Source organism: Peromyscus eremicus, chromosome 9 (genome assembly GCF_949786415.1).
Source record: "Peromyscus eremicus chromosome 9, PerEre_H2_v1, whole genome shotgun sequence".
Classification (NCBI taxonomy): Eukaryota; Metazoa; Chordata; class Mammalia; order Rodentia; family Cricetidae; genus Peromyscus; species Peromyscus eremicus.
Genome location: NC_081425.1, coordinates 99,260,230 through 99,332,318, shown reverse-complemented (window position 1 = coordinate 99,332,318; position 72,089 = coordinate 99,260,230).

The window sequence follows — 72,089 nt, the reverse complement described above, 5'->3', positions numbered from 1 at the left end:
TCTTGGACATTTTGATTCATGACTTTGTTGACTTTAGTGTTTTCTTTGACTGATGAATCTATTTCTTCTATTGTATCTTCAACGCTAGAGATTCTCTCTTCCATCTCTTGCATTCTGTTGATTATACTTGCATCTGAAGTTCCCAATCGTTTTCTCAGATTTTCTATTTCCAGCATTCCCTCTGTTTGTGTCTTCTTCATTTTTTCTATTTCCCTTTTCAGGTCTTGGACTGTTTCCTTCATTTGTTTCATTGATTTTTCTTGATTTTCTTTCAGTATTTTATTGTTCTCTTCCAGGCCTTTTTTGATTTCTTCTAATTTGTTTGTCCTTTCCTCTAGTTGTTTACAGCGTTCTTCACATTTTTTTGTCTTTTCCTCTACACGAGCCTCTAGCTTCTTCATGATGACATTCATAAGGCTATTTTCTTCTGCTTCTTCCAATTTCTGATGTTCAGGTCTAGGTGTTGGAGGAGGGCTAGGGCCTGGTGATGGTGTATTGCTATTCATTTTGTTGTATGTGTTTCTGCCTTGACGTCTGCCCATCTCCTTGTGGTTCGTTCTTGGCCTTATCCACACACTTGGTTCAGACAGAGCTGGCAGATTCAGGAAGTCTCTCTCTCTTGTCCAGATGGGAGCTCTCTTGTCCAAATTGGAAGTCCAGGGCAGGATGGGAGCTCTTGTTCAGAAGGGAAGTCCGGGGGAGGATGGGTGCTCTCCTCTCTCTCTCTCTCTCTTTCCTTCTCTCTCTCTCTCTCTCTCTCTCTCTCTCTCTCTCTCTCTCTCTCTCCTCCAGATGGGAAATCCGGGGCAAGATGGGAGCTGGGGGCCAGCCTCTAAGTCTCAAGAAGAGGCTTGGGGCTCAGGCGGATGGGTGTGGGGTCAGGGCGTGGAGACTGCAGGGTCTGCCAGGGGTCTTAGAGAAGGGGATCCTTCCCGGTGGGGCTAGAAGGGAACCTGCCCAGTGACCAGAACCTGGGGCCAAGTTGGGCAGGTCTTCCCCGGAGTGGCTGGTGCCCAGGGATGGGGTCGGGGGCAAGCTAGGGCACTCACCTGTGCTTCAGAAGGGAAGTCCGGGGCAAGATGGGAGCTGGGGGCTGGCCTCTAAGTCTCAGGAAGGGGCTTGGGGCTCAGGCGGATGGGCGTGGGGGGCAGGGCGTGGAGACTGCAGGGTCTGCCAGGGGTCTTAGAGAAGGGGATCCTTCCCAGTGGGGCTAGAAGGGAACCTGCCCAGTGACCAGAACCTGGGGCCAAGTTGGGCAGGTCTTCCCCAGAGTGGCTGGTGCCCAGGGATGGGGTTGGGGGCAAGTTAGGGGACTCACCTGTGCTTCAGAAGGGAAGTCCGGGGCAAGATGGGAGCTGGGAGCTGGGGGCCGGCCTCTAAGTCTCAGGAAGAGGCTTGGGGCTCAGGCAGATGGGGGTGGGGGCAGGGCGTGGAGACTGCAGGGTCTACCAGGGGTCTTAGAGAAGGGGATCCTTCCTGGTGGGGCTAGAAGGGAACCTGCCCTGTGACCAGGACCTGGGGCCAAGTTGGGCAGGTCTTCCCCGGAGTGGCTGGTGCCCAGGGATGGGGTCAGGGGCAAGCTAGGGCACTCACCTGTGCTTCAGAAGGGAAGTCCGGGTATTGTTGTTGTTTTAATGCATCTTCTTTCCACTGAGCAGGCAGGTATATAGGAAGATTCCCTCAATCCTCCTAACAGTGCTCTCACTCATGGAAATGCATCTTATACTTTTGGTGACTATGGTTTAGAAACAAGAAGAGTTCTAGGATAATATTTTAACAAAAATCAAATCTAGCAAGTACTGTCTATGCTCTATGATAGAGCTTTCCATTGTCAATAAGTCAGATTGATTGCCTGCACTCTTAACTAAATATGCTGACAAGGACATGTCACCCCTGAGCTATAATAACCAACATACTCAGTATAATCATGAGAAAACTATTGGGAAAATCCAAACCCAGGAAAATTCTATAAAATATTTGACAAGGATTCTTCAAAAATTTCAAAATCATTAGAAATAAAGTCTGACAAGCTGTCACAGCCAGAGGACATGACCAGTAAGTATATTGTGTTTGGGATAAGAATCAAAAAATGAAAACAAAAGAACACTAGTTAAAACTACAGAAATTCAAATAAGATGTGTGATTTAGTTAATAAAGATATATTAAGATCCTGCGAGATGGTGCAGAGGGTAAGAGCACTGGCTGCTCTTCTAAAACACTAACATTCAGTTCCCAGCACCCACATGGAAGCTCATAACTGTTTGCAGCTGCAGTTCCAGGCAGATCTTATCTCCACAGCCACTGCTTGCACATGGTGCAAAGACATATGTGCATGCAAAACCCTAACACATAAAATTCGTAACTAGATCTTTAAAAATAACTATATAACTACAGTTTTCTTAATAAGGAAAGCTGTGCTGTAGAAGGACAAGTCTTACCAACTATAAGGACCTGGATATGGGATATACCAGCACTCTCTGTTAAATTTCTGTACATCTAAAATTCTGAGACAAACTATTTCTTTAATGTCTTCCACCTACTTCAACATATTCTCAAGTTAAATATCTCTTTTCCAAATAAGTGTTAGGTCATAGAAGAAAACAAAACATTACCTTACACTACTTTATAAATGATCCAAATACAAAGAACCGAAGAACCAAATACAAAGCAAAGTGGAATTCAGCAAACACAGTTCTCACAGAAAAATGAGTGAGTATTAATCTTGAGTGTTTTTATTTTTAGTCTAAATAAGTGAACTAAAACTTCCAATCAAGAATTTGAAAAGGAGGAGCCAATGAAATGTCTCAGCAGATAAAGACATTTGCCATTTCACTTTGATAACCTGGGTTCAAGATATTCAAATAGCAGAAGAAGAGAACACACTACAAGTTGTTTTCTTACTTTATACATGAAAACATATGTACACACACACACACGCACATTGTGGAAGCCCATTTTCAGGTTTCCTAGCGGCTTTACCCAGCAGGTCTGCAAAGAAAGGATAATTGGACCACGGACCTGAGTGCAGGTGTCTGAGATGGTCTGCACTTGAGTGTTCTGGGGGAGGTCTTTTGCTGCACCCCTTGGCATTTCTATAAATACCCTTGGGCAGAGACAGTCAGAGCCCATTGGAATAGGTTGCAGGCCTTCTCAAGGCTATCCTGTATTTTCTATCTGTTTCTCTCCACATTCTAAATCCTTCTATCTAATATTTCCTGCTGCTCCTACAAAAGAGCACTCTGGGGAAATGTGGGGGTGGTGGGTAGCCCCCCCCACCACACACCACACACACACATACACACACACACACACACACACACACACACACACACACACACACACACACAAAGAGACAGAGACAGAGAGACAGGGAGACAGACAGAGACAGAGACAGAGACAGAGAAACTCACAATGGTTGTGACTATGCACAAGAAAATCTGAGCTTGGATAGGAAAAGGACTCATGAAGTATCAGCCATATGCAAGGAGCTATTGGTAATTTGTTGATACTGGGAAAGGTGGTTTTTTGTTTGTTTGTTTGTTTATTTTTCAAGATTATATCATCTGAGAGACTACCCATGCTCAGTAGATGGTACAACACTCATAAATATACAGTCAGCAGGACATGGACTCATCGGATTTTTGAAAAATGAGCACACTCATTTAGAATGGAAAGTGGTAGAATTGCTAGGGGATGAATAGGAACAGAGGACATGGAAGCGAATTTGAGCAAAATGTATTAAATGCATTTATGAATTTCTCAAACAATCCAAAATTTTAATGAAAAATACAATCTGAAAAAAGAAAAAAAGTTATTTGAGACACCCTTAAATAATTATTTTAAAGAATTTAAGAGTTGAAATGATAAAAATAGGCTGAAGAAACAAAAAGCTTGATGCTATATATAGTCAAAAAATATACAAGAGCATAAATATATTTTGTAAGAAAATCAGGTAAATTACATGCATTGAAATCATTGTAATTATAATAAGTTCTATAAGTTTATATACATAATTTTGATAATATAAAAAGCATACAAAATGACTGCCAAAACAATTATCAAAACTGGTTTAAGAGGAAGCAGAAAAGTTTATGAGACAACCTACGAAGAATATATTTATAGATTACTTAATTAAGTTTAGTAAAATAACACAAAAGTTTTTGTGTAATATTTAAAGGTCCAGACTTAAATGTATACAAATCCAGGGGCCCAGGAGGGACACTACCAATGGTGTGAGAATGAATCCAGTTGCTCGGAGCTCTTTAGTTCAATTTGTTTATTCCTCAGTCACCTTCATTCAGTCACCAGTTCAACTCTCTCAGATCTCTCTTTATTTCCTTAGTTCCTTTCCTCTTAGTCCCTCAATTCCTAATTTCCTCTAATCTTCAATTCCTCAATTACTCAATCCTTCAATCTTCAGTTCCTAGTTCCCTCAATTCTTCAATCTTTCCATTCCTTATTCCTTCAATTCTTCATTCTCCCAGTTCTCTGTTCCCTTCATTCCTAGTCCTCTCCCATCTTCAATCCTTCAATTCTCCATCCTTCAGTCCTTCTCTGGCTCCCTTCTCCCAGGACTGCTCTATATCCTATCCCAAACAGTAACATCTTATGTTTTGTATACAGCACAAAATTGTAGGGGTCCCGCTAGAGGCTTCCTGGCAATTTTATTTGCAACCCAAAAGGGGAGAGAAAAGAGTGGAGTCTTATAATAAATCAGAAAAGGAATTTATGTGCTAGAAATATATACTTATTGTGGTTAGGTGAAGGCATTATAAATCTATCAAGTATAGATTTACAGGTGATAGGGTAGGGAAAGTCTGTAGGTCACTAAAAGTTAAAACTGTCACTTTTTCCTCTGCCGCCAGTTTCCTGACAGGGTAGGGGAAGAGTACTGATAGCCAGTCAGTCTGTATCACAGCTTGAAACACCTGCTGAAGGGAAACTCCCCTTGATCTAAGAGGTTCTCCTGGGGCAGAGAGAGAGAGAAAAAGAGAGAGAGAGAGAGAGAGAGAGAGAGAGAGAGAGAGAGAGAGAGAGAGAGAGAGAGAGAGAGGAGGCCTTGATTTACACAAGAAACAAAGTTTGTTCATCTAGTTGGTAGGCATTTGGCCTGTGAGACATGTAGTCTCAGAAAAGACATTTTATCTAAGTTGGGGGGTTTTCAGGTGTCTAACAGATGGCCTGGTAGTTATTTGTTCCTTGCTTGTCTTTTAAGGCTTTGTTTGAGGTTGACTCTATCTTAGGAAGTAGCTCAAGGAAGGTATTTGCAAATGGCAGATACCCAAATAAATTGCTAAAGAGGGGATCTGGAGCTCAAGAGGTAGAAGGTTCTGTCTACGTGACTATCCAGGTGCTTTGAAATGGAAACTAACATACACATACACACTTTAGGAGAATTATGAGCACAAGGAATTCATAGCAAGACACAACTGAATATTAAGCAGCATAACACCAATAGACCTTGCTGATTGGCTTTCCCACTTGACTGACCCTTGGCCTCATCAATGTATAACTTATAGTAAACAGCTGGACTTCTATTTCATATTCCTGTGGCTCCACAAAAAGTGTCTGTGCTGGTTTAAATGAGAATGGATCCTATAGGTCCACAGATTTGAATGGTTGGTTCTCAGTTGTTGAAATTGCTGGAAAAGGATTAGGAGATCTGGCCTTGTTGGAAGATGTGTTGAGTGGGCTTTGATGTTTCAAAAGACTTGTGCAGGCTGGACATTGAGATATATACCTTCAATCCCAGTTCCACAGAGGCAGAGGCAGGTGGATTTCTATGAGTTTGAGGCCAGCCTGGTCAACTTGAAATACACAGAGAAGCTGAAGGGGTGGAGCAGTGGAACTTGTGGCTGTCCACAGCTATCACAGCGGGTATGCAGCACTAGTGGCTGGTGCTAGATGCTGTGGTGGCAGAAGAATCACGAGCCATGGTTGCCTTTTTAGACCTTTATTAGGAGGAAGGAGAGAGACAGAGACAGAGAAAGAGACAGAGAGACAGAGACCTCGCAGAGAGGAAATACAGAGAGAATACAGAGAGAGTGTATGGGAGGGCATGTCCACTTTTTAGGCTGGGATGCTGTTGCAGGCTGATGATGTAATAAGGACAAAATCCTCACACTGGCTCTACCTAAAAAAAAAAAAAAAAAAATCAAACAACTAAAGATTTATGGAATTTCCAGTGTGTCTCCTCTATGTTTTCTACTTGTATTTCAAGATAAGAGATTTCAGCTACTTCTCCAGTGCCATGTCTGCCTGCCTGCTACCATCTCATATCCACGATGGTCAGAGACTAAAACTCTCTGACACTATAAGCCCTAAATAAACTCTTTCATCTATACATTGTGCTGATCACGATGTCTTATCACAGTGATAGAAAAGTAGCTAAGACAAGATTGGTATGAGGGAGTGGACTATGAAAGACCTGATCATGCTTTTTTGGTTGTTGTTCATTTTGTTCTTTGAATGTGGATGACTTTGGAACTTTGGACCAGAAATTAGTTCAATGCTATATGTAAGGCTTAACGGACCATCAAAGTAGGAATTTGGAAGGCAATAATGCTGAGAGCAATGTGGACTATGATGGTTCAAGATGTTTCAAAGAGGAACAATATTAATAACTGGGTTAAAGACCTTTCTTGTGATATTTTGGTAAAGAATGTGGCTGCTTTCTGTCCTTGTTCTAAAAATCTGCCTGAGGCTAAATTGAAAACTATTGGATTAGTTTCCTCAACAGAGTAAATTTCATGACTGCCTAAAATTGTCTCTGTCATGGTGTTACTAGTAATCATAATTATCAGTTATACAATGAAGAAGCAGGGAAGAAGACATACAAAATGTGCATGTTGAAGAAATAAGTGCCTGGAAATTTAATGTTGAAGCCAAGGCTTCTGCTGAAGAGATTAAATAGAGACTTGTTCTGAAATGGAATAAATAGAGTAGTGCCCTCAGGGCAAAAGCTCACCCAGCTAATCTTCTAACTTGTAAAAGAGAGGTCTGAGGAATTTTCTATTCCTAAAGAACAACAAAAGAAAGGTTCTGCAAATGTGATTCAAGGGATCTAGGCCCATCTTAAGTGGACAGCTGAATATAACAATGTTGTCAACATGATATTAGTTTTTGAGTCATGAACTATATACAAGTATATAATTTGGAGAGTCTTTCTCCATTGTTAAGGAGAGCTACTGAGGCCAAGTGTGTAGCAGGCAAAACCCCACATGGAAGCCCTCAAAGACCACTGCTTGAAGCCGTGAGAATGAAGCCTGGGTTATATTAGAGACCCCAATATTTTGGAGATTCCAAGGCCATGAAACATTTTCTAAGGAGTGCTACTCATAAATAGAATAACTAGCCCTAGAGAGAGAAATGTGTTGCAGTCAGTAAAGCTGGAAAGGTGAGAGCCATCTGAGAAGTCTGAAGTCAGACAGAGGGATATAGGGTTGGGAATTTCCCTGCTGGATTTTTGTCTTATTTTGGTCCTATATTTCCAAACTGTACACCTATTCTTCCATTTTGGAAGGGAGATGCATCTTCTGTGCTATTTTATGTTGTAAGTATATAATTTACCTTTTCATTTTATAAAGGTTTAAGGTCAAAAGATTGCTTGAGTCACAGAAAAGACTTTGGGCTTTAAAACAAGATTGTAAAAAACTATAGGGACTTTGGAAAGTAGACTAAATGAATTTTGCATTATAGCATAACCATGAGCCTATGGAGGCCAGGGAGTAGAATGTGGTAGTTTGAGTGAGACTGGAGCCCATAGGCTCATATATATGAATGCTTTGTGCCCAGTTAGTGGAACTGTTTAGGAAGGATTAGGAGGTGTGGCCTTTTTGAAGGAGGTGTGTCAGTGGTGGTGGACTTTGAGGTTTCAAAGGGTTTGTGCAATTCCAAGTACTCCATTTCTGCTTCTTACTTATGGATCAAAATGTGAGATCTCAGCTAGGGTTGCAGCATCATGCCTGCTGGTCTGCTGCTATGTTCTCCACCATGATGGTCATGGACACAAACCCTCTGGAACCATAAGCCCCAAATATATTCATTTTTATATAAGTTGCCCTGGTCATAGTGTCTTACCACAGCAATAAAAAGGTCACTAAGAAAGTATCTAAATTTTTTCATGAAACTGAAAATATGCCATTATATCCAAGTATAAAATAACTAAGGAAATTTACAAACCAGTACCTTTTCTGAACACGTAATAAAATAGTCACCATAAATTACAAGCAAACTAGATTAGGCAAAGGTAAATATATTCTAATAGGAAAAATGTATAATGTTTTTCTTAAAAAACATGAGTTTAAGTTGGAAAACCAATTAACACAATCACTTTTTAATCTGTGAAAAGAGATAAAGGACATTGTCATTGTGATACAAACTGTAAATGCTCTTAAGAAAATTAGATATGAACAGAGTTTGGGTAAGTAAGCAAGTAAGTAATTAAGTAAGTAAATAAATAAATAAATAAATAAACAGATGAACAGACCAGTATAATGACCTTATAATGAAAGACATCTGTATCCAGGAAAACAGCTCAGTGAATGAAGAAATTTGTTGCCAAGCTTGACCATGTGAACTCTGCCTACATGTTGGAAAAATAAAGCCAGTGACTCCTGCAACTTATGACCTCCACCCTCACATCATGACAAGCATAACCATAAATAAAAATCTAATTTAATTATGAAAATTTAGTGTGTGCTAATTAGTACAATAGACTATGGGAAAATAGAATATTCCATAAATGGTATTGGGACAATGTCATCTAAGTAAGGGCTGGTCATGCCATTTTTGCTTTAAACTGTAAACAGAAAAATAATATCCAGATATATCAGAGTCCGCTTGAAGAGTTACCAGCAAAAGCATTAGAGACTATTATGTCATAGTCCACTCCATTAATGTTTCTGTAATACCCATCATATATGGGATGCCAGATAAGCAACAGGAATTTATTATTCATAATTCTGGAGGCTGGGTGTTGGAGACAAAGTCAAAGGCATATGTCTGTTGATGGATTACTTCCTAGTTTGAATCTATGGTAACAACACCTTCTCCTATGTTTTCACATCACAGAAGAGGGTATTGGTCTGGGCCCTTTCACATGGGCTCTAATTCTGTTCATGAGAAAAGAAACCTCAGAGCCTAATCACCTACCAAAAGACCTCAACTTCTAATACCATCTCATAGTATTAAGAATTTAATATGTGAGTTTTGGAGGAGGCAAATGACAAGTACTATTCCCTCTGTTGGAAATACCACTTTAAACATAAGGGTGTAGCTAGAGTTTTCCTGCTTGACCCACAGTCAGGACAAATCTCTATCACCTGCCAGTCCCACAGCCTCAGACCTGACCAAGTAAACACAGAGACTTATATTGGTTACAAACTGTATGGCCATGGCAGGCTTCTTGCTAACTGTTCTTACAGCTTAAATTAATCCATTTCCATTAATCTATACTTTGCCACATGGCTCATGGCTTACCGGCATCTTCATATGCTGTTTCTCATCGTGGCGGCTGGCAGTGTCTCTCTGACTTCAGCCTTCCACTTCCCAGCTTTATTCTCCTCCTTGTTCCGTCTACACTTCCTGCCTAGCCAATGGCCAATCAGTGTTTTATTTATTGACTAATTAGAAACACATTTGCCATACATAACATCCCACAGCACTTCCCCCTTTTTTTTTTCCGAAAAGGAAGGTTTTAACCTTAACAAAGTAAAATTACATATAATTTGGGAATTTGGGCGTAGCTTCTCTTACTACTTCCTGCTGGAGGGGGGCGCTGTATCTTATGGGGATACAAAGAAAATTTTAGGATTATGGAATAGTCCATGAGGGTGTATCGTCTGAGCCAGTTGCCTTCAAATCATCTGGATGTTGGATCATCTGGGCCATGGTGTCTTCAGAGACCTTCAGGGGGCCTTGGCTGGTCAAACCTGATGTATCTTAATCTTGAACAAATCCATAGCCTCTGGCTTTCTGTGGGAACAAAAGCAGAGACTCTTTTCCAAAGCAACATATCCTTATATCCAAATTTTGAAGTCAAGGTACCTTTAAAATATACATTTTGGCATAACTCAACAGCTTTTACAATCAAATGTTTTTCTGCAGTTAAAAATCCCAAAGACAACACAATCCAGATTCTCTGTGTAATATCTATTTTTACGTGGCTTATTTTTTATACTACCTTTACTGTCTCTTTAAAGACTTTATTTTTAAAAACTATTTATTTCTTTATATAACTGTATATATTCCTTTTTCCTTCTCTTTCAAGCCTACGTACATTTTTAGACACATTGTAAACTATTACATCTGAATCTGTCTTATTGTGAATTTATTGCTATAAACTGCAGCAGCTGTGGCTGCTGGCTCCGCCCACCTCAGCTTCCCAACATGGCTACATTTACCGCCAGCTCTGGGAGCTATCCTGGGTCTATGCTTTTATCCAAGCAGTGTGTAGCCCAAAAACCTCTTTTTTTTTGTTTTGTACCTGCAAAGGCTAAATCCACCATGCAGCTTAATGTACCACTTGCAGAGGCCTCATTCCCACCATACGGCAGGTCGAGCGTGCACACCAGAAACTTACCAGTTTATAGTGCTGTGGGATGTTATGTATGGCAAATGTGTTTCTAATTAGTCAATAAATAAAACACTGATTGGCCATTGGCTAGGCAGGAAGTGTAGACGGAACAAGGAGGAGAATAAAGCTGGGAAGTGGAAGGCTGAAGTCAGAGAGACACTGCCAGCCGCCACAATGAGAAACAGCATATGAAGATGCCGGTAAGCCACGAGCCATGTGGCAAGGTATAGATTAATGGAAATGGATTAATTTAAGCTGTAAGAACAGTTAGCAAGAAGCCTGCCATGGCCATACAGTTTGTAACCAATATAAATCTCTGTGTTTACTTGGTCGGGTCTGAGGCTGTGGGACTGGCAGGTGATAGAGATTTGTCCTGACTGTGGGCCAAGCAGGAAAACTCTAGCTACATAAGGGTATGGGGCTATCAAGATGACTCCATAGGTAAAATAGGGCTCCTGCCACCCTGGATCCCTGGGATCCAAATGGTTGGAGGAAAGAAGTGAAAAATGAGTCCCCCCTTCTCTTAATGAAAAATAAAATCAGAACAAGAATACAAGGCAGGAGAATTGCTGAGTACAACTGGACTCCATGAAGAGTTCAGGATACCCTGATCCACAGTATGAACCCATCTCATTTCCTCACTCAAATTAATTAATTAATAATATCCCACAATAGTTTCTTTCATTTTAAGATAAAATGTAAGAGAAAGAACAAAACAAAATTCACTACATAAAATCTTGAGTTTATAAATAATATAATTGTAAGACAAATTATATTTTATAGTATATTACAGCCACTTGGAAAATGATTTTAGGTCTGATGCCATATTAATAATCATGGAGGAACATAAATATATCTTAGATATCCATTCCAGAGTGAATCAAAAACACAAGAAACAGAATAACTTACATAGTCTAGCTTGATCAGCTTAACAAAAAAAATTAAAAATAGATCTCTATACTAGAATTTTCACAAATACTCAGGACTTAGAGGAAAGTGAAGGGCTGTTTACTAAAAACAAATGAATGCAAATTAGGAGAACATTTGCTCCATGAATCCACTTCCCCAACCAATGAGCAAGAGCTGCCCACCACATGGAACAGACTCTGGATTAGAGGAAACCATATACACACTAGGTATGCATACTAGGTAGCATTAGCCTGTTATAAGCCACTCTGGTTCCTGGTATCTTCCCTAACCTCCCAGAGCTCTAGAAGTCAGGCCTTTGGAGACTGAAAAACTATGAACTATCTCTTTAGGAAAGTCTGAGAAACTATTGGAGAAAATCTTTTTTTTTTTTTTTGTGGTTTTTCGAGACAGAGTTTCTCTGTGTAGCTTTGCGCCTTTCCTGGAACTCACTTGGTAGCCCAGGCTGGCCTCAAACTCACAGAGATCCGCCTGGCTCTGCCTCCCGAGTGCTGGGATTAAAGGCATGCGCCACCACCACCCCGCCAGAAGTCTTTTTTAATATGCATATTTTTTTACATATATGTAGTAAACCCAGGTATGTAGAGTTCTGAGAAAATGTTATATATGTCATACAAGGAAGCAGTAAGGATACTACTCAAATTAAGGGATATTTAACAACAGTTCTCTCTCTCTCTCTCTCTCTCTCTCTCTCTCTCTCTCTCTCTCTCTCTCTGTGTGTGTGTGTGTGTGTGTGTGTGTGTGTGTGTTTTCTGTATAAGTGAGAAATAGGTACTTTAAATGTGAAAGATTTCAAGAGTGCAAGATCTGTTACAGATTAAAATATAATAAAAGCAATGAAAACTCGGGTAAAGTTTAGAATTAAAAATAAGAACTCATAGAGAAGAGCAATGAAGAAAGCTATAAATGAGTTTGTAGATCAATATCCAATTAACAAGGCATTTAATAAAAAAATCAAAGCAAATGATTTTTTTAATCTTCATAAAAGATGGGGGAATTAAAATGGGTATGCAGTTTTTAACAGAAACAATGAAAGTTTCCAGACAGTGAAGAATTACCTCCCAATTATGAAGAAAAATACTTTCCTTCCAGAAAGTCCACACCCAAATCATCAGTGATGTGTCAATAGTGGTGGATGATATTTTTATTCCTTTAAGTTCTCCAGAAAATCTCCATCCATCATTTATTAAGAGGGCACCTTGCTCAGACAAGTGTGGAACACACCTGAAAGAAAGAACCAGGAAAGATCATTACATCCCAGTAGCAAAGCATGGGCTGAAAGCCAAGCACTAAAGATCTGTAACCCTCAGTGTGCTGCAGAGTAGGTCACATTGCTTTAGGGAAGATTTTTCAGGTTAATTTGACAGACTCTCTTATGCATTCACAAGTCTTGGTTCACAGCCAACCTCTGGAGATTCTATTTGACTTATAGCCCACTCTACATGATAGAACCCATACCTGACACTGTTTGGGTGACCAAGAACCAGAGACGAGATAGACAGGAGACCTAGGATGTGGGATGACTCATCCCTAACAGGCTTGAGGGCCAGTTGGCCTAAACCAGTAATAACATATATTCTGAAAGCCAACCTGGGTCTGCCTAAGGGTCTTAGCAGCAGCAGCTGAGACATCATTTGGAGATGGAATAGAGGCAGCCATGTCATACCAGCAGATACATATTCATCAGACCTTCCCCCAGTGCAGCGTGGAGGGTATATAAGGCTCGCCTCTTCCTGAATAAATTAAGCTTGTTGTTTCAAATTCTCCCAAAGTCTGTGTTATTGACTGTGCACCTACTTGGCCCCTCCCCAAAAGGGAACAACAACAAAGGACCCTGCCACACTAGGATAAAACCAAATACTAGTAGTCTAAAAAATAAAGTAAAAATAAAATGATTCCTAATGATATTCTGCTTTGCTCATAGATCAGTGCCTTATTCAGTCATAATCAAAGAAGCTTCCTCTTGAAGAAGGTGAGAACAAAAGAGAAACCTACATATAGACATTATAAAGAAAGAGAGATACCTGGAAACACAGATTTCTAAATGGGATATCTCCATTTGATGGATGCCACACTCCATCAAATCTGTCCCCTCAGAGCTCAGGGAATCCTTTAGAAGAGGTAAAAATATGTAAGTAATTTTATTGCTCTGCTGAGTGTGTGAATAAGTGCCCTCTCTTGGGGCTCTTTTCTTTCTGTTGGTTTGCCTTTTGCAATGTTGATGTGATGGTATTTGTTTTATTATATTTTATTCTGTTATGTTTTGTGGTTATCTCTTAAAAGCCTGTTCTGTTCTAATGAGAGATGTTGGAGAACTCTGCATTTAAAGTTGCAGTCCACCATGTCTGGATAGCTTTCTGAGCTCAGTGCAAAATGGAGGACTCCCTTTCTCAGCAGGGCTTCCTCTTCTCTGTCTAAACTTATTTGGAGAGTGTCTCTAAGCTCAGATGCCTGACCTTACTTAGAGGATGACTCTGCATAGAGCCTCTGCTAAGGCTGTATGAATCAGCACATAAGTCCTGCTCTTTCCTCTGGACTGTATAATTAGTTACTGTGTCGTGACCAATCATCCTTTCCTGCCCATAAGCCTAAGAACCCTTATATACCTTACCCATAGAAAAGTTATAATGAGCTGTCTCTCTGAAGCTGACTCCCAAAGTTCTGTCCATCATGCTCACATCTGAACCCTGATCTCTGCTTCTGTTCCCTTGTTCCTTATGGACCAACAGCCAATGACCCACAAGAAAAGGGAGACCCACAAGAGATAGAAATGGGATGAATCAGGATGGGAGGGGATATGGGGAGGAAGTGGAGGAGTTTAAAGATGAGAAACTGTTAAAAGGAAAAGAAGTAAATTAAAACATATTTCTTGTATTACAAGGTCAACCTTCAAGTAGGTTCACCTAGTATGGGGTTTAAATCTTCATTTTAAACTTGACTGGAATTGGAATCACTTAGGAGACAAATCTCTGGGCATGGTCATGAGGCTGTTTCCAGAATGTTTTAATAGGGAGAAAGGACCTACCCTTAATGTCAATAACACCATGGGCTTGGGTCCAAGACCGAATAAAAAGAACAAGTGAGCTGAACACTAGCACTTGTCTCTGCTTCCCTATCTGATGCTATATAAAATGTTATCTCACACTCTTCTTACCTTGGTATTCTGCCATAATGGACTCTGTCTTCAAACTATGAACAAAAATAAACTCTTCCATTGAAAAGTTACTTTTGTGAAGTACTTTTTCACAACAGCAAGAAAAATAGCTAATGCACACAACGATACAAATGTACTAAGATAATGGGTGGTAGGAGAACACAGTAGAGGTGCTCAGGAAGGGATAGATCCTCATTGTGGTAAAACATTAATTTAACCACATTTAGGTTTATAAAATATATAATAAAAATTGAATGCCACACTCATAAAATGAAAATGAACAAACATGTAATGTAGTTGCTATCAAGGAAGGAAAAATGAGAAAGAAATATTTTCCTCAAGTGACAAGTCAGAGCATGTGGACCATTCCTTGATGGGAGCCATAAGCCTAAGTGACCCTTGACACACATGCTGCCATATTTGGGCTTCTCTCCTCTTTTCTTAGATCTAGGCCTTGCTTAAGTCTCCATAGAACCAGAATCTCTTCTCACAAATACCAGAACCTCTTCTCAGATATCAGGTGAATGAGCTGCAGTTAAACAATTAGGCAGTTAGGCAAGAGTAGATAGATAAACCCCAGAGCAACATTCCCTGCTGGCCAAACAGCCCATAATTAAGTCCCTTCCTGCTTGCAACCCCCATAATTAAGTCTCTTCCTGCTTGCAACCCCCTTTGCCTACCTATATATGCCTTAAGAGAAAAATAAAATTTTGGAGCTTGACCAGACATCCTGTCTTGCTCTCATTCTTTGTGTCTCTTGTCCCTCTCATTCACTAGCCCTCCCTTTAGGTTGCTGTTGAGGACCCTGCTGGCCAGGGCAATTCCTTATATATTTTTGGGTTTTTCTTTTTTAAGACTTCATTTATGTGTGAGCTTGTGTGTATGTGTATATTTCTGTTCATATATGTGTTCAGGTATCCATGGAGGCCAAAAGAGGGTGACAAGTACCCTGTAGCTGGAGTTATTGGCATTTCTGAGCCACCTTATATCATCGCTGAGAACCAAATGCCTACCTTCTAATAGAGCAGTAAGACCTCTTAAACTTTGAGCCTCTCCCCAGGCTCTGTTATATGATCATATGTTATATGGAAAACAACAGCTATGAGTAAAGTTGGCTAAGCTCATTTTTAATAGGAGAAATGCAAGTTAAGGAAATAGATGAATCCACTTCCACCTATTAGATTTGCAAACTGAAAATCTGAACTTATTGAGCACTACTTAAGGAAGATGGAACCTCTCAATCACTAATGGAACAAACAGTGGAAAATATTTGATGATGTAAGTATACAACTAAAAATCCACGTACATAGCATTTCATGTGGCAATTATACAGTTCAGCATTTATCCTTCACAAAACACTAGCATGAAGATGTAAGACATGCCTGATAAATGAATGAATGAATGAATGAATAAATAAATAAATAAATAAAGTACAATTTGTAAACCATTTCTGTGCTAATGCAAATATCACTATGTAGACAATTAGGAACCTGTTCATTTCTGCTATGGACAGAGTGCTGGGAGAGAGAAGCAACCTAGCTGGGATATATAAGTTTTTTAGCTATAATTGCTATTAGTCTGGCAACTCATATCTTACCCTTATGAATGGTTTGATAACAATGCCAAAAATGAGAAACTAAAATTATATGGACTTTACAAGATGGTTATGAGAAATTGGCATAAAGAAGAATAAGTTTGGAAAATAATTTGTAAGCCATACAGAGAATCACTAAGGAAGACAAGGCACCCCTGATAGATAAGATAAAAGCTTTAAAATTGTACATGAATGACAAGAACAAGAAGCTGACAAATTTAATGAAAGCTTTAGAAGAACTGATTATTCAGGGGGTTCAAACACTATAAAACTCAACTACTAATAGATTCCAAGCCTTAGAAAAACATTTTAAGACTGATAAAAATAGTGTTCAGACACAGATAGAAGTTAGAGGGGAGTCAACCTCGCCATTACCTTACAGAATTAGAGATAAGCTGCCTAGGGTTATTAGCACCTCTGCTATGATTTATTCTGTTATTGCTTATGATAGGCCAGCAAATAACAATATCCAGAAGGATATGCATACTGAAAATGGGAACCTATATCCATGAAAGATTTTAAAAAATATTAAGAAAGCAATAGTTTCCTATGGTATGCATTCAGCATATATAAGACAGATGTTGGATACATTGTCCTCTAGGAACAGAATCACCCCAAATGACTGTACTCAATTAGTCTCAGCAGTACTAGAATGTGGTTCTCAATTACAAGGGAAAAGCTGGTTGAGAGAAGAAACCTTTGAACAGCAAGATAAGATTAGGGGTTTTCAGATTTCCCAAGATCAAATACTGGGCAATGGCCATTATCCTGATGTAAATAATCAGGCTACATTTGATGAATACATCTTGTTCCTATGTCATATGTCAGCCTTAAATACTTGGGATAAGATTCAAGGGTGAAGAAAAAGAACTGAGCCGTTTATTAAAATTATAGAAGGCTCAAAAGAACCCTTCACTGACTTTTTGCAAAGACTGACTGAAGTTGTAAATAAAATGATATCAGATCCAGAAGTTAGATGAGTACTAGTTGAATCTTTGGCTTTTAAAAATGCTAATTTCAAATGCAAAAAGATAATTGGGCCTTTAAAGCTCAGATCAGCACCCATAGTTAAAAGGATCCAACACACAGTCAATATTGAGTCTCTTATAATAATGAGATTTGGATAGAAGAGGTGATTTCCAAATGTCTGAAGAGACATCAAAATGTCAAATGTTTTAATTATGGTAAACCAGGCCATCCAAGAAGAAACTGTAGACAGAGTATTTCTAGAAACAATGTTTCTTTTAGAGGTGACCAAAATAGAAAGCCCCAACCTTCAGGATCATGCAGAAGAGGCAGCAAAGGCTGACATTGGACCAATGAATAAAGATAAACAAGAGACAATCAAGGCAACCTTTTACCATTGGGAAACACTTTGGGGGACCTCTTGCAGGCTCCCATGTCAAACATGGTCCAATCACTTCCAGTTACTGTGGAGGAAATGCCTCACTAGAACAATTAGAGGATCCAATGCTTACTGTAAAAACCATACCATTCTGGATGATAGAACAGATTTGGAAGATGAATCAAAAATTCCAGGAGAAACCATAAGATGAACATTTTGGTAGACTTCTATGAACTATCGAAGACCAAAGCTTAGGGTACATATAAATGGAGTTATAACTGAAGGACTATTGGGCACAGGGACAGATATGACTACAATTACACCATGGCATCCAAATTGATCTCTTCAGGAGATAGATGTTCAGTTCTTAGGGACTGGAACCTTATCTCAGGTAAAACAAAGCATGAGATGGGTTGAATGTATAGGGTCAGAAAGACAGAGGCCATTACAGTTAACACAGCAATGGATCTATGGGGTCATGATCTGTTGCAGCAATGGAATATCCAGATTAACATTCCTCCAATCTCAGAAATGGACCATAAACAGATTTATGCTTCTGGGGAAGAATATTATAAGGCACTATAAAAAAACAGTCACAAACCATTCAGGTTGTACAAAAACAGGGCACAAAAGCTGTTGATTTCTCAGAGGTATCAATAGCCCCACCTTTAAAATGGTAAACTGACAAACCTGTATTAGTTGGGTAATAGCCTATAATATCAGAGAAACTATAGGCCTTAGAACAGTTGGTTCAGGAGCAGCTAAATACTTAACATATTAAAGAATCCACCAGCACTTGGAATTCTCCTGTATTTGTTATTTAAAATATCAGGAGAATGCTAACAAATCTGGGAGTCATAAATAAAATAATTCAGCCAATGGGCTCTCTACAGCCTGGAATGTCTTTGCCTTGTTTGTTACTGAAAGGATGGCTTGTTATAGTTATTGACTTAAAAAACTTTTTCTTCACTATATGGCTATAAGAAAAGGATAAGGAAAAATTTGCCTTCATGATGCTTACTTATAATAATTCTCAGCCTGTTTAGAGATACCAATGGAAGATTCTCCCACAGGGATTGTAAAATAGTCCTACCTTGTGCCAATATTTTATGCAAAAACCTTTGGAACTAATTCATGGACAGTTTACACAATCTATAATTTACCACTAAATGGATGATATTTTATTAGCTGATTCAAATATAGATATTGTAGAAAAATGTTTGAAGAAGTAAAGAAAGTTTTACCTCACTGGTGATTGCAACTTGCTCCTGAAAAATATACAAAGAGGAGATTCTATTAATTACTTGGGATATAAAATAGGTTTACGAAAAACTCAACCCCAAAAGATATAAATCAGGAGAGATTGATTGCAGACTCGTAATGACTTTCAAAGACTGCTAGGAGACATTTCTAATCTATGGTCCACTATTTGAATAAAAAATGATGAACTGAATAATTTGTTCAAAACCTTAAATAATAACAAGGACTTAAATAATCCAAGAAAATTATCAGCTGAAGCTGAGAGAGAAATGGATTTGATAGAAAATAAATTACAGAATGCACATATGGACCATATGAATCAAAAGCTTGACTGCTGGTGGCCTCAGAATTACATAAAACACCATGTCAAAAACGATTTCTCCATCAATTGACAACAAGCCAAGAAAATTGTAAAAAAATGTCTTGTTCCTTCTATAACCAAACTCCTAAGAGTATACAAAAAATAAAATTTGGCAAATGGATATGTTTCATTTCTCAGAATTTGGAAAATTAAAATACGTACACCATATAATAGATATATTTTCAGGATTTTAATGGGCAACTGTGTTGAGTTCTGAAAAGGCTGATTCTGTAATTACACACCTATTAGAAGTCACGGCCATCATGGGAATACCTGTACAAATTAAAACTGAAAATGCTCCAGCATATGTCTCTACTAAAAGGAAACAGTTTTTTTGTGGCATATTATAATATCAAGCATATTACGGGCATACCATATAATCTTATAGGACAAGCGATTGTAGAAGATCTAATTACAATATAAAAGAATTGCTTAATAAACAGAAAGGGGTAATAAATACCCCCAGAGATAGATTGCATTAACCTTAAATTTCCTAAACGCTAATGAAAAAGGAACAACAGCTATGGAGAGACATTGGACAATAGAAAAAACTACTGAGTTATATCAGCCTATGTCCTTTAAAGATATGTTAACCTCAGAATGGAAACCAGGATATGTGTTATGTTGGGGAAAGAGTTTCGCTTTTGTTTCCACAGGAGAAGAAAAACTATGGATACCATCAAAATATAAAGATTCAATTTAAAGAGGAGTGACCACTTAACAGGGAGAAATGATAGTCCATCCACTGATGTGACAGTTCTTCAAGTCAAAAGGAAAATACACCAAATAAGGGTCAAGGCAGGGTTTTGTTTCCATCTTTATAGAGAAATAGAAGCACCCATTTTCAAGAAGTCAAAAGACCCTGGACATTTAGACATCTAAAAAGGAAGGAAAAACTATCCAGAAGAAATTATCAAGTAAAAAAAGATCTGACATGGTGATACCAATATTCTCTACAGGATAAAATCTCACTAATTAAAAATTAATATCTTTAATTCTCAAAAAAATTAAAGTCCCGAATCAATTAAAAATTAAATCTGACTTTGGAGTTGGAATGTGGCTCTCTCCTTCTCTAAATCTAAGCATGTTGTTAAAAGAAAAACATCAGAGTCTCTGTCTCACATCAAAAGACCCACCTTGTGTGAGACATAAGAAAACCAAAATCTAGGGTCTAGTGTTGTCACAAATCTCTTTTTCCTCATACTTACTTTTGACTCTTAAGAACCTTTCTTTAGAAATATTACTATCTTACAATTTAAACTTTCTATTTTGATATTAATAATGTTTAAGTTCTCTACAATGAACAATAAATTTTCCTAACAACGATCTCTAAAGTCTCCAAAAAGATTGGGCCCCACAACAATGACTCTACCTGGTCCATAATAATGCCATTGAGCTGATAAACACCACTCAAAGCCCGACTTTAGACTACAAACTGCTCAAGATGATTCCAAGATGGCTAGCTAAGATGGTCTTACCCCACTCTAGCCAGAGTGTCAGATAAAACTTGGTAAATGAAGACTACACGAGAATAGGAAGAAGCAAAGTGCTAGAGAGGCCCACAGAAATCCACAAAGATACTGTCACAATAGACTGCTGGCAATGGTCGAGAGACAGCCCGAACTAACCTACTCTGGTGATGAGATGGCCAAACACCCTACTTGTCGTGCTAGAAACCCCATCCAATGACTGAGGGAAATGGATGCAGAGATCCACAGCTAGGCCCCGGTGGAGTTCCAGGAGTCCAATTAGCGAGAAAGAGGAGGGTTTATATGAGCAAGAATTGTGGAGGCCAAGGTTGGATAAAGCACAGGGACAAATAGCCAAACGAGTGGAAACACATGAACTATGAACCAATGGCTGAGGGGCCCCCAACTGGATCAGGTCCTCTGAATGGGTGAGATAGTCGATTGGCTTGATCTGTTTGGGAGGCATCCAGGCAGTGGGACCGGGTCCTGTGTTCATTGCATGAGTTGGCTGTTTGAAACCTGGAGCTTACACAGGGTTGCTTGGCTCGGCCTGGGAGGAGAGGACTGGACCTGCCTGGACTGAGTCTACCAGGTTGATCTCAGTCCTCGGGGGAGGCTTTGCCCTAGAGGAGGTGGGAATGGGGGGTAGGCTGGGGGGAAGGGGAGGGGGGCGGGAGGAGGAAGAACAAGGGAATCTGTGGCTGATACGTAGAACTGAATTGTATTGTAAAATAAAATAAAATAAAATAAAAATAAGAAACAAACAAAAAAAACCTTACCCATTACTCTGAGACTGTATACAAATGTTACAGCTAGTCCTCTTGAAACTTAATTATTGTTTTAATTTTTTTTAATAGGATCCCATAGAGATACCATCGCCCCCTAGACAGGAAGAAGCAATTCTAAGTAAATGACACTACCTCTCCCAAAAGGTTTTTGTTTTTCTCAGGGTTATCGATAATTGTCCTCTGTAACTTGTTTCTTGCTTGATGTTGTTATTTTGGGTTGTATTTTTATTTTTGTTTATGTTATTATCATTTCTTTCTTCTGGACAATACTCGATAATTGTTTTTTATCGTATATAGCTTTATGTTCAGATTGGAACCTTCTTATTTAGAAAAGAAAGTGCAAGTGTTGTGGGAATTCGATCCATTCAGCCAGTGGCTTTGGGGTAACAAGCCCTAGGGCACAGTCTTGTCTGTGCACATGCCCATGCACAGCTAAGGAAGAGGGGTCGTGTGCTTCCTTGGGTGGACAGAGCTGGATCAAGTGGCAAAGAGCAACTTGAGGCTGGTCCCCATTGCCCTTGGGCAGAATGGTAACTAGATCAGCAGTGGCATTTACTTGTTCTGTATTTGTGTGTGTGATCCCCGTTTTATTCCTTAATAAAAGAGTCTTCTTCCCAAACATCTGTGGATTTCTCACATTACCTTTCTAACACACATATTTACTAAGAACTTGACATTTATTAAACTCTGGGGTGTGGGTAAATCCCTATCACCATGCATTGGAGATTAAAGTTCATTTTTATCTAAATGAACTCATTATTGACAAATCAACATATATTGTCCTTGCAAACCTCACTAGTCAGGTTAATCAATGCCCAGTATAAAAAACTTGCTTCAGTGAAGGAACACAACATAGAAAGGGAAACATATTTCTGTCCTTTGCTATATCAGGGAACTAGGAAATAATTCTAAGGGGTCCAATCATGTCATGGACCTGACAAAGGCCAGATGTGATTAAAATATGATTAAACTCTGACACATAAAAATTCATGATGAATGAATCAAAGACAGAATTTAGCTCAGGCCCCTGAGCATCTAGTTTTCTTAGGAACCTCCCCTGTGATATTCGTCAACCCATACTATTTTTTCTGTAAAATTAAGCAATTGTATTTTTATATAAGAAATGTTGTATAGGCACTAGGAAAGCAGATGCAGGAGGATCCCTGCCTGTTTTTAACCTGAGATATGTAAATCTGCAACATGTCTCCATAAACTGGCATGGCTTCCCCTGTACAAGGAGTCAACAAGAGAAATACCAGAAAAGCAGAGAATTCTGAGTTTTCAGTCATCACATTATACAAGAGTTGAGAGGAGATCCTTCATGATAATGAACTGACTTCTTAGCAAAGATACATGAAAATTTTAGAATAACAATAGTTCTATAATAACCACAAATTAGATTATCTTTAACACAGTACTTCATTAATAGAAGGAAGTTCACACATGTGCATGCATATACACAGGCAGCATCCAAGAATCTTAAAATGTAATCACTGTCTTGTTCTTCCTTTCAGTTCTAAAACACTTCTTATTCAATATTTCCCAATTGCATGCTGTCCCATTATACACATGTCTTAACTTTGCTCAAAAAGTTCTTGGTAGAAAGAGCTATGTCTCATTCTCTTGTGTATCCCAACAGTAATTCATATAATGTTTAGGACATAAAAGGGCTTAAAACATGCTTGAGATAAATGACTTCTGTAAAGTTAAATCTATAAATAAATAAACAACTTGGACAGTCCTGGCAGCAGAAAAGAGAAAGGAAATTAAACAGTTTCCTCATAAGGGTACACACATAGAATAAGCAGGCATAAAGCTATGCAACCAGAATCATTAGGCATAACATAAAACAATCACATTCACAGAATACTAACAGCATGCTTGTGAACTTTTCCAAGCAATAGGTCTTGCAATACAGACATTAAGTGGTGTCTGCTTTAAAAGCATCTCCAGACTGGTGTGAAGACAGTCTTCCTCCATCTGTCCAAACAATATAAGGTAGCAGTGAACAGACATGCTTCTTTCAGACTGTAAATACTTTCAGTATCTGCCCTGGAGTTAACTAGTTTTACTGGAATTTTTAAATGTTCTGAGTGCTTATTTACCAAACTTCATACAATAAAGGACAATGAATATACTATGGCTCAGCAGTTAAGAGAGTGTACTGCTGTTGCCAGAAGTCCTGAGTTCAGTTCCCAGGATCCAAGTCAGCTAGCTGTTATTTTGGGTCTTCCATAGGCACCTTCCTGTGTGGACACACACACACACACACACACACACACACACACACACACAAAACCTGACAATAATAAAATTTTTTCTTAACAAAAGGTTTCTATGAAATGTGTTATTTCATTCACAAACCAAGTCAATCTTCAATCTTAAAACTGAGTCTTTGACATTTGCTATATATTTAAATACTTAGGAACCACAATGGAGCATCCTAGGGTCTGCCCACATCAGCCCCAGTGAAGGATAGTTGGCCATTGCCTTCACTGCACATGTTCAAGAGATATGGCCCTTTTTCTTTTGAGGCATTCTTTAGAGTGCAAACCATTGTCTCTGGAAATAAAAAGCAATGTGTCTCTGTAAGCCATAACTGCTCATTCAGTGTGATATGTTCTATTTTGAGTATTCCTTTTTTTACTGGAATATTATGTAGTATGAGTATCTCTTTTAAAAAAATCAGGGGCATGTATTTGACAACCCCTGAAAAACGTCCTTTTAGTTCTGAAATGATTTCTACCTGATCACTCATTTATCCCAATGAAAATTCCATCACTAGGAAAGTCAATATGACCTTACACACATGCTTGTCCTTTACTTTTTTGTTTTTCTTTTCTTTTTTTTTTTTAACAAAGTAAGTTATTAGGGATTGTAGAAAGAACATTTCAAAGTTGGCAGTCATGAGAACACATGATGGAGGGCTAGCTTGCAATGTAAGGGGGGACACTATACAAGGCAGTCCTTACAGTTAGATGGTAGTAACTGAGCACAGAGGTATGATTCTGTGCTTCCAGTAGCCTGCTACTTCTCAGTGCTCTGGTTACAGTTCAAGCAATGTCTGAATTCAATATGCAGTTTAACCTTCTACTAATATTTTATAAATCAGCCACCAGGATCTAAGACTGCTCAAATCTGACCGTATTCTCTCCTGAGAACAGGAGAAAGGAAGGCATCCCCCATGTTTTCTACCAAGAATTTTACAAGTGTTTTATCTGAGATCATTTACATGGACTTAACATCAACTGGTTGGAGAAGCTGAGACACTATGTTCCAGAGTAATTTGAACTCTAGGATTGAATTTGGCATAGCTGTAGTTTTCTGTCAAGATTCCCCATTAATCACTCTCCCAGTGCGTATCTCTTCCCACACAGTGCATTACTAAATGGAAATGAGCTGTATGACTCACCTGAGAGTAAGTGGGTTTGAAGAAAAGAGAACATGAAAGCATAGCACATTCCCATTACCACCTTAGCACAGAATCTCTACACACAACCCTGCAGTCTTTAGCATTACAGTGTTCTGGTGAGCTGATGATTTGAAAATTTCTGGGGTTTCTTCTTACCAAGGAATTTTTGCTCTCATCTCTTCACTTTCTAGTACCAAGTCACAGTGTAGTCACAAAACCTTGCAGTGGAAGGAATCTTTTCTCCTAAAGAACACTTTTAGAACAACAGCAACAACAACAACAACAGAAAAAAGAAGTTCATATGGCCTCCATTATTCTAAGACAGTGTATGCATTTAGAAAAAGAAGTTAAATTGTTCTTGTGCACCTATACTTGGGGACATGTAAAATTTATATGCATTTGTACTAATAATGATGACAATGATAAGGTCAATAATGATAACATGCATGTATTTGAACTGTCTGAATGGCATGTGCCTTAAGGAGGTATCCGCATTCTCTAAGACATAGTGACCCATTTCCTAGAATCCTGCTACAAATGTGCAGTGTCACAGCCAAAGCTTCCAAGGTTCTTTTATTCATTTTTCTGTGCTAAAGTTTCAGTTTCCTTTTAAATTTTAAATGTAGTTTGAGATATATATTAGAAATGTTAAAACTTCTAAAAGTTGCAGTGACCTCATAGTATAAATGACACTCACAGAAAGTAAAAAAGGCTTACATTCTTGGGGTTGGAGAGATGGTTCAAAAGTTGAGAGTACATACTGCTCTTGCAGAGGCCCAAGTTTTGTTCCCAGAACCCACATTGGGCAGCTCACAACTGCCTGTAACTCCAGTCCTGGGAGGTACAGCACCCTCTGGTCTCTGTGAGTACTGCACTCCTGTGCAAACACCCACATGCAGGTACACACATACACACATACACACATAATATTTAAAGAAGGAAACAAGATGAAATGACCTATAAAGTTGTTTACAATATTGTGCATTTCACTTAATAACAATTCTTCCAGGCCCCTTGCCTTTATTTTTTTCAGCTTCCTAATAACCATGCAGCTGTGTCATCAATTCTAATGAGCATAAAATAGTATGATAATGTTCCTGAAACCTTAAAGGGTATTAAATTATTTGAATTAGAAACTCATAAAATTATATTAACCTCATAATGAAAATGTATAGACTTGTATTTATCAGCTTATTAGCCTTAAAAAAAAAGCAGTGGCTTCCTGGTCTTAGAATTTCAAGTACCCAGGAGTACAGATGAAGGCAAAAACCACCTAAAGGAGGCAAAGAAAGTTTACTGGAAACTCACTGCTGTTTACTGAAGAAAGTGACTATGGCATCTTGGTGCTTTATTAAACATTGTAGTTCAATTAAACTCCCAAAGACTTCTGCTGCTGGAATTTCCTTTTGCAAAATACTGCTTTCTATGTCATGTTGGTAGCAGTAGCCTACTTCTAAAAAGATGAAAGAGGCAGGAAATATAGCTCAGTGGAGTTTAATTCTTAGCCATACATATGTGAATACCCTGTAAACCCAGCATTTGGGAGGAGGATGCAGGAGGATCAATAATTCAATGTCATTCTCAGCTATATAATAAGTTCATAGCTAGCCTGGGCTACATAATGCCCCATATATGAAAAAATCAATATATTAATAAATAAAAAGGATCCAGGTTAAGCTCTTGAAATTTCAAAATCTTGGCTCACATCTCTGGTATACTCTCAGAATTTTAGTTTTGAAATATAAGGAGTCATGTGGCTAAGTCCACCCCAATATTAAGCTCTTAATTCATGTTGAACACACATTTTGCCAGTATGCACTATTTCAGGTTAGTATTTTTGTAAAGATTTTACAACAAGGAAAATAAAAAGGTCATCTTAGAAAGTCAGCATTAACACTGCTATCTGGAAGAAAACAGATAAATGACTTCCATAGAGTGATCAATTAAATACACTGCATAACCATGGCTCACTCCCAGAATGTTTTCCTATCTCTAAGTATAACTTGTAGTTTCACAGTTAACTCTGGTGCTCAAAGCCTTATGAAATTTAATCATGTTATTAGCCCCAAACCCAAAAGCTCTATGATTATTCCAATGGTTGCCAAAGTAGAGTGCTGTCCAATCTCTATACAAGCTATAAAATACCCCTGAGAGATGAAGATGATGACGTGAGGAAGTGTAGACATATACTAAGTTCCTAGGAAATAAATCCCTATGAATGTGATCCCTGTAGGACTACTTATTGTAATAATAAAAGTGAAAGTCAACTAAGTGGCTGGAAGGCGAGGGCGGGGGAAATAAAGTATGACAGAGCCATATAACATGGGAGGAAGAATCATAAAAATGTTGAAGAGAAAAATACTTTATACTTCAGAATAATGTTAACGTTAGTAAATTTTTAAAAAGCAAGTCATGAAATAGTTTTTATTGCTGTTAAAAATGTGTGTATACATACATACTAACATGCACATAAAATTAAATGGAGATATTTTTCCCCTGAGTGGATGTGTGATTGTTAATGATTTTTATTTTCCATAAAAATAAGTTCAGGGTCAGTGTGACAGCTCAGCAGGAGAAGGCATTTGCTACTAAGTCTGATGACTTGAGTTTAAACTCCAGGACCCACAGAGTGGAAGAAGAGTGATGTCTATCACTAGTTGCCCCCACACATACACACAAATATATGCACACACACAATATACAAATAAAATAAATGTAATTAAATAATTAAAGTGAATTAAAATAATTAAATAAAAAACCATTTTGTTTGCAGGCATTACTTTTTAGCTTCATTTGAGCATTATATTTATAATAATAATTGAAACATATATATTTACTTATAAAATATAAATTCTCCTCTTGAAAATGGAATAGATTTCATGATATTTTCAAAAAATATGTAATGTGAAAAAGAAAACTTGAGTATCATAAATTGGACCACACATCCTGTATTCTAATTGTCCATCATTGCTGAATTATTTCAACCTCATCTCACTCCTTATTATCCCCATAAACTATGTGTAGGGCTGTAAGTTAGTACCACCATTGTGAGAAAAATATGGGAACTTCAATAATATGAGAAGTATCCAGACCCTGTAGCCCCTATAGTAAAAGTATGTCAAAGTGTTAGATGAGAGACATTATGTATGCCCATGGTTATGTCAATGATATCCATAATATCCACAAGGTGGAATCAAAGAGTCCATCAAGACATGAGGTATAAGAAGGATGACATATATATATATATATATATATATATATATATATATATGATCCTTAGATGCATATATATATACATATGCATAACAAAATATCATTGATTCTTAAAAGATTAGGATCCTCTTTGCAGCAATGTAGATGGGACTAATAGTCAGTACATTAAGTGAAATAAACCAGACACATAAGGCAAATGCTACATGTTCTTCACTTTGGGAAAGAAAAAAGCTTGTCTTATGTAAGAATGGAGTGAAATCACAGTCCCTAGAGGCCAAGAAGTAAGGGGGTGGGGAATAGAAAGAACTTAGATAGGCCTTAGCTGTGCTTTTCTACATTGCAGTAAAATCACTTTTGGTTCCAAGAAGCTGTGATAATACATTTCACATGACTGGTTCTCAGCACATAGAAATAATAATTATTCAAAAAGAGAAATGTTATTTGATCATTATGAACTATACATATCTATCAAATTATTGTATGGTCCTTCATTAAAATGTTCCAATATAGCCAGGTGGTGGTGGCTCACACCTTTAATCCCAGCACTTGGGAAGCAGAGCCAGGTGGATCTCTGTGAGTTCTAGGCCAGCCTGATCTACAGAGAGAGATCCAGGACAGGCACCAAAATTCACAGAGAAACCCTGTCTCAGAAAAAAAAGTTCAAATATTCTATCTCAATAGCTAAAAAAAAAAAAAAAACATAGTACCACTATTTTTTATTTTATTTATTTGTTTATTATGTGTGGACACATCAGTGCCACAGCAATCATGTGGAGGCCAGAGGACAACTTTTGGGAATTGATTTTCTCCTATATAATGTGTGTTCCAGGGGTAGGACTTGGGTCATCAAGCTTGATAGCAAGTGCCTTTACTGAATGATTAATCTCTTCAGCTCACCATTACTACTTTAAAAGTAACAAGTAGCTGAGTATGCACACTTGAAATCCCAACACTCAAGAAGTTGAAGAAAGATATCAGGTCTTCAAGGCCAGCCTTGGCTATATAGTAAGGGTAAAGCTGTGTGAAATTAGATTGGATTCTGTCTTAAAAAACTACAAAACAAGTCAATTAATTAAAATAGAAATAATTCCATTTACAGATGAAGAATGAACCATTGGAATTTTTGATTGCATAAACACAGGTAATTAAATCCACATGTGTATCAAGAATTAATTTCAGAACTTGAAAGTCCACGCCAAATAACTTTCAACCTAGATTTCATTTCAATTGAAATAATTATGAATTTCTCCCAAATGCCAAGTCCTGAGAATTGCATGTACAGCCCATTTTAAAACATGCAAGTTTAAGACAAATCTTGGTGTTTCCAACTTTTGAGATCCAAAAGCTGGGTTAGCTTAGGACACCATTTTAGTTAAGCTCAAGTGTACTAAACAGACCAAGGTACTAAAATAGATGAGACTCTTTTAAACAGTTCACCAAAAATTTCTGCCTCAAAAGCATTACTGAATCTGAAAATTATAGTCATTCTGCATCCAATGGAAAGCATGGAAAAGGATTGTCTACCCTGCAGCAAACATCATGTTGATTGACACAACTAACCTTCCTTTTGAAAAGGTTCATCCTTTAAATAATACATTTCATGCATCCATATGAGGTAATAGAGTTGAAACACAATCCATGTGATAGCACAGGGTGTGGCCTGGCATAAAACTTGACTTTATTTTTAATCTCCATCATATATGGAATTTACTTTGGATCACAGTGAAGAAGTAAGCAAAATGTCATTCACAAAAAATATCCTGTGATACACTTATCAGCCTCACAAAGCTTTACATACATTATGCTTTACAATAAACACTCATGTTTACAACCAAAAATTTGTGTTAAAGACATTTATAATCTAAAATACGTATTAAAGGCAAGCTCATTTTGTCACGTAGGTAATGCAAATTTAATAGTGTGTGTATACATGTGGGAAGGAAAAGGAATGAACTACACTAAGTGCATCACTTGCTGTCACATTCCAGAAACAATGTCATTTTCATTCTGTCAATACTCAAGCTATAGATTTTGTGCAATGTTGTTACCTGATGGAAGAGTTTAGAATTTTCTGACACATCAGAATTACTGAGACAAGGTGGTGCTCTCTGAAAGATTGCAACTTACCAGTATTCAAAACACTCCAGCAGAATGTCTAAGACAAGAATCTGTTTCTCCATCTCAACCACATTGCCTTCCCATAGTCTCTGATAACAAGCCCCACCTTTACTGAGCATCGTGGGAAATGGAAATCCCACTCAGGCAAAATGAAAATCTCTTCTTTTAATTCTTTCCCTTATAATTCCAGCTGAGAAGTCCATAGAATTTTTTTTTCTGAAACCATTTTTCTAAGTGTATCACAAAACTATGAGGCATGGAGAGAGATAAAGAAAACTAAAGAAGACTGAATGTTATTGGGAAGAGCGGGGCAGCTATGGGAAGTAAGTTTCTATCCAGAGTGCATATTGCCTTGGTTGGCAAGGACTCACGGAACTATATTTGGGAGTGTTGAGTGACATGGATTTGTGCAGATGCTATTCATTTAAGTATTTATTCTGGCATTTATTTTTTCCTCTGTGGATATTGTTAGCTCCACCTGAGCTACTTTTACTGTTTTATACTGAGTAGAGTGATATCTTATGTGCACTAAAGACTCATAGGAATCTTTATTGTGATGGGGTTCTCACTGACTGCTGTGTATATGGCCAGCAACATATTGTCAAAGTAGAAGCTGTAGCAAATAGATAATCACATTTCCTAATTAGCACATTGGATGAACCACCACACTATTATAACTAAAACCCATGGTATATGACAATCAATCATCAAGACAGCAATGTGTTAAAGAAAAACGAGAGGATTAGCTTTATAAAAGATTTATTATATTTTGAATTATGTGGATGTCTTAGGGTTTCTATTGCTGTTCATCACCAAATGAAGTCAAGACAGGAACTCAAACATGGCAGGATCCTAAAGGCAGGAGCTAATGCAGAGGCCATGGAAGAGTGCTGCTTACTGGCTTCCTTCCCCTGGCTTGCTCAGCCTGCTTTCTTATAAACCACCATCCCAGGTATGGCACCTACATAGTGGGGTAGGCCCTCCCCCATTGATCACTAATTGAGAAAATGACTTACAGCTGAATCTCATGGAGGCATTTCTTCAACTGAGGATCCTTTTTCTCTGGTGACTTTACCTTGTGTCAAGTTCTACACAAAGTCAGCCATGGCAGTGGATATGGTATTTTTATGTATGAGAGAGTGCACACAGGTGTTCAGGTGTCTGTAGAATCCAGAAGAGGATATTGGATCCTCTTGAGCTGGAATTCCAGATGGTTGTGAGACACCAAGGATCTTGAGTCCTCTGAGAGAATAACAAATGCTCTTAACTGCTAGGCCATCTCTCCAGCCACAGGATGGGCCTTTTGAACTAGCAGATTGTTCCTATTGACTAGTCCTCTTTCTCATTATAAGAACTAAATAGTTTCCTAGTCAAATTATAAATGTGGACACCAAATGACTGATGAAGAAGAAAACAGGAAATTTCATTTCAAATGATTATTCTGATGTTTTGCTTCACCTTAATTCCTAGTGAACTAACAGAATGAAGTTTTCCGCATGGGCATAATAGAAAAATAATGATAATAAGTGCATATTAATTAAAGTTTCTCAAATAGTCCTTGGTCATTTAAAACTCCACACCAAGAAGATTAGGCTTGTTCTTGGGGAAGCTGAGCATGACATGAACTTTGTAAACTTTCCAGTGCACTTGAAAAGATTTGTGTCCTTTGTAGTGTGACTGCTAATAGAGTTGTACATGTAAAGAAAACAAGTAAACATATACAGAGGCATCTTTTTAATCACAACTATAGCACTGAGCAGAAAATTAAAATAGAAGCTCAAAACAGAGTAAGTATATCACAGAACATGGATTATCTTTTCAAATGTACATATTTTGATGTGATATGCAAATGTAAAGAGACCAACATAGTTTGATACAACATAAAGGATATATAATTTGGAATATTTTTTGTAATAAAAAATTACAAAATTTAAATAGGTAATTAGGTACAGAAGTGTATATTTATTACAAAAGCTATTACATGAATATGAAAAGGTAAGGATTACCAATAACATCACAAATCCAGAAAAAATACTCAAAGAATTTTATTATTTAACTACTTAAGACACCTGTAACATATTCTACAATGTTTAATCTTTGCTTTTAAAACAACTCTCATACAATAATAATTTTGAAATATATTTTTCTCATTTTTTGTTAGCATACATTAATTTTTATAACTATGGGCTTCACTGTGATATTTACACATGTGTAACACTTTTTAATTGTATTCTTCTTAATTTTTAGTAAGTAGAATAAAATTAAAATTTTATTTTTCTCCCATATTTAACCAAACATTATTCTCTTATGGCCCAATCACTTCTCAAGTACACTACTTCCTAAGACATTAGTATTGAGAATTAAGCTTGCAGCGTATGCATTTGAGGATTGTAATTCAAGAAACTTTATTACAAAACAAATGCCCTGGGAATTTGCTCAGTTGTCAAGACCGAGTTCCATCTCAGGACCCTCATGAGAGAATGAGATAGTCAACTTCTATGCACACAAATACATACACACACATGAGATAGATGGTAAATATATGATTGATTATACGTAGATATAGATAGATGATTGATAGAATAGAATAGAATAGAATAGATAGATAGATAGATGATAGATAGATAGATAGATAGATAGATAGATAGATAGATAGATAGTTGAGAAATAGATGTTAATTAGAAATTCCTTAATTTTTTCCACTTAGGAAACCCCAACACATACTTCAAATTTTAATTAATATTTTACCTTCTATAGAAAAACACTCATGAGTTCCCTGGGCAGGTTCATATCCACAAAGCTATTAGAACTGATTTGATTTGCTATTTGACTAGAAAAAATTTACTTCATGATTTCCTTCCAAGATTATAAACCCTTACACACAATAACCATTGCATGCACCTGTGTATTCCTTTTCTGCATGAGGGAAGAATCTAACAACTATTTGTGGATAATCCAAAGAATATACAAAGAATATATGGTATGTGAAAAATTCAATGTTAAACCAATATTTCCCAGTGCCAAACATTCTCTATATGTCATGAATGTTCTTGGAGAAGGGAAATTTTTTTTTTTCCGAGACAGGGTTTCTCTGTGTAGCTTTGCGCCTTTCCTGGAACTCACTTGGTAGCCCAGGCTGGCCTCGAACTCACAGAGATCCACTGGCTCTGCCTCCCGAGTGCTGGGATTAAAGGCGTGCGCCACCACCGCCCGGCTGAGAAGGGAAAATATTAACCCAAAAGACAGTCTGTACTCTGTGTTAGAAGCCAGAGCTACATGACAATTAAAAGCAGATTGAGCAGAGGATCAAAAGTAAGAAAAGGCAGCTGAGATATTAGTGGTTTCATTAGGATTAGTTTATGAAAGAAAGAGTATTTGAGAAAAAGAATTCCAGGAAGTGGGTGAATTAGTCATGTAGATGAAGGAAAGGGCATATTGATGGTTTTCCAATGTGAATACCTCTAAGACATTTGAGAAGCCAAGAATGAGGCCACATATTACTGATGTTTAGGTGATAAGGATGGCAGAGAAAGGGTCAGAAAAGTAGAAAGGTGGTCAGCATTCTAAGCCATTTCAAAATCTCAGCTGTATCTTGTGAGTGTTGATGGACTGAGAATCCTTCATAGCCTATCAACATGGCTGCAAAGTCTCCAATGTGGAAGCTGGAGCAGAACATCAAGAGTAACCATTGCTTAGCTCAGGCTGTTAATAAGAATGGTGGTGCAAGACAGTCAGACTCTGGCCATGGAAACTTGTGTAGTAGAGACTCTGGGATTATGTGAAGTCTTGAAAGTAGAAAAAAAAATGGAGGTTCATACTGGATACTTTCCCAAAAATAAGTAAAAATGTGGAGTTTAACACCAATTAAAATAGAGAAAACAATGGGTAGTGCAAATCATGTTGATTTGGATTTGGATGATGAATTTCATTTTAAATATTTTAATTTTGAGAAGTTGAAGTATCAAAAAGCAAGCTGGAAAATGTCCCTGGACACAAGTTGAAGTTCAGGTAGAGACCTGGCATGCAACTTTTCTTTGGTTCATTTGTTATGTGGTTCTGGGAATTGAACTTAGGCAAGCCCTCTGAAAGTAATGTCAGATCGCCAAAATGATATTTTATTCACCTGTGTTCTTCTCTTTTTAGTGCAGGTATAGAATATGGAGAAAAGTGTTTCAATCACAATTGTGAGTGTGCTGATAAAATTCACAAAGTATTTAAAATGGGAGGCAAAATGAACTTGATGACAGGGATTAAGTCTACCTATTAGTTATGAAGTTTATTCTGGGAAACACAGTGAACAAAGTCTTTAAAGAGAGGAAAAGGGTGGAAGTCAGCAGGTGAGTAAATTCAAGATCTGTAGAGAGCTGAATGAAAGGACAGGAAATGGTCTGCTAAGGGAGCAATGCTTGAAACTAAGATCTCTGAGGATGCAAGGCCCACAGCAGATCCACAGAACATGCTGAACTGGAAAGTGGAAGAAAAAAATTTAGAGGCTGGTAAGGTTGCTCAGTTGGTAAGTGCTTGCTTTACAAGGGCCTGAGTTTAATTCCTAGAACCCATGTAAAACAATTCCAGCATGGTTATGTGCACTTTTAATTTCAACACTGTGGAAGTGAAGACAGGTAGACCCTTGAGGCTAAACTAGCCTAACTGAAAAGCTCTAGTCCAATGAGAAAACCTGTCTCAAAAATCGAAGTGGACAGAAATTTAAGAATGGCACCTACAGTTGTCTTCTGATCCCTACAAACACACACATGTGCACACACATACATCTGTACACCTGCATGAAACACACACACACACACACACACACACACACACACACACACACAAGAATTAAGTTTAAGTAAACAGATGTAATTTTGAGAGTGTCCATAAAGTAGAAGCTGAAACCGATGGAGGAGGTATGTTCAGAAATTTGGGCAGAAAAATGAGGAGCAGGATGAATACCCAACTATAGGTCTCCTGGGGTGAAGGATGTGACAGTGACACTGACAACTGAGACAATAAGGAAACCTGGTGACTCTAGTTCTAATGAAACACCTGAGCTTTGGGAAAGCTGCTGCTTGAATTCTACAGAGGAAATAGTCTCCAGAATAGAGCCGGGCTTAGTTCAAATGAGGGGGGAGTATAATTCACCCAAGAGGAAGAAAACTTGTGCCACTGGACCATGGATTGCAGAGTACAGAAGCACAGACTTTTAAGGAATGTGGAGAGAGAAAAGTGATGGCCAAATAAAATAATGCATACAGGTACATTATGTTTAAATACTGTTGGGGGAGCTTGACTTGAGGTGACATAAAGAGGAAAATTTAATAAATCCTGGTGAATTCAACACACATAATAATGGTAGAAGCTATGGCATTATATGTAGGCAGCATGAAGAAGTTGCAAACAGAACTGTACAACAGATCTCAACCATGATGGAAATCCAGGTGGATATGGGATGTAAATTTCTCTCTTTCTTTTAAGGAGCACAGGATGAAAGGTAATCCAAAATCATCCTTGTTGTATGTCACGTGACCTGCACAGTAAGTGTGTGTTTGTGCTTGTGGGACTTACCATAGCCTGTGGATGCATCAAGAAACAACCACTGACACTTACCCCAAAGTAACTAGCCCAGGCCTACTGCAAGATACAAGGCTAGTGCTAGGTCAAGCTCATAGTATGGTATTTTGTAAGGCTATTGTTTAAACAAGAGTCAGTGGTCATGTTTGGGGAAACTACCCTAAATAAGTTCATGTTTCCACTGTTGTGATAAAGACCAGCAACTTTGGGGAGGAAAGGGTTTATTTCGTCTTACATTTCCACATCACAATCCGTGATTGAAGGAACTCAAGGCAGAAACCTGGACTCAGGAATTGGAGCAGAAGTCATGGAAGAGTTGCTTACAGGCATACACCTCATGGCCTGCTTAGCCTGCTTTATTATACCATCTAAGAATACTTGACCAGAGGTAACAACACCCACAATGGTCATCCCACATCTATCACTAATTAGAAATGCACCCACAAGCCTGCCTATAGATTCTGGAAGCATTTTCTCTATTATAGATTTTTCTCAGATAACCCTAGCTTATGCCACATTACAACAACTGTGAAATTGACCCCTTGTCAATTTGACACACCAACACACCACTATTCAGCTATAACCTTTCTTTTCTTACTTATTCCCAATATCTCATCTCAGTATCTCAATATAAAACACATTTAAAATTTTAAAAGCCCCACAGTCTTTTAACATCCAAACTTTAAAAGTTCAGGCTGGTTAAAATACCTGGTCTCTTTAAGATGTCAAAGTCTCTTTAAAAGTTAAAAGTTTATGGTCTCTTGTAAAATCAAAAATAAGTTACATGCTTTCTACTTCAAAAAGACAGAATCAGGTTGTGGTTACACTAAAATCAAACAAAAACCAAAGAAAAACAGTCTAAAGTTCAAGGTTTGATGACTGACACCCACTCTCTAGCCTCTGGGCTCCAAAAAGCCTTGGAAGTGAGACTTAAAGTCTTGACTCACAGAACGCTCAGAATGCTCACTCTTCGATGCAGTTGGGCTGCAGCTTCACCAGTAGTTTCTCCCGGACTCTCTTCAGGGACTTTGTGCTTGCCATATTACGTCAAGTCTCAAATTCTCTCCAAAAACGCTTCAATCCCTGGGCTTCTTCTGTAGCTGAAGATCACTAATAGCTTTTCCTGGCCTCTCATATTTTCAAGCCTCAGCTGTTCTCCATGAGACCTTCATGCCTGAAAAACCAGTACCACCTGGGAAACTGTACGCCAGCATAAGGTACATCTTTGGGCCTCTCTGGGCTATAGATTCTGTGTAGTGACCCTGAGGTAAAAATTTTTCCAGAAAATTGTGTCTTAATGATCTGATCTTTTGTTGTCATACATGATACTTCATCCCTAGCTAACTAGTATTTATTGTCCTAGCAAGGCAAAGGTTTTACTACAGACTTGCCTATGAACAATGTATTGGAGATGTTTTCTCAAAGTGTCCTCTTCCCAGATTACTGTGTTTTGTGTCATGATAAGAAGAAAAAAAGTCAAGACAAGGAGCATTAAGTCAATAATGGGGAAGGCTAGAGAGAGTCAATAAAAACACGTTTTGCACTAAATATGTCATCTTTTGATTATTTGGTACAGATATGGCTTAAGGCACAAACTTATCAGCAATTCTTTCTCATCAATATGGTCTGATATTTTTATTCTGTCTTATGAAGTAATAACTGGATCATTTGGGACTCCAGGCATGTCCCCAGTAGTTAAATAGTATGTAAGTCAATAAAAAGTAAATTGACACCCTTAGGATGATGATCAGAAATAACTGGACTGTGGAGTGAATGTAGTTTATAATAAAGGAGAAAAGGTCAGGGGCAACTGAAAAAATAGCCTGAAAACAGGGAAAAGGGTAAGAGCTATGTGCCTCCCTGGCAGCTTACCACACAGGTGATCTTCCCTGCTCAGGAAAGGCCCTTAAATGTGCCAAAGGAAGTCTCAAAGCCATGTGGAGTGTCAGCTTTCGCCATCCTCTGGAGAATAAATTGGACCACAACCAATGTCAGTGGGAAAAGGGCAGACCCCTCTCCAAACTGGACTCTGCTCACATCCAAAATTTTATTATTGTTACATATATGTAACTATGTGTGTGTGCGTGTGTTTGTGTGTGTGTGTGTGTGTCTGTCTGTCTGTCTATTTTCAAATGATACATATATAAACTATAAACACAGCCTTATGAGTCCATTTAGTGTTGCTTGTATTACGTTTTTAGGGCTGATCACTTGGTGTTAGATAACCAATTAGGAGGCCCATGCCTGGAAAAGACTAATTTTCCTCTCAGCAGTCATGAGTTGCCTTGTCTAGAGGTGGATCCTTGTGAGATTTTCTCTATCCATGTTGGGATGTCAATTGATGTTATCTTTGTTCAGGTCTTGTTTAGGCAACAATAGAGTAGAGAGTTCATGGGTGCAACATCCTCTTCATATATAGAAGACACAATCTCACAACAGAATTCATGGTCTTCTGACTTTTTCAGTCTTTTCTGCCCCTGTCTTCTACTATGTTACCCAAGTATCAAGTGTAGGGGTTTTGTTGTAGATGTATTCACTGAGGCTAGGCCTCCCAAAGTCAGTTGTTTCTATATTTTGACCCATTGTGGATTTTTTTTTATCATGGTTTCTGCTGCAAACTAAAGCTTCTTTGATGATGAATGAAAGCTATACTGAAATGTGGGTCTAAGGATAACTGTTAAGAATATAGTTAGAAATTATACTGGTTTAGGTACATGGAAGTATTAAGTTCTTCTAATACATTCCATGGACTGACTAGCCGTGTACATTTATTTTATTCTGTCTTTTTTTTCTTGAGACAGTCTGACCAGATATCCCATGTTGGCCTCTAAACAAAAAAGGACCATCTGCCTTTACCTCTGAGATTAAAGTGATGTGCCACAATCTCTGACCTTTTTTTTTTAAAAAAAAAAAACTTTCTTCATCCTCATATTGTAAATGTAACTTTGTCCTACAGTATGTAATTGGGTAGTTTTAAAATGCAAAACATAAACTTGGAGTTCAGCAGTTAGGAATGTGCTGCTCTTGCAGATGACCCTAGTTCAGTTCCTAGCACCGACAGTAGATGGCTTACAGCCTTCTTTAATCGCAGATCCAATGGGTCTAATACCCTCTTCTGCCCCCTACCAACACCCATAACACACGGCACATGACTTTCAACATCATCATACTGATTGCCAAGTTTCCAGCACACATGAATCCCTTGGAGACATAATCAGACCACATCCAGCCCAATACATTCAGAAATGTGTCTATTGGCTGAAAAGTCCCTTCTTGGATACCTTTCATAAATTTTGATAAGTGTACTTAATTAAGATCTCCCTCTGACTAAATTTTTAATTTTACAATATTGTTTATTATACACATCAAGCTATACAGCTCATCATAGGACATACTCATTTGGTGTAAGTGGAAGTTTTCATTCTTTGACCAACATATGTCTTTTCATTCTATGCACCTCTTTTTCACTGCTCTGAGAAGTTTGATTGTTTAGTATCATAAGTGCTATTGTGCAATGCTTGACTTTCTAGGACTAGTTTACTTTATTTACATTAAAATTCTTCCACATTGCTACAAAAGAATGTAATTTCATCATTAAAGTATACACAATATTCTTTTTTGTATATGTATGACACTTTCTTGTTCTTTCAACCTCAAATGAACAGTTAGGTTGCTTCCATGTTTTGGTCATTGTGTGAAATGTGAATCTAATTAGTCTTATCAATAAAAACCAGAAGTCAGATATCAGGTTAATAACCTCAAAGATCAGAGAAGCAGAGGAGCAGCCACCAGTGACTTCTTACCTCTCCAGATACTCCAAACGAAAAGGTTGAGATTCTTTCTCTGTCTACTTTATCACTTCCTCTCTCTACCTCCCGAGTGCTGGGATTAAAGGCATAAGCCACCGCTGCCTAGCCTCTATGGTTAACTAGTGGCTAGTTTATCCTTCTGATCTCAAGGCAAGCTTTATTTGTCAGAATGCAAACAGAATATCACACAACAACTATGAAAAAACAAATCCTTGGGCTGTATAAGCATATGTGGGGCTGCTCAGTCATATATATGATAGTTCCACATATATTTCCTCTTTTAGGAATCAACATACAGTTTTCTACAGTGGGTGAAACAATTTACATTCCTACCAATGATGTCATGTGGTTGCTTCTATTCAGTTTACTTGCTAGGTAACACAGGTACCCTGATAATCCATTGTGATTTTGATTTGCATTTCCTTGATAACAATTGACACTGAACACTTATTCATAAACTTGGCCACCATTTCTGTCATTTTGACAAGGCAGCTACTCAGTTCTTTTGTGCATTAATTTATTTATAGGGTTTTTTTACTAATGAGTTGGAGACCATAGTTCTATATAATAATTAGTCTGAGTTTTTAAATTATATTATATTTAGTTACAACTATTATGTTTATTATGATATAGAATTTGCAAATCTTTTTTCCCATTCCATGGCTATCTTTTCATCTTGTTGTGTACGTGCTTTGCTTTGTAGAAGTTTTTAACTTGATGTAATCAACATTTCTATTTTTAGTTTCAATGAATATGATTTTGGTACAGAAAAAAAAAATCACTGGAAATGCCAACATCAAGAAAATTCTCTTTATATTATTATCCACAAAGTCTAGCATTCCAAAATGTGTCAAGGTATATAAACCATGTTTAGTTGCTGTTGCTATAGTGTAAAACGTTTGTCTAATTTCATTTCTTTATTCATTCACTTACTTAAACAGTGTCCCATGTATCCTAGGCTGGCATCCAACTCAGCTGAGGATAACCTTTGGGCCCTTCTGCTTCCACCTTCTGAAAGTGGGATTACAGGTATCAACCACCATGGTCAGTTTATCTGTGCTGGGGTTAAAACTCAGGACAACATACATGCAAGGCAAGCATTCTACCAACTGATCTATAATTCCTGTCCACATTGTCAATCTTTTTCATGTTGATATTTAATTTTCCCAGCACTTTTATTAAAGAGACTATTTTTCTCTTTAATAAACGTTGGTTCTTTACACCATTTTTGGGAAACCAGTTTACCTTACAGGAAGGGGCTTCATAGGTTTCACTGGTCTATGTCTGTTCTGTCGTAGTTGGTTGGTTGGTTGGTTTTTGAGGCAGGACTTTGTTATGTAGCTCATATTAGTCTTGAAATTATCTACCTGTATTGAAGTTGACTATCATTGCACTGCTATTGAGTTCTCCTAGTTTTGTCAGTGTTTGCTTTACGTGTTTGCATGACGTGATATTGACTGCACAGATATTTTTAATTGTTAAATCTTCCTGGTACACTGACATTTTCATCATCATACAATTCCCGTCTTTGCCTCTTCTGACAACTTTAATGTCTTCTTTGATGTAAGTGCAGTGAGAGGACTAGGTGGCCAAACCAGGGCCATTAACAGGCTCCCTTGGCAGCCCTGACATGGACAAGGCCTTAGTTTCGGTTTACTAGAGAAGGCTGGAGCTGAGCAAGTAATTCTGGGGAAAACCATAACTTAGGAGCAACAGCCCCTCCCCCGCTAGCCTCCTGCTGGCTCAGCAGGCCCCCAAGACCCTTCTGCTGGCTCAGCAGATGACCCCCAGGCTTCTGCTAGCTAAAGATAGTGTTCCCTACCCTCTCATCAACAAGCCCCTAGACACTAGACCCCACCATTACCAAGGGGCCTTAACCACTACAGCCTCCCACCAATCAGCTCCCAAACTAATCTTTCCTCCACCAATCAGCACCAGATTAATCCCTCCTCCCTGGAATTCCCCTAACTCTGCTTAAAAGGAGCTTGCGACACCCCACCCCTGTTCGGGGTCACCATTTGCCACACTAACTGTTGGAAACAATAAAGGCTCTTGCTAAATTGCATACAGGACTATTGGTCTTTCTTGGGGGCTTCTCTCAAACACTAACAGACAGCAACCTTTGATGTCTTGTGATCACTCCATTAAAATGTTTTTTTTTTCTTCTCTTAATTTTCAATCCCTTAAATCTAAATTGAGCCTTCTACAGAGGATGGAATACAATTTTGTTCTTGTAAAATCTGTCACACTTTTTGATTGCTTTCAGTTTATTCTATTTATAAACTCATTACTGATAGGTTGATGACTTATTAATTCCATTTGGAAATTGTTTTCTGGGATTTTAAGTTATTTTATGACTCTTAATTTCCTTTGCAATTTGATTATGTTTTCTAGAGATATACTTTGATTTTGTTATCTGTCTAATATGGAAACATGTTTCTATGTAGTGACAATTAATATTGTGTTTATGGCAATCTAAACCAGATACAACTTAACTTCACTTATTTAAAAAAAACAACAAAAATCTTTTATATTTACACACACACACTCTTCATGTTATTGAGCTTGGAATTCTTTCTAAATTATATATTCCCTAAAGTATTTTCATACTTATAAAAATTTTGTTTCTATTTTAACTGGTATGCTAAGTTTAGAAGTGGTTTTCATGATGCTGGAGAGATGGTTCAGTTGTTAAAATCACTGGCTGCTCTTTTAAATGACTCGGGTTTGATTCCCAGCAGCCACATAATGGCTCACAACTATCTATAACTCCATTTCCATGGGAACTGATGCCTTCTAACTCCTCTGGCACATGGTGCAGACATACATGCAGACAAAAACACTCACACACATAAAATAAAATATACTTTTAACGTAAGAGAAGTGTTTTGTTTGCCACATCAAATCACAGTTTGTGTCTGTCTATATATTCACTACTGACAGACAGGCTTTCACTCCCACAGGCCTCTGAACTGCAGCTCAGCATCATTCACTGCACCATTGAGCACTTCTCAGCAGGGAGTATAGTTGTGTTGAATCCCTCAGTTTTTGCTCTTTGGAGGCATCTTTATCTTACCTTCATTTGTACAGATAGTTTTCTCCAAATTCAATATTCTCAGGACACTCTTCTGTAGAGTTCCTGCTGAGAAATCTGTCCATAACTTTCCTGACCAATCCTTTGCTCTAAATTCTCCACTCCTCTTTGACTTTTGACAATTTAATTATAATGTGTTCTGGAATATACCTCTTTATGGTCAAGGAATGTGGATCCTCCTGTCTTTGTAAATATGAATGTCCATTTCTTTCCCTAGACCTACAGGTTTTCAGTCACTGTTTTTTGAAATAAGTTTTAGTTGCTTCCTCTTTCCTTGAATCCTGCAGGGCACATATTAAATTCTCTTGGTGTCATTCAGCATATCCTAAAGTATGCCTGTCTGCCTGCCCGACCCTCCTTCCTTTCCGCTGTTTCAGTTGTTATATTTTCAAAAGTTCCTAAATTTCCAGCTGGTTCTCCTCTAAGATTTATCTTTGTCGATGTTCTCATTTTGTTCCTCTATTGTTTGTCTCATATTTTTGGTTGATTTGCCTACTGTGTTCTCTTGTAGCAGGCAAACCCCTTTGATAGTAAACTCGGGCAAATATCCAGAGTGCTCCCATGGAATTAATACCAGGTCCATGAGGACTGGGCATGGCTTTTGTAAGGTTTGTGGGCAGACTTCAGATCTAGGATCTATGTGGTGGGTACAGTGCCTCACACTTTGTTTGTTCTCAGCCTTTGGGTGATATAGACATGTTGATTCTCTCAGAGTCTACTAAGGCTCAAGATCACTAACTACATTGTTGTTCCTGACTAGAAATTGTTCCTTCTCTCACTGGCTGCTTGAGTAGGTCCTCATTGCCTCCTAGTCTTTACTCAACCAACAGTAAGAAACATATTGGTTTGCTGTGGCAATTAGACAATACAAGGAAGCTCTTGAAATATATCTGAACATCTTAAGCTAAAAGATGTTAGCTATTTTTCCTATATTCTAAACCATCAAGTGGCAACTAACTCTACAGTAATTTTGACTTGAGACTTTTCAACACCAACGAATTTTTGATAGTCAATGACTTTGTACAGCCTAACCAGGACACAGCATGGGAACCAATCAGCATCTATTTTGTTTATACTCTGTATTTGGCATTCAGCAGTGGAGTTCACCTGGTCCAAAGGAAATGGGCCAAATGAATTTATTTCTTGTTTTGGCCTCCAGTGGAGAAGGTTGAACAGTCATACTGATTAGTTCATAAATGAGTCTCAGTGGTTGAGTAATTATGTTAATTAGCTTACAGTCATCATCTACATTAGTCTATGCAGGTCCCTCTTATTTCTTTTCTTTTTCTGTCATTCTCTTTGGTGTTTTCTTTTTTATTATTGTGTGTTTAGGTCTGCTGTTCTTGTGTTCTCTTGGTTGTTTTTTTGTCAGTTCATTTTGAGACAGATTCTTCTGTATCCCAGGTTGGTTTCAGACTTGCAATGTAGCCAGCCACAGATTACTTAAACTTCTTGATCCTCTACCTCCATTGGCATCACAGTTCTGGGATGACAGCATTTGTACCCCAGCACATAGCTAGGATTATTATCCTCAGGTGTATTTGAATGGTGCCTGAGACAAAGCTGTTCAAATAGCTATTGTATGTTATTCTGTCACATATAATTCTGACCTCGGAGATGTGACATTCAGAAAGCGTTGCTGTTTTGGGGATGTGCACCTGTACATCTGGTTTGGTTTTATGTGTGGCTCAATGTTTTTAACCCTTACTTATGTCCATTCTCTTTTCCCAAAGTAACCATTCTAGTATTTTGAGATTTTGTTTTGTTTTTGATTTTTGTGTGTTTGTGAGAGAGAGGGAGAATAAGTGTCCAGTGTTTTTTAATGAATTAGTCTTTTAATAAAGATAAATTTATGGTAACTACATAAAGTCTAAAAATATGTATCCGAAGCCTTCTATGGTGCCATGGACAGCGTGTACTTAAAGATTGCTCGCAGGCTCGAATAGCAATTCTGTGTTACTGTGCCAGAACATTCAGACTGCTTTTTCTCCAGATCTCCCAGCTCTCACCCAAACCAAAAAAAAAAAATTCTAGTTCAGAAATCTCTGAAAATTTTATTCCTCACATTGGAGATACAAAATTATTGAATTTATTTTCTCACAGCTGCATTTGCTTCAGGTCTGCCTCTTGCCAGTATAACATCACACCACTGCAAGCAGAATGTCTCCAAGAAAAATCAATTAAATACAGATTGTGATTCTAAGTTTAACAATAATTTCTAGTAACTCCCTAGTGTCCACAGACAACTTAAAAAATTCTTTGTACCCTGACCCTAGTTTGAACTCCAGTCTTTAATTTTTATATCGAATTTGTGTTTTAGGTTTATATATAAAAGAATGGGTTTCATTATGTCATTTTCATTTATTTACATTATACTTTGTTCATATTTATGCTCCACTAACCTTCCCTCACCCCTACTCTCTACCTCTGCTACACCCATTTGTCCCCCAAATAGTTCTCCTTCTAATTTTTTGTCATATGCATATATAGTGCATACACGTTAACTCTCTATATGAGAGAAAACATAAGATGCTTGTCTTTCCCAGTCTACTCTATTTGTTCAACATGATGACCTCCAGTTGCATCCATTTTCTCTCAAAAATGTTATAATCAGAGAAATTTTGGACACATGTATGTGTAGATAGAGTCTTACCTCAGACTAGCTTTAGACTTAAACTCATTCTCTCTGTCTCTCTGTCTGTCTCTGTCTGTCTGTCTCTCTGTCTCTCTCTCTCTCACACACACATACATACACACCCTCCCTTCCTCCATCTATCCCTTCTTCATCTCTCTTCTTCTTCCTCCCTACTACCTCCCCCTTCTCTTCTCTCTACTCTGCAATACTTTTGATTGCTTCTTTCTCATCAACTCAATACCAGTACCCAAGGTCAAAACTACGTGTTATGAAATAATTTCCAGTGGGGTGTGTGTTTGTGTGTGTGTGTGTGTGTGTGTCTGTCTGTCTGTATGTATGTATGTCTGTCTGCCTGCCTGCCTCAGGCACTATTTAAATATAAAATCTAGGATTAGAATCCTCGATATACAATCTCTTTAATTTTTGAATAGTTTCCTGAGAAAAATAGTTCTTCTCTAAGTTTCACTGATAAGGTTAAAGAACATGTTCTAGTAAAAGACATTTGATTTTTAAAACAAAGCCATCTAGCCTGAGATTTCCTTGTTATCATAGTTTTAAATAATAAAACCTTATAAATACTCTTACTTTTTTAAATAAAAAAATAACATAAAGTCCACTAACTGGCACTTTTAGATTTTTAGATTAATATTTATTGAATACATGAACAAATAACATTGATAAATAAAAACGACAGATTTTGTAACAGTCTTATGTATATAAACATCTACTTATGCATGAACACCAAGGTATTTGGAAAGCATTTCTCTGTTTCTGGGGTGAAAGTATAGGATACATGGTACTATTTATTTATTTACTCGGTGATTCAAGAATCACACAGTAGCTATAAGCATAATAAACATCAAACACTGCTATACTTTTAGAGAAGTTCCAGCAAGAACAGAATGATGTTTTCCATAAACCTGGTCAGTGAATTAAACTACAATTTTATTCAAGACTACTTTTTAAATAAAATAGAACTGAAAAATACTAAGGTGTAATTCACAGATCCTCCAGTTTTCATTCTGCAATGTCTTTGTAAACTTTTAAAAATATGCTGTGAATTTTACACAGGGAAGTAAAACAATATGTATTCATTTTGTGCCTAGATATGGTTCAAAAGGTATAGATGAACATTTACCCAAATAGAACTATTGCATTAACTATATAACTTAAATTTTACTAGAAGTGTTACATGGAGTATCAAAAACTATAAAGCAATTAACCAAACAATTTGGTAGGGTCCTTATATTGCTCTGAGGGTCACGTACAAAAATCAAATACAATGCATCATTGCTCCCAGCCACCTGCTGCAAAGCTGTCAGGTGGAAACTCTATACACGGGCTATTACTAAGCTGGAAAGAAAGAACAAAAGCCGGCATGGTTTGATTTACTTGTTTCCCATTCAATTCTCTATCACCCTTATTGTCCGCACACTGATTTTCCAGGCCTGAAACAAGCTGAACAAATTGCCTTTTTACTGTTGCTTTGATTTGTACAATAACATGTTAATTACAACTTTGGGCTCTTCTTTTGCTCTATTGATCATGTGATCACCTTTGTCAGTTGGAGCTTCCCAGAATGTCAAAAGACATTCAAAAAATTAAGCACAGAATGAAACATTTTATGCCCACCCTCCTCCTAGTAACTATAGTCCCAAAGCATCTGTAATTTTAGCTTGTCCACAAAACACATGGCCTAATTTTTAAAAAACACCTTTAAAATAAAAACCCCAAATCATTTCCCCCTTATGTGCTCCAGCTATAAGCTCAGTTGTTCAAGTAGTAGTCTTCTTCTCTTAACTCACTGATACCTAAGAGCTACACTTGCCAGGAAGAATTAATTAGCATCATTATAAAGCAGAAAATACTTAGCTCTGTGATGAGGTTACATGGAGCAAGGAGAAGCCAACATAGTAGAACTTAGTAACATTGCCTTTCACCTTGAAGCAAACATATTGTTGTTTAATTTGTTAAGATATGTGCATAGCATTTAGCTTTATTTGAATAAAATATTGATGCTTCCGTCTGCATTGAATCTGAATAGGTCAGTGAAAGAAAAAGATGCATATACAATCAAGAAGATTACTATATTTAGTAATGGGTTTGCTAAATACAATAAAGGCTCAGCTTTCAGAGCCCTCATCTTTCTAACTAGATTCTACTAAGGACAAAGAATTGAGCAAATACAACAGGATCTTCAAGGGATAAAATGGAAGATCATATCTTCTATGTACCTGTGTGACACATTTCTATGTAATATGCTTATCAAATCAGAGTACCTTAGCCTGGGAGTGAACTATGCAGCTTTTAAATATTCACCCTCAAAGAAACTTAGAATAAACCAAAGAATGAATGCAAGACAGGGATTTTGAGAACACTAAGAATCAATTAGTAGCTAAGAACTACCATTACAGAACAGTCATGGTAACAGAAATACTAAAAAATCCTAAAATTGTTGTTATCCTATTTCTAGACATATGTTGGTTATAAAAATATTGATAAAATGCAGACATTTCAAAATCATAAACCTTCTACTACAGCCTAAAATAACATTTATGCTACTTATTTTATTCATTTATTCATTCTCATCTCCTAGAAATAATCTCTCACACAGAATAACTTTTTTTTGGAGCAGCTTAACTATACAATTGTCTGTACTCAATTTGATATTTGTATATTCTCCTTGATGTTCACTAGTTCAGCCACCTAGTATTATATTAGTAACCAACTTAAAACAAAGTATCTTCAGACAACATTCTAAAGCTTCTCAATTTTGTGAGATAGCTAGTAGCTTGAATGTCCTGGTACTTTTGTTGTAGGTTCAGGTATTAGGTAAAATTCTTAATCTGGGATCCCTGCTAGGGCTAACATAGGTCTGATGCTGCATCTGGAATGGGGAGTTAATTGAGGCTGGATGAGCTTCTCTGTCCACATGGAGTTTTCTGCTATTTAGCAATAGACAAGGTTTCATTCCATGGTTGTTTTGATTGTTAAGACGAAAACACAAACTATAAGGCCTTAAGGAACATTTTCAGAAATAACAAAAAAAATTGTCATGTCCTCTTGATCAACGAAAATTATAGGACTAGACAAAATTGAAAGAGCAAAAGACACTTCTGGATCAAAAGAATAGCTGTATATGCATGACTTACATGACTCAGAGAGAAATCATTTGCAGTGACCTCTGAATATAGATAGTTTGTGCTTATCAATTCATAAAACCACAAATGGAGACAAAACCATTATTAAAAGAGAGATTGGGAGGTTCAAGCACATAAATTCAACATGGAAGATGTAAATTGTGAGGGAGACAGAAATTAGCCAATGTCCAGAGGTGAGCTTTCCCAGAAGAGAGTGAAAAAAGCAGAAACCAGGTTTAGGGGCAGGTCAGCATTTGCAGAGTCTCAATGACTGGGAAATGTGATCAGAGAAAAAAATCCTGGAAAAAGTCATTCTTCATTCCATCACATACTGAGGTGGTAGAGGCTAACTGGTGTGGTGGTTATTTCTGGAGACTGTTGGGCCTCTGTAGTACCTTAAGCAGTCTCTTTTCGTGTACTAGGACTGCAGTTGTGATAAGCCTCAGAAGGAAGATGCACTATGCAGGGTAACTCCAGAGCGCTAAAGGCTCATTACTTGAAAAGTGTAAACTCCAAACAGACAACTGTGGATTACCCAAAAGACACTTGATCTTAGCCAAAAGGCCGAGAAGCGATAAGACAAGCTTGTTTCATGATTGAAGCTCTCACAAATGAAAGGAGGGGAAGGAGGGAGGGAGGGAAAGAGGGAGGGAGGGAGGGAGGGATAGAGGGATAGACACACACACACACACACACACACACACACACACACACACACACACACACACACCGAGAGAGAGAGAGAGAGAGAGAGAGAGAAACAGAAGAGAGAGCCATTGAAAATGGCAGTTTGAACTTCCACATATATGAATGTGCAGCAGCAGCACAAATGTACATACAACTAAATAAAAAGGAATAAAAATTGTTCCTAACAACTTGGACAGTTTGAAATTGAAACAGGAGTCTTGTCACAAGTTTAACACCAACATGGACTATACAATGAGTCCCAGGCAAGCTTGGACTAGATAGTAACAGTAACAGACACAGAAGAAGAAGAAGAAAGAAAGAAAGAAAGAAAGAAAGAAAGAAAGAAAGAAAGAAAGAAAGAAAGAAAGAAAGAAAGAAAGAGAGAAAGGAAGAAAGAAAGAAAGAGAGAAAGGAAGAAAGAAAGGTGGAAAGAGAGAGGGCTATTGTGAATAGAACAGCAAGGAACATGAGTGCAAATCACTAGAGCAGGATATAGAGTCTTTTGGGTATACTCACAAGACTGGGACAGCTGAATCATGTGATGGATCTATTTCTAGCAGTTTGAAGAGGCTGCACACTGATTTTCATGGTGGCTGAACCCACTGTCACTCTCACCAGCACTAAGTACTCCCCCTTTTCTACAGCTACACTGGCATGTATTGTCACATTTGTTTTAATCTTAGGCATTTTGATTGGGGCAAGATGAAATCTTGAGGTAGTTTTAATTTGCATTTCTCTGATGACTATTTTGCAACCATTTATATTTAATTTTTGCACTCTATTTAGATCTAGAATCCATTTTTTCCCCATTGAGTTGTTTGCTTTCTTGATATTTAGTCTTTTTAGGTCTTTATAAATCCTAGACAGTAACCTTCTTTCATATATTTAAGTGGTAAATATTTTTCCCCATTTTATAAGCTATCTTTTTATTTGTATGATAGTGTCCTTTGCTGTACAGAAGATTTTAAGTTTCAAGAGGTTTCATTTGACAATTATTGATTTTAATGCATAGGTGCTACCACAGTCCTGTACAGAAAGTAATTTTCTGTGTTTATAAGTCAAAGTGCATTCCCGATTTTTTCCTCTATCAGATTGGGGGTATCAGGTCTTATACTGAGGTCCTTGATCCATTTGGAATTGAGTTTTGTGCAGTGTAAAAGATAAGAACCTAGCTTCATTCTTCTACATCCAGTTTGACTGACAACATTTGTTAAGACTTTGACTTTTCTGAATGGTGTATTTGGGACCTCTTTGTCAAAAATAAGGTGTCTCCAGGAGTGAAAACTTATATATGGGGCCTCAATTCTATTCCATTGGCCTATGTGTCTGCTTTTATGTGAATTTCATGCTATTTTTAGCTATAGCTCTGTACTATAACTTGAAATCATGGATAATACCTCCAAAATTGTTTTATTGTCCAGGATTATTTTGGCTATACTGGGTTCTTTGCATTTCCATATGAGTTTTGAGGTTATTTTCTAAATTTCTATAAAAAATTAATTAGAATTTTGATGACGATTATATTATATCTGTACATTGTTTTTGGAGTAACAGAATTTTTTATTATTTTAATGTGTGTATAAAGTTATTACTTATATTTAAAATTTCTTTTTCAAACTCAGATTGACCTTAATTTTTAAAAAATAATTTAAAACAAATAATAGGAGAACAAAAATAAATAATATATGATTTCACCACTATTAAATCAATATAACACTGTAAAGCAGAAAAAAAGTCAGTAATTGGGTTTTTGTCTCTGCACAACAGAGAATGTTTGTGTGAACAAATAAGTTGAATTTTTTAAAATATGAAACAATTCTCCATTAATGGATGGATGTGCTAAAATTCAGTTGAATTTGGATACTATATGGAGTTAAATGTTACATTTCATGTGTGTGTTGACAAGTGGAATTGCATGAAATCAAAATCCTCTGTACAGAAAAGTGAACAATTAAATGAAGAGACAAACTACAGAATAGGGGCCGAGTTGGGGAGAGCCTTTGCTAACTACATGTTTGACAAAGGAATATCAAAAATATGTAGCAAACTCAATCTTACTTGCTCCAGACTTTTTCTTTTGGGCCACCAACCAGCTCCCAAATCATGACACAGAGACTTATTATTAGTTTTAAATGCTCGGCCTAGCTTAGTCTCATTTCTGGCTAGCTCTTTTAACTTAACTTAAATTAATTAAACTTGTTTCTTTTCATCTACCTTTTGCTTTGGGGCTTTTTACTCTTCTTTCCTTCTGTATTATATATTATTTTCACTGCTTCTCATGTCTGGCTGGCTGGTGGCTGCCTGGATTCTTGCTCTGCACATGTCCCCCTCTTTTTCCCTTGTTCTCTTATCTCTTCTTCTCCCTCATTCTAGATTTCTCCTCCTATTTATTCTCTCTGCCTACCAGCCCTGCCTATTCCTCTCCTGCCCAGCTATTGGCTGTTCAGCTCTTTATTAGATCAATCAGGTGCCTTATGCAAGCAAGGTGAAACAAATGTAACACTTCTTTATATAATTAAACACACATCCTTACATCATTAAACAAATGCAGCATAAACAAATGTAACACACCTTTACACAGTTAAATATTCTGCAGCGTAAATATAATACATCTTTACCCCATTAAAATAATATTCCATAACACTATCAACAAATCAAATAAGCCAATTAATAAATTGATTAATGAAATAGACAGTTCTCAAAAGATAAAGTACATATATTCAATAAACATGAAGAATGTTCAACCATATTAGCCAACAGGAAACTGCAAATTAAAACTAAGTTGAATTCTATCTAACCCCAGTCAGAATTGCAATAATTAAGAAAGCAAATAAATGTCCTTACTATCCCTGCATAATTGGATAGGTTTCTGGTACTAGGCATGATTTCCCTTCTGTTGAGTGGGCTTTAAGTCCAATTATACAGATGTTGGTTACAACTAAGATATGAGTGCCACTATTGAACCTTTAAGGATATCTTTTCATGATGGTGAGTGTTTTGGTTCATAGACTTCACAGCTGGATAGGATTATTTACTATTTTCTTAACTTGGTACCTTGCAAAGTATTTTCTGATCCTGTGGGAGCTAAATGCAGGAAAGAGACTTTCAGGATAAATCCAGCTCATATTATCTGAGTTCTATGTGTGGTGTCTTCAGCAAAGGGACTTATCTTCAATGTCTAAGAGGCATCCATAGGCAATGGCAATAGCCTATATTGTTTTAGGAGTGACTTAGTCTATCCTGACCAAAACTCAGAGGTTTTTCATAACTGGTATTAGTGTTATTATTAAGTTATTCTATGACTCTTTTGGGGAGTGTTATCAACCCAAGTGATATTATTTTATAACTTCATTTAATATATATATATCACATATATTAATTATATGTGTATACACACACGTGCACACATAACACACACACACACACACACACACACACACACACACACACACACATATATATATATGGGAAATATTTAATTATAATCTCAAAAATTAAAATAAATAAACTTAAAATGTATATACATATATACATTGTATATAATTTTAGGTAAATATAAAATAACTTGATTCCTTGAGGCTTGATCAAACAACCTTGATATTATTGATCCTTCCTCCCATTTTCTATATTGACCTTCGTCACCCCTCAACAACTAGAATGCTTCCCTGTTTTTCCCATTTCCCCCTTCATATTTCCCTGTACCCTGCTATTTCCTTCTCAGACCCCAACCCCAAATGATCCTTTATAGTCTTCTGATTTCTGGAGTTACTCCATGTTTTATACTCACATCTACAGATTTTGAGCTAGAAATGACATGAGAAGAGTGAGTGAACATTCAGTGTTTGTCTTTCGAAGTCTGAGTTACTTCATGCATTTTAATTTTTTTCAAGTTCTATCCTGCAAATTTTGTGGATTCTTTTTCCTTTACAGCTGACTAGTATTCAATTGTGTATACATACCATATTTTCACCATCCATCTATTGAAAGTTGTTTCCATTTCCTGGCTACTGTGAATAGGGCTGCAGTGAACATTGCTGAGTGTCTGTAAAGCAGGATGGTGAGTCTTTTGAAAATATACTAAGAACTGGTATAGGTGAATGATATGATAGATTTATTCTTATCTTTTGGGAACTCTTTTTACCAATTTGCAGAGTGGCTGCCACGTTTGCTTCCACACTAACAAATAACCAAGCTTCTTTCTTTTCAACATTCTTACCATCATTTGTCGTCAGTTGTTTTATTGACCTTAATTATTCTGACAGAGGTAAAATGAAACCTCAACGTTGTTTTAACTTTATTTCTCTAATTATTAAGAATGATGAACACTTTTTGAGATTTGTTTTTATTTCTTCTATTAATAATTTTTTTATGTTCCCTAGCCCATTTTTAACTAGATTATTGGTTGTCTTGACTATTTTTTGAGTTCTTTGTATGTTCTAGATATTAATCCACTGTAGATGTATAAATGACAAATATTCTCTTTACTCTGTGGATTTCTTAACTCAATTAGCTATTTTCTGAGCTGTACAAAAGCTTTTTAATTTCGTGGGGTTTCACTTGTTAATTGTGGGCTTTAATTTCAGGGAAAGTGGAATTCTACTCAGAAGAGAACTTACTACCACACTTTGCTAGATGAACATAACTGCTAACTACATTCTAAAAATGTATCCTTATACACACAGATAAGTATAGGCCTTACCCATCATTTCAAAACTCTCTTTGAAGCAAATAGGGACTGTTACAGAAAATAATAACTGGACACAATGTAGAGATCAAAAGACTAGGATTCCAGCCATAGTGGATACATCTTCAACATAACTCCTGCAACTAAGGATCAGGGTATATCACAAAAGAGAGGACAGAAATATTGTAAAAGCCAACAGACCAAGAAGTCTGCCTTGAAACTATATCTCTTAGAAATGGTTACCTAAACAAGATCTGAACAAGGGCAATATCAGTAGACATGTTAACTTGGAAAGGGAAAAATCTCATGGAGTCTTATCTCTAGAAAAAGAATTATAGGTAACTAAGGAATTCAGAGAGAAGGAGAATTAACCTTTTATAGGGATGAGCTCCCTAATTGCTTATCCAATACGAAGTAGTCATCTGTAGCTAGAGTTTTCCTGCCTGGCCCACAGTCAGGACAAATCTCTCTCACCTGACAGTCCCACAGCCACTCAGACCCGACCAAGTAAACACAGAGACTTACATTGCTTACAAACTGTATGGCCGTGGCAGGCTTCTTGCTAACTGTTCTTACAGCTTAAATTAATCCATTTCCATAAATCTATACCTTGCCACATGGCTCGTGGCTTACGGGCATCTTCACATGCTGTTTGTCATTGTGGCGGCTGGCAGTGTCTCTCTGACTCAGCCTTCCACTTCCCAGCTTTATTCTCCTCCTTGTCCTGCCTACACTTCCTGCCTAGCCAATGGCCAATCAGTGTTTTATTTATTGACTAATTAGCAACACATTTGCCATACAAAATATCCCACAGCACTTCCCCCCCTTTTTTTTTTCAAAAAGGAAGGTTTTAACCTTAACAAAGTAAAATTACATATAATTTGGGAATTTGGGCGTAGCTTCTCTTACTACTTCCTTCTGGAGGGGGGCGCTGTATCTTATGGGGATACAAAGAAAATTTTAGGATTATGGAATAGTCCATGAGGTGTATCGTCTGAGCCAGTTGCCTTCAAACGGTTCTGGATGTTGGATCATCTGGGCCATGGTGTCCTCGGAGACCTTTCAGGGGGTCTTGGCTGGTCAAACCTGATGTATCTTAATCTTGAACAAATCCATAGCCTCTGGCTTTCTGTGGAAACAAAAGAGACTCTTTTCCAAAGCAACATATCCTTATATCCAAATTTTGAAGTCAAGGTATCTTTAAAATATACATATTGGTTTAACTCAACAGTTTTTACAATCAAATGTTTTTCTGCAGTTAAAAATTCCAAAGACAACACAATCCAGATTCTCTGTGTAATATTCATCTTTACGTGGCTTATTTTTATATTAATTTTACTGTCTCTTTAAAGACTTTATTTTTTAAAACTGTGTATTTTTTTCTATAACTGTATACATCACCTTTTTTTTTCTCTTTTCAAACCTACGTATCTTTTACACACATTGTAAACTATTACATCTGAATCTGTCTTATTGTGAATCTATTGCCTTAAACTGCAGCAGCTGTGGCTGCTGGCTCTGCCCACCTCAGCTTCCCAACATGGCCGTGGTTTACTGCCAGCTCTGGGAGCTATCGGGGGTCTATGCTTTTAGCCAAGCAGCGTGTAGCCCAGAAACCTCTTTTTTTTGTTTTGTACTAGTAAAGTCTAAATCCACCATGCAGCTTAATGTGCCACTTGCAGAGGCCTCATTCCCACCATACTGCAGGTTGAGCGTGCATGCCAGGAACCCGCCAGTAGCTCAAACCGGCAGCTGCCGCTCATTTGAGAGAGACAATTAAGAACTGTTTTTAGCTCCATTTTAGAATCTTTTTTTCTCAGGTTTTAGGTGGAAACTCTTGCCACCACGTTGGACGCCATTTATAGATGTAACCAACCTTCTTATTAAATAAGAAACACAGAACCAATGCAAAGAAGAAAGCCAAGAGGTCAGAGCTAAGAGCTAAAACCTTACCCTTCCTTCTTCAGTGGTCCTACCTCTCCGAACTAACTACCCCTGTGTTAAAGTCTTTATATAGTGTTCCTGTTCTGCCTTCTCATTGGTTGTAAACCCAACCACATGACCACCTCGTCATGGCCTGTCTGTATAGGCCTCCAAGTTTTTCTTGCTTGGTATTGAGATTAAAGGCATGTGTGTCAAATAATGGCTGTATCCCTGAACACACAGAGACTTACCCAGCTCTGTCTACCAAGTGCTGGGATTACAAGTGTATGCCACCACTGCCCTGCTTTCCTATGGCTTGCTAATAGCTCTGACCCCCGGGCAACTTTATTTATTAACATACAAATAACATTTTAATACAAATAAAATCACCAGTCATCCCTGAGATAATGTACAAAAAACCAACAACAACTACAGGTTCAGCAGGTTGTGTGTATATATTTGTGCATATGTAATATTATATACTGTAGTATAGATAGATGAAAGAAAGAAAGAAAGAAAGAAAGAAAGAAAGAAAGAAAGAAAGAAAGAAAGAAAGGAAAAAGGAGTAAAGAGCAGCTATTAATTTAAGAGGGAGACGGGGGAAATGGGAGATGCTGGAAAGAAGAAAGAGAAGAGAGGAAATGATGTAACACTATTTTAATTTTAAAATATACTAAATAATAGAACACAGAAGCAATAACAATAAATGCTAGCAAGGGTATGGGGAAACTGAAACAGTGATGGTGGGGATGTATTAGTAAATTTGTTCAGCCACCATGGAAATAAATGTGGAGGTACCTCATAAAAATAGATCTAGCTAGACCACTCCTGTGTACTTGTCCTAAAGTCTCTAAGACTATGTGCTACAGAGAAACACTTACATCATTGCTTGTTGAAACACTATTCACAATAGCTAAGTTATGGAACCAGCCTGGGTGTTCATCAACAGAAGCATAAAGAAAACATAGTATCGTAAACAGTGGAATTTATTCAACAATAAATAGGAATGAAATTGTGTCATTTGTAGAAAAGAGGATGCCACTCAGGATTATTATAGTAAGCAAATAATGTTAGAACAACAAACATTACATTTTCTTTCATTTGTGGATCCTAGATTTTGTATATTAATAGATACAGTAAGTCATGTAATTATATAGGACATGAGAAGAAAATCAAAACTTTCTATGGGATGAAGAGGTATAATGGGAGTGGGGGGAGTGATAGAAAGAGGAGAGGAAGTACCATGTGGGGTACAAAGTCAAAATACATCACATACTTGTGTGAAAACATTTTTGTGAGACTGATTATATATGCCAGTAAAATAAACATAAAAAGAGTTACTTGCTGTTAATCCCAACTGTGGGAATAAGACCACTACCACAATTTAAGCCAAATTTGAAGCAAGCTTGATTTTATTCAGGTGCAACCAAGAGCTGGCCAGCAACTGCCTCCTCAGATGCATTAAAGAAAACATCCCTGGATCTATTTCTTTGGATCCTTTTAAGGAGTAAAGTCACTAGTAGTTTTATAGAAGAGACACAATGGGGTAATAAGGAAATATAAAAAAAAAATTTCAAAAAAGTCATATGGTCACTTTGTGATTAGGCAAGGTTCAGGGAGGGTCAGGAAGGGCAAGGGTATTCTCAAAAATAAGTCAAGGTCATGGATTACGAAAGGTCTGGTTCTAGGAAACAGAGAGAAAGCCGGTAAATAGGAACTTATTTTTAACAATACGGCACAATGGCTCCTGCCTTCAAAATGGAATCAGGAAGATTCCTTATTCTCCCCTTGACTTATGTTTCCCTGTCAAACCATTGATGGGGAATATCTTAATAAAATGTCTGATCAGTGATGATTCTGGAATTGTTTATCAGATGGGCAATCCAGTTAGTGATACATTGGAGGACACAGGGCCTGATAATGATAACTAGTAGAAACAGTATTAGAGCGCCAGTAAGTGGGGGAGAACCATCTTAGCCAATTTGGCCACTCTAAATTTGTTTGGGAGATTTTTGTCTATTTCTTTATGTAGATCATCAATAGTATGAGAAAAATCAGAGATATTAACACAGCACATTCCAGTAAGTTGCTGACAACCAAGACTATGTTTAACAGGTAATCAACAGTAGCTCTATTTTGAAGAACAGTTGTTTTCAGTTCTTCCAATTCTTGATTAATTTCTGCTAATATATTTGATGTAATAGTAGTTTTTGAAATTGGACAGGCTATTTAAGACCTCTCTTTGTAATCCAACAAGTCCTGGGACAGATAAGAGAAAGGCTGCAGTAGCAGCAAATACAGTGGGATCTAAAAGATGTGAGGAATCACTGAGGTTTTCAAGAAGAACTCTTGTAATTCTGTGAACAGAGTGTAAAGATTTGCTGAGTAAAATAGGTATAACACATCCTATTCCACATACTATAGGTATGTTAAATTCAATTGAAGTTATTAGTTATAGACAGGGTTACTATAGATATGGTATATTCAATTGATGTAATTAATGAGTCTTCCCTTCTCCTTCTTATTTTAGCATACCTGTAAAGAATATTTGATTTTATGCTGAAGTCTATGTTATAACCTTGGGACTAGTAAGTTAGATTAGTCTATCCCAAGTAGCCTACATGCATCTTGCTAAAGATTATTTGTTCCCCTTCTTTTGTCCAAACTATGGTCCCTTGTGGATAAAGGTAATCTTTTGCAAGGCAAGACAATATCAGGGTGTTTCCTATGATAGGGGAGCCTTTTATTTCCCCTGTCAAGGTTCATTTAGATTCTGTTTGCATAAATTAAAAATAAAACAAAAAATTGTTAGCCATAAGATATGTTGCAAATTTCAACAGCAAGAACACAAAGTTATGCTAGACAGTCAACCCTTAGAAAGTTTGATTTTCAATGGTCATTTTCCAGTCACTTTCCATCTCTGGGGTTAGGCTTTTCTTTTGTTGGTTCCTTTCTCAGGTGGCTTCCTGAGGTGTGAGTGATGAACCCAGGTAGAAATACCAGTGACTTTAACACCAGTAGGAATCTATAGAACCACCATGTAAGGTCCTTTCCATCTAGGTTCAAGCTGGTCAGTTGTGAAGAGGCAGACTAATACAGCATCTCTGGGCTGGAATGGCTGATCAGGTAGACAGTACCCAACAGGTTGAGCAGCCTGAACCTGAGTGATAATCTTATCAAAAGTTAATTGCAAACCTTTTAAGAACTCAGAGATTGGAGTGGGAAAATTTTACAATAGACCTGCATATACCAGGAGGATCATGGGAGGTGGTTGCCCATAGACTAGGAATAAACTTTTCTTTGTAGGGGGTACATCAGACTCTGAGAAGGGTATATGGCAAGAGGTCAACCAAGTCACCACCAGTTTCAAGAATATATTTAGTTAAAATTTCCTTCAAAGTTCTTTTTATTCTCTCTACGTTTCCTGAGCTCTAAGGATGATACATACAATGAAGTTTCCAATTTATGTAAAGAGGCTTAGAAAACAATTGAGATAACTTGGCCATGAAAGCCAGGCCATTTTCAGACCCCAGAGATATGGGGAGGCCAAATCTGGGAATAATTTGCATTATTGACTTCTTAGCTGCCACTTGAACCATTTCCATTTGGGATGGAATAGCCTCTAGCCAGCCTGTGATTGTACTGACAAAGAACAACAGATATTTGTAGCCATATGGTCTTGGCTTGACTTCAGTGAAGTCCATTTCCCAAAATTCACTGGGTGCTGTACCTTGATTCTCTTGGCCAGGGGGAAGTATGTCATTTCTTTGCACTTACCTGGGCATAGGTCAGGCAGTGGTCTGAAATATTCTGAAGTTTTTCTTGGTGTCCAGGTAGCCAAACATGAGGGGAGATGAGTTCTGAGATCTTCCTAGGTGACAAGTGGATGGCATGATGTAAGGCAGTTTTGACCCAGTACCTTTGGTATGCAGATTCTTCCATCAGGCAAGACCCACAATCCATTGTTGTTCTCCTGAGCCCTCAAGTCAGAACATCATCATCAAGACAGAGTCGGGGCTCAAGGGCAGCAGATAGTTCCAGGACAGTCTGGAGTTTGGGTTCCCCCAAAACTGCCCTTTTGGCAACTTGGTCTACATGGTTGTTACCTTGTGTTTGGGGGCTTTTGTCTTTTTGGTATCCTAGCCAGTGAATAATGGCCCATTCATTTGTCAGCCAGATGACCTCTAGCAACTAGGCAATTTTGTATTTATTTTTAATAGTCTTTCCCTCTGAGGTGAGTAAAGTCCTTTGTTTATATATCTGTCCATGAACAAGAGCCGTGGTAAAACATATCAGCTGTTTGTGTAGATGTTCACATTCTTTTCCTTCAGCCTATCTTAATCTTAAAGCTTGTGTCAGAGCAGTTATTTTTGCTCTCTGGGCAGATATGCCCCTGGGCAAGGCTTGTGCCCAAATGACTTCCTTCTGGCCTGTGGCCACTACTGCCCCCGCATACCTGGTTACTTCTGGAATGAAGCTGCTGCCATCCATATAGAGCTCTGCATCTCTGGTAGTGAGATGAACGTCTGTCAGGTCAGGTTGCATACCTTGGATGATGTCCAGAATCTCCAGGCAGTCATGGATGTGTTTTTCAGGGTTGGCATCCAGCAGTAGTATGGCAGGGTTAATGACTAAGGGTTTATCTGTCTGTCCCTATCTAAAAGAAGAGCTTGGTACTGGCTTAGATGGGCTTTAGACATGTACTAGTTGGTGGCACGTCTCAACAGGGCTTCTACAGCATGTGGAGCTGTTACAGTTAGAATCCATCCCAACATGAGCTTATCAGCTTCTGTTACAAGAATTACAGTGGCTGGGATGCCTCTTAAACAAGAGGGCTATCCAGAGGCTACAGAATCTAGTCTCTTTGAGATATAAGTTAACGGCCTTTTCCAGGGACCCAGGTTCTGAGTTAGGACTCATTTGGCGCTGTCCTTTATTTCATGGACATAAAGATAAAAGGACTTGGAGATATCAGGGAAAGTTAATATAGGGGCCTGTACCATGTTCCTCAGTCCAGTTCAAATGGATGTTACTCCCAGCCACAGCAACACAAAAGGATGGCAAGAATCCAGCTGAACAGAAATGATAGTTCAAAGGAGTGTGGTGGGGTAAGGCTGAGATCCTGGCACTCAGGAAACAGAGACAAGAGGACTGTGAAATTGTGTCCAGCCTGGGAGACAGAATGACCCTGCCTCAAGCACACATACACAAAAAAAAAACAATAACAAAAACAAATAGCTATGTTTTAAAGAAAATTTGGTCATTACTTACATGCCTATATCATGTGATCAATTAACCCAAGACCTGGCTCCTGACCTAAAAGAAATAGGAACATCTATCAGATTTGAGAGATGATACTTCATGTGGTTGTAACCCAGAAAAACTAGACTTTAGAGTACTTAGTTCCCCTGCTTCCACTCTCCAGGACTGGGTTATGGCTTTTGCTACCATGCTCAGCATCTCAAGATACTCCTTAATTTCTCTTCCTAGTCCCTCTCTATCCCTCTGACTGCTTGAGAGCACATTATTTCATGTCTATTAGTTGTGAACATGCCAAAATTCCTGCTAACCTCATGCTAGAGTATATCAAATTGATCTTCAATTCAAACTAACAGACACATCTGTTGTTTAGTGATATGTCTGTGCTTAAAAATTAAAAATATCCATTTGGAATGACCTGCAGAGTATTTCAAGCTTACTGAAAAAAGCCGTCCCTGAAATATTTACCTGAAGAGGAATCTACAATCCAGTCCATCACTCAGCTTGCTCACCAGACTTTGTTTCAAACAACATCTGAAATTTTCCAGAAGCAAAACCTACCTTGGAGCATAACAATCTGCTATATGGTTCTTACCCCTAAAAGGACAGGCTGTCTAATGGTTCTAAGTTTTGAGTAATAGAGTCTGCTTTCCATCAAGAATGAGAAATAAGCAAATCATTCTGGATGCTAGAGGAGGTCTATGCTGGCATGGGTAACAGGCTAGTGAAGTTTGAATTTCACCATTCATGGAACTACATCTGTGTTTCCACCAGGGCTGGAGGTGTTGAGTTCATCTTTACAATATTTAAAATTTGGGGTATCCTACTGAGATAGGTGTTCTCTATTAGGGTTAATGATGAGCCTAATTTTTCATGGAGAGACTAACCCTAAAGTTGGTTAAAAAAAAAACACTCTGAAAAACCAAACCAAAACAAACAAACAAAAAAAGGCTTTGAACATGTTAAGTAAAGACTTGAGGCCATTCTTTCTAGTAACTTGGCCACTTTCACCTCAACCACCCATGGAAATAAGCAGGATTGTTTGGGTTATTTTGAAAGGTGCACTCAGTGCTGGTTATTATTGGCTATGCAACAAAAAGTTTCAGAAATTTGAGGAAATTTCTCTATCTGTCAACTCGCAGTGAAATTGAACTGAAATCATTTGCTATTTTCAACCTGCCTATTGACAGAGGCTGCAGAGGGAGAATCCTCACTGCAAGGTGCAGACTTCATGGTCTTCTCAGAGATTCCCTTTTCTAGCCACATCTTCCCTGCTGTAGGACTTAACATTTGCTCTCCCTTGGCACAAACCACCACCTACCCTGTGTTCTCTTCCACTCATGACTAGAGGTGTCTCGGTCTCTTTATTTTGTTTATATATTCTGTCAATAAATGAATTCAGTAAATGCTGAATATACACAATATTTGAGAAGTTTCCAGCAGCGCACAGGCCCAATATGCCTCTGCTCTCGTTATATTTCACTGTAGCACTTCTCTCTATTCCCTTCAGAAAGATGTGTTTAAGATGAATAATATATAACATCACTCTCATTTCTCTTACTCCCTAACCTATTGCATTCTGGCTTGATTCCTCATTTAATCTCTTGCCATCAAAACTGGCCAAGCATTTTGCTTCAATTCAAGTTGTTATTTTGTTTTTTATGTGTTGGTTTTTCTTTGGATCTCCCTAGGCCTCTGAAGCAATTACCATTATTGGCCATTCTGACATTTTGGAATCTCCATTTGATTCCCATGAAACCCTTGATACTCTAAACTTGCCAGTTACTCATTCCTAATGTTCTTTCTGGCTGTCTTTCCCATGCTGCTAATTTCTTTTTTTTTTTTTTTTTTTTTTTTTTTTTTTTTTTGGTTTTTTGAGACAGGGTTTCTCTGTGTAGCTTTGCGCCTTTCCTGGGACTCACTTGGTAGTCCAGGCTGGCCTCGAACTCACAGAGATCCCCCTGGCTCTGCCTCCTGAGTGCTGGGATTAAAGGCGTGCGCCACCACCACCCGGCCCATGCTGCTAATTTCATCTCTTATAAATTAGATACATCAACACTCATTTCCAGTCTAACTTCATTCTATTTCCATATATTTTTTCATGTATACATTTAAAAGCCCTAAATATTGGGCTCTGATTAGCATTCAGTTCCAAAGCTGTGCTCTTCCAAATGTCCTCTCGTTATTCACTTGGCTTATATTAACATTAAATTACAGCATGACACAAAGATGATTTCCTGCTAATTTTCTCCCTACCCCTACTCACCTCCTGTCAATTGCTACCATTTCCTTTGCAGAAATGACATCACAAACCACGTCAGAATTATGAATGTCTCCTGCTGAACCATGCCTGTGTCCTTAGGCCCTGTTCTACTTTCTTCTTATATTATTACAGTATACTTTATATTTTTACTTATTTTGAACTTTTTCTGACCTAGATTAATTTTCACTTCTGTGATAAAGTACACTGATGAAAAATAACTTCATAAAGGGTCTGTTTCAGCTCACAATTCCAGGTTATAGTCCATCATTATTGGGAAATGAAGGTGGCAGGGGCTTAAAACAGCTAGTCAACTGACAATCAAAGCAAGAGTAGAGAGAAATGCCTAGATACATGTTTGCCAGCGCTCTGCTCACACTCTACACTTACTCAGTCCAGGATGCCTTGCCTAGAGAATGGTGTTCCCAACAGTGAGCTAAATCCTCCCTAATCAATTCATACAATCAAGACAACCCCACAGACCAATCTGATTTAGATAATCCCTCATATAGACACTCTTTCCAGGTGATTCTGCAAGTGTCAAGCTAACTACTAAAAATGTGAGACAAAAACAGGAAAAATACACCTTGCAAGCTAAGAGTTCCCTTTGAAGTTAAGAATAAGTTCCTGTTTGTTCTGTTAATTTGACCCATCTGCAGCAGATGTGCTTGATCACGTGTAGGCAGGAGGTACATGACCAGGAATTATGTCATGATATATGCTTGACTCTGATTGGACCTCATGAAAAATATGGGTGGTCCAGTGGCTTTGCCTTTTTAAGCTCCTGCAAAATGTGACTTGTGGCTACCTCCTGGGAACCCCAGGATGGTGTTGGACAGAGCCCATCCTCCTGGCCAGTATTCAATTAAAGGTTGCTTCAAATTTGGCTCAAATTGTGGTATTGGTCTGATTCTCAACTGGTAGGATTAACAACCCTACATATGCACACGTATGTGGGTGTGTATATATAATTAGCTTATAAATAAATCAACAGATGATACATTAAGAAAATAATGTGGTACAAACATGCAATGGAAATTTAAACAGCCACATAGGAAATGATATCATGACAATTACAGGAAAATTTGTGAAACAGGAAATTATGTTAAGTGAAATAGGCCATACTGGAAGAGTCTGCAGAATCTATGCTGACTCCTACCTTATACACATGTCCACTGTTATACCAACACCGTTCTTATCATACCTTCTCAGCCTTCCTCGTTACACATGCTCTATAGATGAAGAATCTGCATCTTATCTGACGTGGTGCCTATCTCATAAATGAGAAATAGAGGCTAAATGGAATTGCATTAAGTATTCTAAACACTCACAAATCACTTTAGTCAATTCAATTTGAGGTATGAGAGTTTTAATTTCATCAGCATTCATCACTCTTAAACAAAGAAAACTTCAAGGGCAGATCACATTTTAAAGATGTTTCTGACAGCAGATTAATTTTATATATCCCTGAAAGTCATGTTCTCCTTCCAAAAGATTTATCACTTTCTATTAAAAGAAAGTCATAAATTTATGTATTATTTTTTATTTTTGTATTAAAAAGGCATAAATTAAAATCTAACCGAACTTTAAGTTGAAAGTGTTGAACAGTTTGAAAATGGTATACAAAATGATAACAGCCTCCAATTCCAACATAGTAAGAGATTTCTGCATGTGTCAACTTCTGATGCCTTATCATTTAAATTGACTTTTATCTAGAAGATTGAAATCATTGCAAAATAAGGAAAAAACAGTTTAAAAGTCCTTGAAAAACTATTTTACATTTTTCAGACCAGTAGTATTTGTATACACATTCAAGTTAGTTGAATATTTTCTTTGAATTTGCAATCAGTAGCAAAGAGTAACAAAAAAGTGACACAAATAATCAGGCTTTCCCTAGAATCTTGCAATACTTAAAGGCATTAACAGATCTCCAGAGCATTCTTAAAGGAGCTTAACAGATCTCCAGCCTGGTATGCAAGGAATCAAAAGACTTCATCCTATCTTAAAAGGAAATAAAAAGCTCAAACCACCAAAACTCCAACAAAATGACTTACAGTCATCACAGAAGTTGGGTCACAGTGTAATCAATGTCCCCATAGCAGTGGAAAGAGATGAATTCAGAGAAGCAAAACTGACGAGATCAGAGACACATGAACAGAAAACACTGTGTGAAATGTTGCCTGATTGATAAATTCATTGGCTTAGTGTGGACAATCGTAGAAGATTAAGAACTCAGTGGAACTGAGTCACTGGGGCCCTCTACCCTTCTGCAAGTTTGACTTGTAGTTTTACTGGGTTCTTGGTTTGAACATGTCCCTTGTTTGTTAATTTCCAGCACAAGAATTGAGGGACATTGATGTCAGGATTAGACTCTAGTCACCCCAGTAATGGATGACTAGTAAAAGGAGTCTTCCTCCACTTCTCTTTACACCCACTTGTTGGACTTTCCCCTTCTGTGATGAGATGACAAAGCACAATCTCCCACACAAGATGTACCTACTCCAGAAGTCTAAGTGAGAGGATTCCTTTTTGTATATACTACACAGTTTGTAGGAGCTTTTTAGAACTAATAGAAAATGGAGTTAGACACACAGTGAAGATCATAGTGTGATTCCTCTTGTTTAGGACAGAAGGGGTGGAAAAGCAAAGATTTGGAGATATACAGACCAGACTATTTCTTCCAAGAGCCTTCCTTAGGAGAAATGTTTTACCACAGCTTGAATTACTAGGACTTAAGAAGAGCTTAACCTATCTTCAGGGGAAAGCAAAGCCCAACTGCAGCTTTACTTTGCTTTTCATATGGGAAAAGGGTCATAGAGGAGGAAACAGCCTCCTAGCTCTCATGAACACATGAGACAAGGTTCCTGAGATGCACCTCAGAAAGGCCCAGAGATGACATACAGGCTCACCCGAGGAGCGCCTACTCACAGAACTTCAGAGTGTGTTCTGTCAATCAGTACCTTAACACCACCTTTAGAGGGCCTGTCAGTTAAGTTACTTTCAACCATGTCACATACATTTTTCAATTAAAAATAATCACAAGGCATTCTAAGAGGTAAAATGCACAATGAGAGGAGGCTGAATATATATTAGAAAAGAATCAGAAATTGTGACAGAATGATGGGTTTATAAAAGCAGAACTTCTTAAACCATGAAGAATATGTTAACGGCATTAAATGAGTAGACAGCATGGCAGAGAGTAGACAAAAGCAGAAAATAAATGGAAATTATAAAAAAAAAAATTACAGAGAAATGCTGTGCAAAAAATACACTCCAACCTATGAGAGTCTGATGCGCAGGTAGAAAACCAGACACAATTGAGAAAAGAATCTGTGAGCTCGAGAGCAGGTAATGAAAGCTTTCCAAGAGAATAATGACAAAAAACGCTGAAAAAAAATTAGAAAACTGAAATCAAGACCACGAACAGTAATAAAAATATTATGTAGGTATATATTAACAGATGCACCACTAGTAAGGAAAGGGAAAATGTAGTATTTAAAACAATAATAACTAACAATAAGCATGAAACCTTAGATGTGGGAACTTAAGAATGTGAAATGAAAAATGTCTCATGGCTCAAAGAATTAAATAAATAAAAAATGATGCATCTTGGAAAGTCACATTTAAATGTAGGAAAGTAATAAAAAATCTTGAAATATTCTAAAAGGATAATATTTATCTGAAGAGGACAAAACAGGAAATAATTTTGGGGGGAATTACTTGCATGAATACTGTATTTAAATAATTTCACCCCACCATATACTTCTCCAAGCCTCCCATTTCCTCCCACTCCCTCTCCATTTCAAGATCCCTTCTTCTATATTATATTCTTATATACATGTACATATATACATATACAAATATACATAGAAACATATAGATTTATGGGTCTGTTTAGTGCTGCTCCTATGTGTATTCGTTTAGAGCTGACCAGTTTTCAGGTTAAGCAGTCAGGATGCTCATCTCTGGAGAACATTAATTTTCCCTCTTTGGGCATCCATTAATTTCCTATAGCTCTTCATCTAGAGTGAGGCCTTATGAGATTTCCACATCCGTGTTGGCATATCACTGGTAGTGTATTTTATAGGTTTTGTTCAATCAAATAAGTGTGTGTGTCTGTGTGTGCATGTGTCAGTTTGTGTGTTTGTGTTGTATCTGTGTATCTGTGAGAAGCAGAGAGAGAGAGAGAGAGAGAGAGAGAGAGAGAGAGAGAGAGAGAGAGAGAGGGACGAAAGGCAGGCAGGTAGAGACAGAGACAGTGATAGACTAAAATTTCACCACTTGGGGTGATAATGCTTTACCTAAGAGCCACAGGTTATCTAACAAAAACCCCAGTATCAGCTATGGGTAGCTTCCGTTTGAGTTTGTAATCAAGGGAAGCCAAAGAAACTCACAAATTAATTTCACAACCTTGATTGTGAAATTGATTCCTTGATTGCCTTCCAGAACTTGAAAGTACTCTTTTGCAAAAAAAAAAGAAAAAAAAGAAAAAAAACCCACAAATGTTGCATACAGGACTTAGAGGAACTGGGCAGGAACAGACCTGGCAGTCTCCTCACTGTAAACTAGCTCTCACAGTGTCTAAAGATGCTATGCAAACTGCCAACTGAGAAAAGCAATCATTAATTCTACTGATCTATAAAGCCTATGAATCCTAGCAATGACCAGCATTGAAAGATATCCCCAAGGATACAGTAGGGTATTTTTACCTTGAGATAACAAACAATGTCTAATTGGACTTGAGTACTGCTCAATAAGAGGGAATTTATGCCCAGAACTATAAATCTAGCCAACTACCCGAAGGATGTGAGGTCTGGAGCTTGGAGAACAACCTACTGCTGCCACTTTCCCGCCAGTGTAATTTCTAACTGCATTCTAAATGTGTACCCTACAGGTAAATGTAGTTTTTACCACTCATCAAAGAAGCCTCTTTTTGTGGCAGGCAGAGACCATTACAGAAATCCAAAACTAGTAAAAATACAGAGAGCAACAAACCACATGGCTGTATTAACACCAGTTAATACATTAATAACATAACCCCTACACTCAAGTCTTAGGGAGCATTATGAAAGAGGAGATAGGGAGACTGCAAGAGATAGTGAACTAGGATAACTGCTATTAGATAAAGTCTTCTACATATAGGAGTTAAACCTATAAAATCTCATTCACATATTTATGAAAAAAAAATCATTTGTATCATTGTCAACTTTTGACAATTTGCAGTACATTCAGTGACCAACTTTGCCAACTTCAAAGGCTTACAATATTTTTCTGACAATAAAGTAGCTAACTTTTCTTTAATAAGGAAAGCAGCATTTTCCAACCTTTGTACATAAGCCTTATTTGTCCATTTCTTTTCAGTAGCTGTCATTTCAGAAACTATAAGAACAACTTTTTACCCAACATCCAAAAAAACATTCCTACTTTCTAATATGTAAATTTGTCACATAGGGAGTTATCACAATCTAAAAGAAAAAACACAAAAAATAAAAGAAATAAGCCCAATCTCTAGGCCCTAAACCCCAGGGCATATCCTGTGCCCCTTCCACTCCTGTCTTAGCCCCAGCAAGGTAGCTGGGCCCTGCCCTCAACTCTGGAGGAACTCCACTGCTCTGGTGCAGTCTCTAGCAACAGCAATAGCTGGTCAGCGGGTGAGAGACCTGTGGGCAGGCATCACTGACACCCACTGGACTCTGTTCCTATAAGACCCACTCTGTTGCCCAACCCCACATACCCAATCACCTTCCCCATGGACAGCCCTACCCACAACATCAGCAGATCCTATACACACAAGCACTACCCACACCAGTTAGAACAGACTCAAGCACCATCTACACCAGTTGGAAGAACAGCAGCCCTTATAGGAACAGGCATCACCTATACCAGTTGGAAGAACAGATAGAATAACAGGTGCAGGTAGAACCCACACCAGTTGGAAGAACATAGTCCATAGGCACAGGCACAACCCATACCAGTTGAAAAAACAGCATCCATAGGCACAAGTAAAGCCCATACCAGCTAGAATAACTGGAGGATAAACTGGATTTAGTCACACAAACCCCAACAAACCTCAGCTGAGACAACACTACTGAACCTGACAACCAGCCACTCACCAGAACCCTTGGTCATTCAGGAAAAACGGAAATAAAGGAAATAGATAATAAAGGGAAAAAAGACCCACCTAACAAAGACATCAGAAGAATCATCACCTGTACCTATAATGATCCCAAACCCAGATGGGTAAGTGCCAGTATAAAAATACATTCAACAACATAAGGAGCAATATGGACCCAGTGGTCCTACAACAGCAAGACCTGATCTTCCCAATACAGATGAAGCAGAAGAAAATGTTATTGAAAATAACTTTATGAAGATGATAGAGATCCTTAAAGAGGAAATGAAAAAATTCCCTTAAAGAAATCGAGGAAAAGACAATCAAAAATTGGAAGAAATGAATAAATTCCTTAAGGAAAGCCAGGGAAAAAAACAAACAGGTGAAGGAAACAGTTCAAGACTTGAAAATTGAAATAGATGTAATAAAGAAAACACAAACTAAGGGAATTCTGGAAATGGAAAATCTGGGTAAGTGAACAGCAACTACAGATGTAAGCTTACCAAAAGAATACATGAGATGGAATAGAAAATCTCAGGTGTTGAAGATACAATAGAGGAAATAGATTCATTGGTTAAAGAAAATGTCAAATCCAAAAATTATTAGCACAAAGCATTCAGGAAATCTGGGACATCATGAAAAGACAAAACCTAAGAGTAATAAGAATAGAGATACAAGAGGAAGAGTTCCAACTCAAAGACACAGAAAATATATCCAACAAAATCATAGAAGAAAAGTTTCCCAAATTAAAGAAGGACATGCCTATGAAGGTACAAGACTCTTACAGAAAAGCAAATAGACTGGAGAAAAAAAATTTCCCCTTGCCATATAATAATCAAAACACTAAACACACAGAATAAAGAAAGAATATTAAGAGATACAAAGAAAAAAGGTCAAGAATATATAAAGGCAGACCTATCAGAATTATGCTGGACTTCTCAATGGAGACTCTGAAAGCCAAAAGGTCCTGGACAGATGTTTTGCAGACACTAAGAGACCACAGATGCCAGCCCAGACTACTATACCCAGCAAAACTTTCAACACCATAGATGGAAAAAAGAAGATATTCCATGATGAAACCAGATTCAAACAATACTTTTCAACACTATGAATATGTATTACTCTCATTGCTTAGTAAAAAGCTGACAGGCCAGTAGCTTAGCAGGAAGTTAGGTGGGAAAGTCAAACTGAGAATGCTGGGAAGGAGAAGGGTGGAGTCATGAGTCCCCAGCCAGGCACAGAGGGAAAAAGAGATGAGTGTGCTGTGCTAATGAAGGTACTGCCACATAGCAGAGCATAAATAAGGAATATAAGTTAGTTAACTCAAAATATAAGAGCTAGTTAGTAATAAGCCTGAGCTATTGGCTGAGCATTTATAATTCATATTCAGCTTCTGGATTGGTTATTTGGGACTAGGAAGTCTGGAAAGGAAATGTCTGTTTACATATGTCATTCCAGTGAGTGACTGAAATTTCCACATAAAATCTGACAAAGCTTAAAGAAGGATTCTAGACTCACAAGAATGGAATCAAGCATAGCTTCTTGGTAGCTCCCTTTTCTCTGGTATGCTCTACTTGCTGGCAGTGAACAGAGGCATGGCTCCTTTAAGATCTAGCTTTCTGGCTCAGTGCTAGTGGCAAAAATGAGCAGATACTTTTAACAGTTCTTCCTTTTTAATTAGACAAAAGGGGGAAATGCTTTTTTATAATTTTAATAAAAAGTTGGCAGGCCCACAGCTGGGCTAGAAGTTAGGCAGAAAAGCCAAACTGAGAATTCTGGGAAGGAGAAGGATAGATTCAGGAGTCCCCAGCCAGACTCAGAGGGATCAGGAGATGAACATGTCATGCTAATAAAGGTACCACCATGTGTTGGAGCATAAATAAGGAATATAGGTTAACTTAAAATGTAAGAGCTAGTTATTAATAAGCCTGAGCTATCAGCTGAGCATTTATAATTCATATTCAGGCTATGAGTCAGTTATTTGGGACCAGGCAGTAGGGACGGGAAACATCAATTTACTCGTATCCATGAATCTAGCCTTACAGAAAGTACTAGAAGGAAAACCCCAACCCAAGGAAATTAACTGTACCCACAAAAACACAGGCAATAGAAAATCTCACACCAGCAAAACTCAAGAAGGGAAACACACATACACCACCACCACCACCAAAACCAAAAATTAACAGGAATTAACAATCAGTGGTCATAAATATCTCTTAATATCAATGGACTCAATTAGACTATAAAAAGACAAAAGCTAACAGAATGGATATGACAAAAGGATCCATCTATCTGCTACATACAAGAAATATACCTCAACTTCAAAGACAGACATTACCTCAGAATAAAGGGTTGAGAAAAGATTTTTCAATCAAATAGAACTATGAATCAAGTCTCTGTAGCTATCCTAATATCGAACAAAATGTATTTCAAAGTAAAATCAAACAAAAAAGATAGGGAAGGATATTTCATATTCATTACAGGAAAAATCCATCAAGATGAAGTTTCAGTATGGATATTTTTGCCCCAAATACAAGAGCACTCAAATTTGTGAAAGAAACATCATTAAAAGCTTAAATCACACATCAAACCCCACACATTCATAATAGAAGACTTCAACACCCCACTGTCAACAATGGACTGGTCTGCCAAACAGAAACTCAACAGAGAAATAAGGGACCTAACAGATGCTATGACTCAA